The sequence below is a fragment of the Indicator indicator genome, chromosome 18 (genome assembly GCF_027791375.1).
Source record: "Indicator indicator isolate 239-I01 chromosome 18, UM_Iind_1.1, whole genome shotgun sequence".
Lineage (NCBI taxonomy): Eukaryota > Metazoa > Chordata > Aves > Piciformes > Indicatoridae > Indicator > Indicator indicator.
In genome coordinates, this window is record NC_072027.1 from 3429371 (window position 1) to 3498268 (window position 68898).

Here is a 68898-nt window from a genome sequence, read left to right on the forward strand (position 1 = left end):
CTTGTGTGTGTCCCTGGGATTTTTAACCTGCTTCTCCACTATTAAAGACAAATTGCAAGCCTGAGCTCTGGCTGGGACTTCTCATTAACAAGCACTAATGAGCACGGCACCAGCTGCATGAGAGCCCTGTCAAATGAGAGAGCTGGAGCACAGTCCCCTTGCTCCCTCCAGTGCACTCATTCCTGTTTTGTCTCCTTGAGTTGTTTCAAGTCACAGGTTCCTTACAGGGCCATTCCATGGATGAATGCCTCCTCCTCTGAGAAGCTGTTTTCTGAGAATCATCATCTGTTTCCCCTTCCTTGGTCTTCTCATCAGGGCTGGTTATGCCTCCGTGTATTCTGGTATTTCTGTTACTCTGCACCATCTTAGGAGAAATAAATTAATAATCTCCTTCCTCACATGCACACCTTTCACTGTGCCCACTGAAAAACCAGACTGCCAGTTTGCTGGCAAAAATCCTTCTGCTACAGTTTCAGATAACTGGTGACTTAGAAAAGCAAGTCAAAAATGAGGTTCCTCAGTGCTTGGTTGTAACTCAGTGCAGATCTGATGTTTTCAAAGCTGCAAGGATCTGCACCTTTTAGCAGTCTGATTCTTAAATGCTTGCCTGTACTGTAGGCACAAGGTTAGCTCAAGCTGCTGTGTTAATGAAGTGTCTTGTGGTTGTTTGTAACCCATTTATAATAGTCAGAACTTCTTGAGCTCCATAGTTAGCACAATGCTATGCAGACCTCATCCCTTCTTTTCCCATGTGGCTGTGCTAACAAATTTGAGCTAGATGCCTTTTGGCATTAGCAAGCAGGTGCAACCCCTCCAGTGTGATAAAGAAATGATCTTGGTTGGGACTTTCCTGCCATATATTATCAGAGGGGATTGTATAAACAAGCCAGCACTTGCTGAAGGAAGCATGAGGATGTGACTTCATTCCTGGATATCACCCCACCTCCTGGAGCTCTGCAGGCTGGAGGCAGCTTAACTGTGCCTCTGCACATGAACTGTACTGCTGAGAACCTGTTCAAGGGACCCTCCAGGGTGATGAACATGCCAATTAATTACAAGGTAGTATATGAAAAGAGATCCTGGCACTGAATTCTGCTTGCTAGAGACTTGCAGATATTTAGAATTGCTCTGTCATGCAAGCCAAGTCATAGCTCCTAGTTCTTTTAATTCTTGTAATCAGCAGGCTGCTGACTGTGATAAGGCAAGGATTTCAGCTCAGAATGGACTAGACAACAGGGAGGGGAGAGACATTAGGCAAATACCAGGTAGGTGGTGTAGGTGCTCAAGCTTTGATATTCTCCCCTTCAGTGGAAAAAGCAGCAACAAGATTATCAGTATGACACTCGGTAATGGTCTTGTCCTGCTCAGAACACCAGGAGATGAAGTTGTTCTGAATGTCACTGTGAAAACATGAACCCAGGGTATCTCACTTTCCAATCAGTGGCTCTGCTTGAAACCAGATTAACATCACAGAGACCAGGATTGTACCTTTTGTATTTGACTGCTGGAGCTGCTTTTTGTACTCAAGAAACTGCTTCCTTGCTGGGGTGGCCCTTCAGTACTTGCCACAGAGCACCAGTGTGGTGCAAGCCTTCAGGGGAGGCTGGAGGCCTTCTTTCCCAGGCATGCTATAAAGGCCCAGCAGCGGTGCATGCTGTCAGCGTCCCAGGGTAGCTCAAGTGTGACATGAGAGAGCAAATCCGACCCTCCTCATTTTCATACTCACTGCAGAGCAGGAGAATGAGCAACACTCTGGAGGGATTCACATGTACTCTGTATCTCAGGCTAGCTGTAGCAGTATCAGAGCCCTTTCCAGTATAGCACTACATGAGTCACATCCCTGCTGTTCATTCCCCTGCTGTATCTTCAGGGGAAGATGTGAGTGCAAGCAGTGTCTTGCTCAGGTGGCTATCTTTTAAGAAAAATATGTATTTAATTACCTTCCAGAAGTCAAGACTAAAAAAAAGAATTAAAAAATAGAAAAACCCCAGCCTCATTACTTTTGGACCAGAAGTTAGTGGAGATTATTCCTGAGGAAACTCATTTTGCAATCCTAGCTCAGCTCCAAGAAGGCTCTGCTGTCACCCACCCAGTCAAGCCTTAGCCTTATTGCAAGCAACCAGCTGTGCCGTGCCAGGAGAGAAGATCATAGAATCACAGAATGGTTTGGGTTGGAAGGGACCTTTAAAGGTCATCTGGTCCAACCTCCTGCAGTGAGCAAGGACATCTTCAACTAGAGCAGGTTGCTCAGAGCCCCATCCATCCTGTTCTTGAATGATTCCAAGGCTGGGGCTTCTACCACCTCTCTGGGCAACCTGTGCCACTGTCTTCACCACCCTCTGTGTGAAAAATGTCTTCCTTAAAGAAGACTGTCGGCTCTTGCTTTCGCTCCTGGCACTGCTGCCTTTTACTGTCTGTGCTGCAGTGAAAAGTGTGCCCATGCCTTCTGGCAACCTTTCTGAGAATAATCTCCCAGTGGTGAGGACCAGCACTGCTGTGACAGTGAGGCTCAGACTTTCTGAGTGCTACTTAACAACACTGCAATGAACTAAAGCAATACATCCTACCAGAGAGAGCAGCATGGACACTGGAATAATGCTTCAGCAGCTGAGAGCGGCAGGAAGGGCAGAATTCACCTCACCTGCCTTCTGGGGACATGCTGCCAGGCCCAGCACCCAGCACCCAGCCCTGGACTGGCTCCTCACTCATTTACTGCCTCCAAGACAGCGAGTCCCTGCTCTCAAGGAGTCCCTGCCCTCAATGAGTCCCTGCTCTCAAGCAGGCGCTGCTGCTGTCAGATGGCAGAGCCCAGCACTGGCTGGCACTGCTCTGGAAGGAACTGCCAGGGCTGTCTGCTCTCTTCAAGGCTGGTTCTTTCCAGCTGCTCAGGGGTAGGGTGCTGCCACACAGCATCTCAAGGCTCTGCTGAGGCTTTACAAGCAAAGAGTGACCACAGCTTACATACAGTGGGAGAAAACTCAGAATCTTGAGGCAAGATCATTTTTCTGGCTCTCTGGGGAGAACACCAGCTAAAACAAGGGTCGTGGTACATTATTCCTGATGTTCCTAGGGAAAGAAATAAGTAGGACAGAAACGTTTATGTAAAGAAAATACAATCAGGGCCCTATAAAGTGTCAGGTCTCTACCTTAAATAGTCACCAGCAGTCTCCAATAGACTCTTACAGTGTTAAGGAGCCTTGAGGAACTCTTGCTGCCCCTTTAGATAAACAGTAGAGTGGAGAGGGTTTATTCTTTACACATGAAGCTTCTTAGCTCCTGTTTGTTTATCCTAATACAATCTCCTAGATAGGTGAGTTATCCATGTGAAGGTTGAGTGGGTTTTGGGTACTTGCAGATCATGCTGCTCTGTGACCAACTGGCAGCAAAGCAGGAGGCATTTCTTCCTGTGAGTTTTGAGAGGTTAAGCTTCAATTCCACTTTCCAAGTCTGAATGAAATGAGAACTTTGAATTTCAAAAGCTGTCCCCTTTCCTTTATTGTCAGTAAAGAAGGGAACACTTGCATAGTCTGCTCCACACTGTTCATTATTTTACACAAATGTATCACTAGCTTTCTCTTCTCCTTCACAAACTCTCCATGCACAGTCTTTTTAACCATGCCTCTTCTCATGGCTTCATTATTTTTGCCACCTAACACCTTTATACCTCATCATTCAGTAAAAAATCATGTAGTGATCCAATTTCAGTTTAAAAAGTGAAGGTCACCTCTCAGCCTTGCTAAAAAAATTTATTGAAATAACCAGAATGGGGAAGTAATACAACCCATGGCTTACGGCTTTATCTTTCAGGAAAATTTGCATGCATGTCTTGAAAATGTTTTCTGTAACCTTCTCACAAGAGATGTATTGCACTGGTGGTAAAATACCTGCCAGTGTGACTGCTGTGGAACAGGTTGGCTGGATGGTGACTCAGAAACAAAAGCAGTTTGACAGAAGAGACGCAGGTTCTGTTTTACCAACACAAGAAACCCCAAGTGCTGCACATGGCTACAGAAGCCTCACAGAGAGACTGAAAATTTTTACGATCCTGGAAGACTAAATGAGAGGTTGGTACTATAACTCTATTGGTTTATGGCTGCTTTGTTTTGCATAAAGCAACAGGATAGCTTTTCCCTACCTAAATCAAATCTATCCCTTGTGGTGCCTTTTTTTCCTCCATAATGTGCTGAGTTGCCTGCTCAATAAAGACAGACAATTTTTAAGAGCCAGCTTTGTTGGTTTTCAACCCCCACCCCCCTGGAAACCTGTGTTTATCATTGAAAACATTGCAAATGTTAACATTTCTGGGAGCCCTAATGTTTGTCCTTGCTCCAAAACATGCCAAAATTTATTCCCCCCCCCCCCTTTTTTTTTGCATTTCTTCTGGTGCCATTTTAGAAACAGTAACCTCTTTATCGCAACATTTCTGAGGGAAGAGGGGCTTCTTTACCCTCCTGCAGACAGACAGACGCCCCTTCTTTGTCTCCAGTGCCCTGACTCCTGTTTTGTCTTCTTGTTGCAGTTACTATCAGCACAAAGACCACAGACGGGTGGTGCAATGGGAGCTGGAGCAGATGTGTGCAGAGCCACAGAGGAACTACTTCAGTGTGTTTTTACTCTCAAAGGAAAACATGACCCCATGGTCACCAGTGAAGCTCAGAATCACAGAATTATTGAGGCTGGAAAAGACCTCTGAGATCATCAAGTCCAGTTTATGACCTAACATCCCATCAACTAAACCATGCCAACAAGTGCCACATCCGATCTTTTCTTAAAGACCTCCAGTGATGGCAACTCCACCACCTCCCTGGGCAGTCCATTCCAGTGCCCAATCAGCCTTTCTGTGAGGAATTGCTTCCTAATATCCAGCCTAAATCTTCACTGGCACAGCTTCATATCATGCTTTCTTGTCCTGTTGTTACTGGTTGCCTGGGAGAAGAGCCTGAACCCCACCTGACCACAACTTCCTTTTAAGTAGTTGTAGGGAGTGGTAAGGTCCCCTCTAAGCCTCCTCTTCTCCAGGCTGAACACCCCCAGCTCCCTCAGCCTGTCCTCATGCGATTTTCCCTTCAGCCCCCTCACCAGTCTGGTTGCTACGTGTCCTAGCAAATTTCAGGGAGGTTCAGAATGACTTAGAAGAAGTTACGAAAACTGTCTCTGATGACTGTAGCTGATAACCGAACTGTTCTTAAGTCCACTGCACACCTCCCTCACCAAGGATGAGGCTTGGAGTAGGTCCTGTTGGGGTTTTAAGTCCTCCACCTCCATCCCTCAAAGTCCTTGGCAGCGTTTTGCTCCTCAGTGCCACGCTGTTGCAATCTCACACAGCTTTCTGGTGTCACGAAAGCCTCTTGGAAACTGGCGCTGTTTGAGGGCTGACAGAGAGATGATGTCAAATTGCACTCAGAATAGACACCTCAGCCACACATTACTCGCATGGCAACATTATGTTGATTGAATGGAAAAGACTGAACCTTGGAAGGCTTTGCAGATGAGGGAGCTGGAGCGGGATGAAACTAAAGATAATCTGCTGTGATTTCTCATCTGTAGAAGCAGACTCTGAAGTCAGCTTTTCAAAAGTAAACGCTGGTACCTGCTGTAGTTCAGTGTGCCTGGCTGTCCTTTGAACTCCTTCAAAGAGGCCTTTGTACTTTATCAGAGAACGAAGAGGGAGATCCCTGTGTAATCTCCATCCTTACTTTTCCTTTTGTAAAGCAATGATGCATGAAGTGTCTTGGGGGAGAATGCCTTTCCCCTCCTGGCACAGCAGGTACTCCTTAACCTTGCAATAGATACCACTACGTAGCAGTTTCCCCGTTCCTCAAAATACTATCACAGCATAGATAAAATGATTTACATACTGTTAATACTATTTTTTTTCTGAGATAAAGTCTATGGAGGAGTCAAAATGCCCAGTTTTGGAGTCATCAGAAACTGTGCCATGAATGAGGGAAACATGGATGCTTCTCTTCAAGTTTTTTTCTTTCTCTTTAGTATTTTTTCAGTTGTTCATTAGTCCTGTAAATATCTTTTTTTGTTTGTCCCCAAATATTTGTCTAGGTAATAATTCCAGCAAATTCCAGAGGTCATATCTGAATAAAAGCAGGGAGCTTTGGAAAAGTAGATGGGTGGGATGAAGCTGTGTGGTGTTTGATGTAGCACAGAGTTTGCCACCAATTATTGCAGAAAAACACTAGAGCAGAGCACATAAATGGCTTCAGGAGAATAAATAACTGCTTGCAGATTTAATACTGGCTGCCACATCCCTACTTTGTGGGGCTTATTAACGGCGTACTACTAGACAAGAAGAGCCCTTGTTCTGCTCCTCTGAGATGAGAGAAGACACGAGATAGATGTGGTTTACATTTCTCTAAAGTTAGAAGTCATGATGTAAAACTCAGAAATAGACATGAACAGTAAAAAAAAAAAAAAGCAAAAATGTGTAATTTGAAAAACGTGTTATAACAATGGCTGCATGATATGCTGCTTTCCAAAAGGTTCAATGGGAGAGGGTTATGGATGGAGAGCTCTGTGGGGCTCTGTGGGGAGCAAAACTCTTAATTTTTAGTGGTCAGGGAAACTGTGATAACAATTAACTTCCTTGCATGTGAGAACTTTTATTTTTCAAAACTCAGAAACGTCGATAAAGAAATGCCGGTGTCCAAAGACCTCATGAACACTTCACAGCATCAGAGGATGTTAGGAGTTGGGAAGGACCTCTGGAGATCATTGAGCCCAACCCCCCTGCCAGAGCAGGACTACAGAACCTAGCACAGGTTGCACAAGAACACATCCAGATGGGTCTTGAAAGTCTCCAGAGGAGAGTCCACAACCTCTCTGGGGAACTTGTTCTCTGTGACCCTCACAGTGAAGAAGTTCCTCCTCATGTTGAGGAGCTGTGCTGCAGTTTAAACACAGGGTGCAACTGAGTGAGTACTCGGAGCGAGTATTGCACCTGAGCTGATGCCACTTTTCCCAGCAGGAAGGTCTCTGGTGTGAGGGTGGTGGCACAGTGCTGACCTTACACAACCCGCTGCCTGTGGGCCAGCCACCACCTTCATCGAGCAGCACTGAGCCTTCCTGGAGTTTTGGCTGGATATGAATTTAACTCTTCACCTGCCTCATTGCCAGAAAAAGGGATGTGGGACTGACAGTGCTGTTATTGGTGCCAAGGAGCAGAGCTTTGCCCTGATGCCTACTCATTTCAGGAGAAGGACCTGGAGGGTTCATTCTCCTGTGGGAAGTAAGACCAAAAGCCTGTCCAGGAGAGTTCGCCTTCCTGTGGGAACTCTGCCCAAAAGCTTGCCCAGCACCACTAAAGAAAGCAAGAAAACTTCTGCAGGAGGTACTCCCCTCTTCTCGCGGCCGGAGCTCTTCACTAATTACGCTCTAATTGTGCTGCGCTCAGCACACCAGCCTCCGCCTGCCCGCATCGCCCTGAGGGAGGAGAGATAGCAGCGACAAAATCCTCGCGCTCCTTCCCGCCACAAATGCCAGCGCGAGCTGCGCTCACGCAGGAAGGCTAACCCCTCCCGGCCACCGTCCCGTCCCGCCCAGGCTGCCTCTCAGCGCCCTAGCCCCGCCCCGACGTCACCATGGCCCCGCCCCTTCCAGCCGTCCCTCCGCGCCCCGGATGCTGTTGGCCCGAGCTCTTCCGGCGGCAGCGAGTGGCGGAGGAGGCGCTGGGTCTGGTGCTGTCACGCCCCGCCCCGTACACCGGGCCTGGCCTGACAGCCGGCCCAGCATGCCGGTGCGGCCCGCCCCGCCTAGCCCGCCCGCCCGCTCTTGTCTATGCGGTTGGCCTGTAGCTCCGGCGCTGTTTCCTCCGCGCCGCTGCGCTCCGGCTGGGACGTGACCTCAGCTCGTTGCTTGCCCGACCGCTCGTCGCCGGTGCTGCCCAGTGAGTGGCCTAGGCGGCAACGCCTTTCCTCGAGGGGCACCTGGGAGTGGGCCGGGGGGGAGGTCCAGCAGGGCTGAAGGGACCCTCGCCGCTCCGCATCGCCTTGGGGGCTGCACCTCGATTTAATGGGCTTTGGCTCGCCCGGGATTTGTGACTGCGTTGGGCCGAGGTGCGTGGGCTGTACCTGAGCCCAGGGAGCAGTGCCCTTTATCTACCGAGGCTTCTCGTGTCTTCTCCGCCTCCCAGCACCCTGGAGGCTGGAGCCGTCATCGGTGTTAAGCGAGGAGTCTTGAGATCTTCTGGTGGGTAAGAGGATTATGAGGCTTCCAGGCTTATGCAGCCTCTGGGTTTGTTTTTGTGAGCATGGCCATGGTGTCTTGTAGCTGGACTCCAGCTTGCAGGGCATAAAGCTCGTTCCATGTTACCAAATTTATCTAAGAGGTGCCTGGGGAATTGAAGCATTTAAGTACAGATGCAGTATGCTTGCACTGAACTGGTGGTGTTGAGTTTGTAGGAATAAAGCTGTTGAGTTTATAGGAATAAACTGGTGCTGTTGACTTTATAGGAATAAAACTACATAAACACCTAACATGTAGTTATCTTGATTAATTAAAGTCAAATTTACATGTCAATGGTGCTGTAGGTTCAGAGGTGATTATGGGCTGTGTTTATTGGGAGAAATGTATAATTTGGCAAGTGCATAACACAATAAAATCTGTGGTTTTAGCAATGGAGGCTCCATATGATGGTACTGAAGTAACTGTGGTAATGGAGGAAATAGAGGGCACTTACACCTATGCATCACCAGTGCCATCTAAGAAGAAAAAGAAATATAAAAGTACTGGTGATCCTGGAGAGAAAGCCAAAAAGCCCAGGTAAGTTCTTTCTGTCTTCACTTAGCTCTTGTGTGGGTTATGGGTGCAGTTCTCCTTGTTTCTGATCAGAGTGAACTTTGCAGTACACTTGGAACACTTCACCATGTAAAATATCAAATGCAAAACGTGAGCTTGGCACTCTGGGCCCACTCTGACTTCCTTGTCTTTACAGGTGCACCCACTGCTCTCCCTAAAGTTTGTGCAGAATACCTTGCCTTAGGCTCTTTCTTATTTCAGAGTTTTTCCTCAAAAGCTTGGTTTTCATTTGGTTCATGAAAGTACGTTTCCAAGTAAAATTGGATGTACCATGCTTGTCATTTGACCTTGAGACAAAACCTAAACTTTGTGGATTTCTTTTGCCTAAAGGATTTATGTGGAATGATGCTGATGTTTCAGTCTCTGGTTGTGTTTCAGATCTGCTTACCTCCTCTACTATTATGATATTTACTTGAAAGTACAGCAGGAGCTCCCCCACCTCCCTCAGTCTGAAATCAACAAAAAGATCAGTGAGAGTTGGAGGTTGCTCAGTGTGGCTGAAAAAAGCTATTATCTGGAGAAAGCCAAGCTAGAGAAGGAGGGACTGGACCCGGTAAGTCATCTTTCTTGGCAGTTCTTTGCCATTGGGAGAGAGAGATACTGAAGTACCACAGCACTGTGTGTGAGAGAAGCAGTTAACTGCAGATCCCAGTTTGTGTTTCTGCTTAGGACAGCTTGTAAGGAGGCAGTGTGTGAGGCCACTGCCTCTCACTTTTGCCTTCTGTTCAGTCAGGGGATAATGTTTTGACATTCTGGATGGATATCTCTGGTGCCTGCTGACAGGGCTGGTGGTTATTTTTGTGTCATGTCATCAGGTTGATTGATGAGGAAGTGGATGGTAAAACCAGGGCTGAGAGGATTCTGCAGGCTCTGTCATGTGGAGAAATTCTCAGCAGGCTGCTTTGGGAAGCCATTTGAACTTTGGGTACTAAAATAAGCAGGATTAAGATGTGAATTTCTTCCTTTCTCCTGTGCATTTATTCCATCCTCTGTTTTGGTCAACAGAACTCCAGGCTGTCCATGCGAGCTGCAGTGGTTCCAGACATTCCAGGCTTCCGCAAGATTCTTCCTCGTTCAGATTATATAATTATTCCCAAAATCACTCTTCAGGAGGACAGGAGCAGGCAGTCACTGGAACTGTGTGTGACACAGGGTCAGGCAGCATCTGAAGGGTTAACAGCTTCCACCAATGTCACCAATGTCTCCCGTGAGGCTGTGCAAAACATCCTTTCTGTGGACTCGAGCCATGTTGGCATTTCTGAGCAGTGCATTGCCATTGAAGGGCTGGCAGAAGAGACAGCTTCCTTTGGCCAGACAGATGCTGTGGAAGAAGTGGTTGCCTCAGAGGTTCTCTCTCACTATGTTAGGCCTGTGACAGAGAAAGTAGCTGGAGACAGCCTCTTGGATGAAGCTTCTTTGGAAGTAGAAGGGCAACCGTATCAGACCGCTCGAGTAGTTATTGAAGAGACTCTGGTTAGCAGCTCCACAGACATCTCCAATAGGAACATTGCTGTGGCACGTCCTCAGGTTTCAGATGGTGTGTCTGTGGTGACCGTGGTGACTGGGAGGGTAAGTTTTTGTACTGATGCTCAGACTCCTGCCAGAGCCTCACCTGAAGTGCCTGGGTGCTGTTGAAGACATTTTCCTTCAGATCGGTGGTGGCTGCAGGAGGTCCTGTGTTGCCCCTTGGGCCTTCCCTCAGTGGTGAGGGAAACAGCAACTGTTGTCCCTCAGTGATTAAGGTGTCTGTGGAGGTGTCTCTGCTTGTGGATGAACCATGCCATGTGTTGGTATCACTTGTGTCTGAAGATGACTGCTTGAGGCTTTTAAAATTGTTTCATCTAACAACACTTGGGGTGCGTTCTGCAGCTGGACTGCAAGATTTTGGAAAGAAAAAAATGTCACCTCTGCCCGATAGCTGTTTTCTTGGTGGCAGAGAGGCAGAAGGGAGTCTTTTTAAGCTGAGGTGTTAGGGGTTGTTACAGACAAGCTCACGCTGCGAAGATTTGGATCTGCTGATTTGCTGTTTTCAATTTCAAACTGAAGAGTTTGGCAGTCTCCAGAGCAGACCTGGTAAAATCTTTGCTCTTGGAGTGATCCTTCTTCCCTGCTTTCTGGTCTCATCAGTCCTTCAGACATAAGTTCAATGGTAGTGTTCATGAGAGGGAGGGACACAGATCACCGTGTCGCTGGTTTTCTGCATGTGTTTTCCTTTTGACTTCATTTTAGGATACTGAAGAGAGTAGCTCCTCCACACCTGCTGCACAGTTTATTATGTTACCTTTGCCAGCTCATTCTGTTGTAGAGAACCCAGCATCAATTAAATTGGTAAGAAATTCAGAGTCTTCTATGGGGTTTTAAGGTATGAATAGCTTTGTCTTAAAAGTGTTAGAACACGAAGGGTTTGATCATGGCTCAGTTCTTAAAGGTAACCCAATTTGGAGTCATCAGTTGATGTATTTCTTTCCTTTTGTGTATGCTAAAGGGGATCTCTAACTTCTCTGAGTGTTTTATAAAGGCCTGTTTCTGCTCCTCAAGGAGTTCTTGGAAACAAGTGGAGCAGGTAATGCTGCCACAACACATCTGACCAACAGCAGTTTCTGTGTTGCCCTTTTCAGGGTCTGTGTAGCCAGCTATGTCTTCTGGGTGCACATTTGTCTTTATAAAATACCAGTGTCCATCTCTTTAAGGGCAAGAAGCTGCTCTTGTGACAGAAAAACTGAGCTCCCCAGTCTCATGGGTGGCTGTCTCTATGGCCATGTGGCAGGAGAGGAGCTGAGACCTAAGAACCTGTGTGAAAGGTTGCGTGGCCCACCGCATGAGAAAGAATAGTAACTCTTAACTGCTCTAGCCAGCTGTATTTTTCTAGTCATTGTAAGGCTGCATTGTACACTCAGCACTGCAGCTCCTTGTGTAGCACAAGCCAGAATCAAATCCTGTTTCCTGTGTCCTCTACACTTCCAGCTGGTGGAAAACTCCAGATATTTATAGTTGTGCATAGTGTGAAATTCTTCCAGATGTCTTAGGGAAATGGAAATACCTCAGGTTTTTGATTGTGAGAAGTACTTAGCTTAAACTCTCTCATTTTTGCCAGCAGCACTTGGCATTTCTAGAAAAAAAACAAACATACCTAATTCAGGACTTGGAGCACAACAGCTCCCTCAGGAGCATTGAGTAGTAAATATTGCCAAGTGCTGCACTGACACAAACTCAGTGTGTTGATGCAGCTGGCTGAAGTGGCAGGTTCTGCTTTAGTTCTCTTTATGGATAGTGCCTGGTGGTGCTGCTGGTGTTACAGCAAATTTATAGCGAGGTACAGTACAGCACCAGTGAGTACTTGACCACTGCATCCCCCAACAGATTCCTGATGGAAACTGCCTCATCATGAGTGCTCAGCTTCAGGTTTTGTCACGCTGTTGACATGAATCTCTTGATCACCTCTTGCATCACTGTGGGCCACTCTGAATCATTTTGGTATCTTAGGACTTTTTCTATCCTATTGTGACTTTTCATGTTCATAAGAGAGCTGTTACATCACTGTAAATGCAAGGCTAGGCTCTCCAGTAGGTTATCTGCATTGTTCATCTCTATCCATCTCTGCTCTGCTCTAAATTCCAGTGATGCTTGAAGGCCCTTGTGTGGAGGGAGCATTTAGACTCAGAGCAGTGACAGTGCTGACTCTGATCAGACTGTGGTGGTTGATAGTAAAAGGAGTAATAGTGCAGGGCTGGTGGTTTGTTGAATAATGTTTGCAGAGTGCTTAGGAGGAAAAGGGGAGCAATGACCACAGCTTCTTGTGGCTCTGTAGAGAAATTGTTGACTCTTCTTGTTTCAGACGACCACCTATACTCGCAGGGGACATGGCAATTGCACCAATCCTGGCTGTTCTTTCACTTATGTCACCAGGCATAAGCCACCAAAATGCCCGACATGTGGGAACTTCCTGGGAGGGAAATGGATCCCAAAGGTAAGTTTGTCTTTCCTTCCTGACTTTCACACAGAAAGTACTTTTTTTGGTTTTTTGGGAGGGATGCCTGTGGTGTTTGTAGACCTGTAGGTCAAGCACGAGAGGTCAGATATGCCAGAACTGATCCCATACTTCTGTTCCAGTGCTTGTGCTGGAGCAAGTCTCCACTGCAGAGGACAGTTGGTCAAGGTGAGACAGGCCTGAAATCATCTTACCTTGGGGTAAAGCTGCCACTTGTATTGGTGTCAGTTAGAATAGATGGAGCTGCCTTTGGTGACTCTCCCTCATTGAGAGGAAACTTGTCCTTCTGGCCCTCTGCCTGCGCACTCAGCGTTCCTGTGGCTGGAAGGCACTGCCTGTTCTTCCTGCTTCAGCCCTAGCTAAGCTCAGGAATTTGGTTAAACCGTTTGTTTTGTGGTAATTTATTGGTGTTTGAAGGTATTCTACAAATTGAGGTTTTCTGTGGTCTTTCAAAATTGATTTTTCCACAGTGATGAGGAACAGCTCTCAACTATAGTAGGTATATGGGTCTTTGGGAGCCAGCTACTATACTACTAAAGCTGATCCAGCAGAAGCTGAAGTGATGTTGGGTACTCTTGACTCATGGCCATGTGGCTGGTCAGTCATGGTGGTCTGAATGTTTGCTGGAAGCAAAGTCCAAGGTGTGAGGTTTGTTTGAGTGGAAAAGTCTTTCTCCACATGACACTTAAATTCTGCTAGAGTTGCTGGCATCTTTACTAGCCGTGTACAGCAGGAAATTCACATCAGTGTCAAGATAATTGGTCAGCTCTGAGCAGTTGTGTGCTCATTAAATCTCTGCCTGAAACAAGGCTACTCAGAACTTGGTAAAGGATGTTGCCAGTGTGAAAATTTGCATTGACATTCAGTGGCTTTATATGAATAATAAAATCATAGAATGGTCTGAGTTGGAAGGGACCTTCAAAGGTCATCCAGTCCAACCCCCTCTACAGTCAGCAGGAACGTTGTCAACTAGAGCAGGTTGCTCAGTGCTCTGTTGAGCATCACCTTGAATATCTCAAGGGATGGGGCCTCAACTACCTCCCTGGGCAACCTGCCCCAGTGCTCTACTATGTTCATGGTAAAGACCTTGTTCCTTTATGTATTTGGATTTATATGGATTTGCTCAGAACCTCCTTTTTTTGTGTCTAGATCTATAAAACAGTTAGGGGCAAGAACTGTTGTAGGCAGCTTACAGCCTCTGTCGTGTCTGAGCTGATGACTGTGTGGTTGTATACAAATAGTGATGATGGCCTCTTAGCTTTTGTTCTGTAAACCTGCTGAAGTGGGTGGATGGCTAAGTGCAAAAACGTGTGTTCTGCCTGCAAATGGCACACGTGTGCTCCTCTTAAACCCTGCATTGATCAGGACTGAAAGGCTTTACAGGCAGTTTTCTTTCTATTTTAGTTCTATTCTGCTTTTCTGGGACCATGATTGTATAAACAGTTCCACTTGTTTTTGTGGTGTCATGCCTTAGGAAAAACAGACACCAGCAGATTTGGCTTTTTTTTTTTTTTGGGGGGTTTTAAACTGGTTAGAGAACCAATGGATCTGAAACTAAATATATACAGATCTTTCTGCTCCTTAGGGGGGAAGGGGACTAGGTTGGAAGATGTCTGTTTTTAAACACCTAGGTTGTCCTTCTGAATATGAACTCTGAAGAGAGCTCAGAATGAATGTGTTTATCATGCCAGAAACTCTTGATCCTGTTTCTGGTGTCTTTTTGCATATAACTGATTGATTATTTCATCATACCTTTGTTGGTGTACCCTTAGTCTTAAGAACAAAAGCCCTTCCTAAGTAATCCTCTCTTTCCCAGCTCACTCAGATGCCTGCTTTTCTGAGTGCTTGGATGCAAAAGATCCAAGTTCTCTGTCTAGCTCCCTTTGGTTCCTCAGCAGTGTGGAAGAACAGACAATGTTGGAGAGCTAAAGCTATGGAAGGGGAATGTAGGAGGTTGGTCCTTGTTAGCAGAGGGTGGTGGACGAGTTTGTGGTGTTGATGCTAGTGGTGATATTTGAGGGAGTTTACAAAAGGAATGATTCTTCAGAGTAAACAGCCTCTACAAATCCTCCATGAAGGGCCAGGAGGGTGGATGCAATGTTAGCAGGGACTTTGCTGGCGTAGGAGATGATGCCTTTCAGCAGAAAGCCATCCATTTGCTGCTTACACACTTAGGATGTTGCTGTTTTGCTAAATAGGCTGTGGCAGACCTGGGCTTTGTGAAGGGAACTTATTTATCCATGAAAGCCTAAAGCTCTGAAACGTGACTGTCTCTCTTGTTTCCAGGAAAAGCAACCAAAAAGCAAACCTGAGCCAAGTTCAGGCACCTCTCTTAAAACTCCACCAGCCAAAAGAGGTCAGCAGTCAGCATTCTCAGAACCAGCAGCTAGTAGCGAGGGTACCTCCAAGTCTGCTTTGGAAAGCTCTGAAGCTGTCAGCCAGCTGCTGAGTGCTATACCTGCTGGAGGCCAGGCACGGGACACAGAGTGGGAGGAAGTGATCATCTCAGAGGCTCACGTTCTTGCAAACAACGTGCTTGCTGAAGACAAAGGGAGCGCTGTGGGAGTGGCACTGGGCCAAGAGAGCCAACAGCAAGGAGGGTCTTCTTCAGAGCAGGCAGAAAGAGATAGTGCAGGGCTGGGGATGCTGCCGTCTTTGGAGGTGCCTGGTCCAAATGCCTCTGCAAAAAAAGCAGTGGGGTGAGTCTGTTTTCCATATGCTGTGGGAGTGAGTGGTGTCTGATGCGTGCTCATGGGATGAATCCAAGAAATTGAAGGCTCTTGGTGGTGCTTCCTGCAAGACCTGTTCTGTTTACTGTCTGTTTTCTGCCGGTTCAGGATTGTTCCTTTGAGATTGTTTTGGCCATCAGAGCTAATTTTGTCGCCTTTCAAGTGACAATTAAACTGTAGTCACAGGGCAGATATATCCTCAGCCGTACTTCTCCTTTCTGCTGCAGTAGCTGTGGTTATTGTGGTAATAAAGCACAGCTCAGGAAAGAGAAGAAAATTGAGGCCAATGGGGGAATGGTGGAATTTTGTTTGAATTGTAGCTCTTATCTTTCAGGATGGATGCTCCAGCTGCTACACACAAAGGACAAGAAGGAAAGAGCAAACCAAGACCCAAGCCCTCCTTGCTGGCTGCAGCAAGACCCATGAGAGCCATTCTGCCTGCTCCAGCCAGCGTGGGGAGAGATGCCAGCACCGAGCAGGCTGGCAGCAGACAGGCCTTCACAAACACTGGTAAAAGCAGTATTCTCTGGTGTGCTCTGACAGTGGTTGTCTTTTTTCCCCATAGTGAAGTGGTCTCTGCCAAGTATTGAGATGTGTCTGAAGGGACATAGTGACCTAGGCTAGAAGAAACCATTCTTCCTTTCTGAGAGTGCAGTAAACGAGCCATGGAACACCTGCTTGGGTCACTTCAGGTGCAGAGGAGAAATCTCACATGACTGTGGTGACATTTACCAAAGATGTCAGAATGAAACAGGACCTGTTTTCTCCTATCTAACCTGCTGCATCCTTTTCTTCCTTCAAGACAAACATTCCCCTGTGAAAACATCAGGCTTGAAGCCCAGCACTCTGAAGCAGTTGGGCCAATCGATTCTGCAGCCTCCGAGCACTGAGGAGCAAAAGGTATCTATGGTTTGTTCCTCACATGGAAATTGATTTCCTGGGTTGGTTTGTTTTTTTTAACCCTGGTGATGGATATGATCTGAGTGGTGAGAAACAGAACACAAATTTAGCAGCCTTATGATGATGAGACCTGTGACTGACAGGTTGGGAAGCGGCACAAGTGCTGGATGGCTGAGCGTGGGAGCTGAACCAAGAGATGCTGTTGGACAATTCTGTTGTTTACTTTGAGAACCTCCCATCTACTTCCAGAAAATGTTTCAAGGATCTGCTAGTGCTTTGATAATCATAGAATTGTTAGGGTTGGAAGGGACCTCAAGGATTATCCAGTTCCAATCCCCCTTCCATGGGCAGGAACACCTCACACTACATCAGGTTGCTCACAGCCACATCCAGCCTGGCTGCAAAAACCTCCAGGGAAGAGGCTTCCACCACCTCCCTGGGCAACCTGTTCCAGTGTCTCGCCACTCTCATGGGGAAGAATTTCTTTCTAACATCCAATCTGAATCTACCCATTTCTAGTTCTGCTCCATTCCCCCTAGTCCTATCATTACCTGACACCCTAAAAAGTCCCTCCCCAGCTTTCTTGTAGGTCCCCTTCAGATACTGGAAGGCCCCAATAAGGTCTTCTCAGAGCCTTCTCTTCTCCAGACCGACATGCAATACTAAGTCTCTCACCTGTGAAGCAGAGCAAGTGCTGGAATACTTCTGTTTGATTTGTAATGCCTTGGGATGTGAAACTGCATCTTAGTCCTCTGATATCAAACGAACGTGAATTAATTTCTTGAGGGGGACAAAAAGTGCTGATAGTATTGCTTACTGAATGTGTATCTTCAGTAGTAGGGGTCTCATTGGTGGTGTTTTTTCTGCTTTCAATCTCCAGCTCCACGGTGCTTTGACCAGCACAGCTCCTCAGGTTGAAGTAGTGGAGGTCAAACCAGAGATATTCCCTTCCTACAAGTACAGCTGCACTGTAACTTTGGTGAGGATTTTTCAGATGGGTCTGGCCTGTGCCCTGGGGAGTGTCATCTCTGAGAGGAGACTGTTCTGTGACTTGTGTGTGCTGACTTGCAGAAATCTATCTCATATTTAATGTCAGACAACCTGTACTTTGTGCCATCTGCTAACCAATCCACAGTGACTGTACTCTGCTGCAGTCGCGTTTGAGGCCTTGCTAAGAATAAGATTTTCCTTAACATAACATAATCCCCATTTCCAAAGATCTGCCCAGAGGATCAGTGGTTTCTGAATGAATTTCCTGAGTGCTTGTGGTTTCTGAAAATGTTTTGAGTGCCAGTGAAAGTGTTCTGTGCCAAGTGACAGGGGCTGCTCTTTGACCTGTAAACAAGGTGTTGGAAAGTTGGGGGAAAGCATATGGTATTCAAGCAGACATTTCTAGAATCTTCTTGTCATTTTAAAAATCAAGGTCAGCAAACAGCTTTTGTTTTGTCATTCAGGATTTGGGATTGGCAACCTCACGTGGCAGAGGGAAATGCAAGAACCCCTCCTGTAGTTATGTCTATACAAACAGGCACAAGCCACGAGTCTGTCCAAGCTGTGGATATAGTCTTGCCAAAGACAGAGCTGAGAAAATAACAAAATCTCTGGTAAGGCTCAGAAGAGTTTGTCTCCTCAAATGGCTGTTGTTGGGTGGGCAGGGAAGTACCTTCGTTTGCCAAGTGCCCGTGGGAACGTGCTCATTTCTTTTCATCGTGTTGAGCTTTTCTAAGGGAATAATGTCCTGTTGGAAATACTTGTGATGGTGGTTGTACCAGCCAGCTCCTGCCACAAGGGTGCTTCTGGCTGGGAAGGGGTCTGAGTGTGCTCAGTTCTACCGCTGGATGTCTCTGTAGCTTAAAAATCCTCACAGCCTGCCGGTACTTGCTGGGGAAGTCACCCTTGAAGTCGCATTTGTTGTGTCAGCTTGGTTGAACGTCAGGCTTGAAGAAACTCCCAGCTGTGCTCTGCTTTGTGACCAGTTTGTGGCTACTGTCAATTAAATTATTGCCTCGTGTCTTACAGCTTCCTGTTTCTAGGGGTTTGGAGTGCAGCTCCCAGCCTGAATTTATTTCTGGATGTAGTTGTTGTGTTTTTCTGTCGTAGAAAGATTTTACTTTTTCTTTTTTTTTTTTCAGTATGTGGCTGTAAATAATGAATTCTGAGTTCTGTCTGAGGTGATTCTGCCTTTGAAGTCTCAAAGGTTGTCTTTGCTCATACAGAATTGTTTTGTTTTTTAAAAAGAACCTGTCCTGTTCTCAGCTGAACTGTCCTTTCAGCATAATAGACAGACTACGTTTTAGTCCCCTGTGGTAAAATAACTCTTCCACTTGATTTTATGTGTTGGTGGTTTTGTTTTTTTTTTTTTTTCCTCTTGAAGAACATAACTTTGTGTAGTGTTTTCAAACAAACTGGGATGGCCTGTGTGAAACTTGGTAAAATGACTCTTCCACTTGATTTTATTTGTTGGTTGTTTTTTCCTCTTGAAGAACATAACTTTGTGTAGTGTTTTCAAACAAACTGGGATGGCCTGTGTGAAACTTGCACGTAAGCAGCTGTGGAAGGAACAACAGCCTTGCTGAGCTCAGCTCACATTTTGAGAGGCATGTGGCTTTGTGTCTTCCTCATTTAGCTGCTGCTTTATTTTCTGGCTCTAGATGTGTTTAAGCATTCCTGATGTGCAGTTTGTTGTTGTCTCTGGGCTTTGGACTGATCATTTATCTCACTGCTAGACTAGACAGAAAAACAGATTGAGCTGTTGGCAGAAGAGTTGAAGTGATTAAACAGATGAGCCTGTTTGTGTTCTTGCTGTTCTCCTGAATCACCTGGATTTTGTTTTTTCTGTGCAGGTGCATTTTGTCTTGATGGCCTCTGTGTGTCAGGGGTCTGTGTCTAAGGACCACAGCTGATCAATTGTAGTTGATTAGTGTAGTCAGTACTTTGCAGCTGCTGGTTCTCCTTTTAATGCTTGTGTGCTCTAGCTTCTAGAGAGGTGTGCAGACTGCCATGGCTGCCTGAGAGTTACACAGGAGGATGTGCCTGATAACCTGTGGAGAGAGGCAGTAACTATGGGCAGGATTATTGGAAATGTTTCTACACCTGTTGGGAGTTGTCTTCACCCTCTTGATCCTCAATCCCTGCACTGATGCTGCAGTTCAGTGGCAAATCTGTGATGTTCCAGCAGTGCTACAGGAGTTACTAAAGATTGGGCTTCAATAAAGTATTTTTGGTGAAGTAACTTAGGTAGGCTTGAAGCTGCTGTCTGGAGTCAATGATTGAGCAGGGGAGTAGAAGTCAATTCTCCTGGGTTTCAAAGGTTCCCAGTGTTTCTAGGGTCTCTTTATGACTTCTCTGTTTCCACTCTCTTTCCTGAGTTCTTTGGGGTTTGTCGTATTCCATCTCTGTGCTTGCTTAGTTGAATATGTGTTTGCCTTCCTTTCTAGGAGGTCAGTCCAGGTCAGCCTGATGTGCTGAACACCAGCGAGCCCCTAAGCCCATCCCAGAAGGAGATCCAGCGCCAATCCACCCTGCAGCTGCTGCGCAAGGTAATGCAGATCCCCGAGAACGAATCGGAGCTGGCCGAGGTCTTTGCGCTCATCCTCGAACTCAACAGCTCGCGGCTCATCCTCTCCAACGTGAGTGAGGAGACAGTCACCATAGAGCAGACCTCCTGGTCAAACTACTATGAGTCTCCATCTGCGCAGTGCCTCCTCTGTAGCAGCCCTCTGTTCAAAGGGGGACAGAAGTAAGATTGTGTTTTGGACTTGTGACTCTTTCAACCTTGCGCTGTTATTCTCTGTGACCAAAGTGCCTTAAGTAATACTTGGCTTTAAGTAATGCTCAGCCCTTGGTGCTGAGGCTGCTGTCAGTGATACTGAATGAGCTACCTATGTCTGGAAGGCTTTCAGCTGCTTAGTGACAAGCTGCTTCTGTTTCTCCTGTGCAGTGGAGTTTGTCATAATTAGCATTTCCTTGCAGCAGGAGAGCTTGATTGAAGAGTGACTGCTAAGTCTAGATGTAGTTGTTTTTTTTTTCTCTTGAAACTGAGTTTTTTCATTACTCATCCCTTCTTTGGTTCCCAGTCTGCTGTTTTGAAGCTGACAGAGGCAAAATTGTGGGATTCTAGATGTGTATTATGTGATTTCCCTTTACTCTCTCTTCCTGATCTGAATGTTTCCTGTGTGGATCTTTTTGCTTGTGATGTTTTTGTTCTTTTCATGGCTCAGCGTGGGCTTGAGTAAATCCTTTTTTTGGAACAAATACCCAAATCAAAAGCTGAAGGGCTTTCAGAAACTACCAGTGTATAGGCTAGATTACCTTAACCAGATCTGTGTAGAAGCCTGGAGGATATCTCCTCACTGTGTCTGCCAAACATCCTCCTGTCGCTTGAAAGCCTGAGCTGAGACGTTTTCCACAGCAAGATCATAGAATCATAGAATTGTCAGGGACCTCAAGGATCATCCAGTTCCAACCCCCCTGCCATGGGCAGGGACACCTCACACTACATCAGGTTGCTCACAGCCACATCCAGCCTGGCCTTAAAAACTTCCAGGGATGAGGCTTCCAGCACCTCCCTGGGCAACCTGTTCCAGTGTCTCACCACCCTCACAGGGAAGAATTTCTTCCTAACATCCAATCTGAATCTACCCATTTCTAGTTTTGTTCCATTCACAATTTGCTGTTGTGTTTCTTTCTTCAACCAAAAAGATTTTCTTGGTACCAATTAGGGATGTTTGCTTTGGGCCAGGCCAGTACTAATTGAGATTCTTCCAGCAGAGATGCTTTTTATGCTCAGTACTATTTTTGCAGAGCAGTGCTGTCTGAAGGAGCTGGGGCTGTTTAGTTGGAGGAGGAAGAGGCTAAGAGTAGACCTCATCACTCTCTACAACTACCTGAAAGGATGTTGTACAGAGGTTGGTGCTGGTCTCTTCTCACAGGTAATTAGTGATAGCACAAGAGGGAATGGCCTCAAGCTGCAACAGGGTAGGGTTAGACTGGACATTAGGAAAAAAGTTTCCCAGCAAGAGTGGTCAGGCATTGGAATGTGCCCCAGGGAGGGGGTTGAGCCACCAAGCATGGATGTGTTTAAAGATGGTGTGGATGTGGTGGTTGGGGATATGGTTTAGGGGTAAACTTTGTAGAGCAGGGTCAATGGTTGGACTTGATGGTCCCAGGGGTCTTTTCCAACCTGCATGATTTTATGATTCTGTGATCTTGCACCCCTATCCTTCACCTTTGTAGTTTTCCTCCTCAGCAGCTGTACTGCAGAGGAGCAGCCCTTTCTGACCCTCTGTGTGTGTGGTTACAGGCTGTCACCATCAGCAGTAGGGCTGATGTTTCTCCAGGGCTGTTGATATTCTCCACCTCTCCATACTACATGCCAAATATATGGAGCTGGAGAGACATGGCACTGCTGTTAAAAGGATGTGGGCAGTGACCTGACTCTGCCAGGGGAATCCACTTTAAAATATAACTGGTGGTTTTTTTTCTGGTGTGAAATGGTGTGAACTGGCTTAGACTGATCTCAACTGCACCATCTTAAGTTACTGCAGGACTGGACTGAAAACCCTGTTGACTGGACTCTGAGTTGTCTTTTGTGTCTGTTGCAGTTCCCTTGCTGGTCCTCAGGAGTGCTGGCTGCTGACAGCAAATAGATTACAGGTGGTTACAGCTCAGGTCAAAGTGTGCATGAACCTCCAGTGTCTGGCCCTTCATAGCTTCACTGACATTTACACAGGTAGGAAAAATGTCAGCATGCCAACTTGGAGTGTGACTGCAGTCGAAACCCTTGAGTCGCCCTGGGAATGTATCAGAGCATTGTCTCTGCACAGAAAAATCTATTCATTGCCCCAGGGCATTAAACTTGAATTTGTTTTGGCTTGCACTGTTCTGCATCTTCTGCAAGCACATCCCTATCTGGGAGGAAAAGCAGCTACAAGTGCTGCAGGGAGGGGGCCCCGTGCCTTGCTGCAGGGAGGGGGCCCCGTGCCTTGCTGCAGGGAGGGGGCCCCGTGCCTTGCTGCAGGGAGGGGGCCCCGTGCCTTGCTGCAGGGAGGGGGCCCCGTGCCTTGCTGCAGGGAGGGGACCCCGTGCCTTGCTGCAGGGAGGGGACCCCGTGCCTTGCTGCAGGGAGGGGGCCCCGTGCCTTGCTGCAGGGAGGGGACCCCGTGCCTTGCTTCTCCCTTCGAAGTGGCAAATGTTGACTTCTGCAAGGCAGCCCTTGAGGTTGTCGTAGTCAAAGACATCTCTGCAGATGCTTTATGCTCACCTGACCATAAGTAAGGAGTATATTTCTTTGAGGAAGATCTGCAACCCTGCAGACCATAACTGTCCTGTTTTAACTGCAGGCCTTTTCAACGTGGGGAACAAGTTGCTAGTGAGCTTGGATCTTCTGTTTGCAATCCGAAACCACATTAAACTTGGAGAGGATCCCAGGGTGGCTGTTTGCAACATTCTTGACTCTGTTCAGGAGCAGACTGGTGGGTTTTCCTTCTTGTTCTTTCCAAACTGACTTGCTGGTGATTGCTAGGTTATAAAAAGGCAAACCTCACCTCTTCTGGTGTGGTTTGTTTCTGTTAAATCACTTCCTAAGCCCAGCAGCACCTCTGTAACCTTTTGTAACCATTCTCTGCGACAGGTTTGTTTCCATTCTGCACAGGAGAGTTGTACTTACCTCTCTGCTGACTTTGGGAAGTGAAAGTTCTAAGAGCAGCATGTTCTCTTTGCAGAAAAAACCCTGAGCCCTGAGGAGCAGGTTCAGCTGCAGGAGCTGCTGTGCAATGGCTACTGGGCCTTTGAGTGCCTGACAGTCCGGGATTACAATGACATGATCTGTGGAATCTGTGGCATAACCCCCAAGGTGGAAATAGCCCAAAGGAATGTGGACAATGTCCTGGCACTGAAAAATATAGAGGTAGGCTTTGCATCAACTTCACACCCTATTCATGTTCAAAGCAGGTCATAATGATTTTTGCTGACTCTCTAATGCACAGTAATTACATCAGACCTTTGTGAGCAGCTTTCTGCTGATGCCTGTCAAGAGGATGTGGCCAGAGTGGTGATGTCTGCAGTTTCTCTTGGAGGTGTTAATGTGTGGTTTGGGGAAAACCAAGATCCTCTGTCCCTGGACCACAGCTTTTGTCCAGCAGCCTCTGACAGTAGGGACCTTGGATGAAAGTTGCTGGACTTGGCCTTCTTCCTTTAACACAAAGGCATTCTCTTTCTCCCCCAGCAGCACTTTCCTTGAGGTGCTGTCTTCTCTGATGGAGGGGAAAAGCGCCCTGCTCATAGTATGGAGCACACCTGCCTTTCATGTCAAATAAATGGTTTTGACTCTTGCCAACCAAAAATGAGTGTGGGGAGCTCCAAGAAGCTGCAGTCTTGTTACTTGGGCTGAGCACTCTCCTGGGTAGTCCTCATGCCTCAAGTGAGGCTGACATGAACTGTCAAAGGAAATATGGTGATTTGTATCTGAGCAGTGTGTTTCTTGCTCTTTCCAGTTTACTTGGCCAGAATACTTGCCATCAAGTGAAGTGAATGTAGAAGACTTCTGGTCCACAATGGAGACAGAGGTGATTGAGCAGGTGGCTTTTCCTTCTAGCATCCCCATCACAAAGTTTGATGCCTCCATTGTTGCTCCTTTCTTCCCTCCACTGATGAGAGGAGCCATGGTGATCAATACTGAGAAGGACAAGAACTTGGATGCACAGCCAGTGCCAGGTAACTGCTGAGGTTGTGCTTATCAAGGAACTGCTTTATGTGGTGGTGACTTCAGTCTTTTGATGATATTTAGAGTTGAGAATTGATGTCCTCTGAAAGCAGGCAGGAGCAGTGGGGGTAAGTTCAGCTGTCCTCGGGATACTTATCAGCTTGAGTTTTGGCCTCCCTGGTACATCTTGAAAGCAGTGGTGTGCTCTGATGCATTTGAAACATGGGGGACATAAGAGCACTGCACCCTAGGTGAGATACAGTCTGCACAACTTGAATGCCAGTCAGCGTTTGGTTCAAGTTAGACTGCTACTTGGAGCATGAAAGCTGCAGGCAGTGCTTGGTATCTCAGTATCATGACCTTAGTAAAGGGTGAAGAACATTTTTACAGAGACTAGGAGATGGATCTGCTTGTCCTGACCAATGTTGTCAGCATTCAGGATAACCACGCATCAACTGTGTGTAATAAGAAACCACGAGGCAAGAAAGTGCAGATGTTTGGGAGCTAAATTTAGTTAACAGCCATTTCCCTTAACAGTTTAGGTTTAAGAGGGAAAATTCGCTTGGGAAGCCCTGCAAGTATAGGATTTGGTTTGGCAGACAGGGCAGCAGCTGTTTGAAGGAGTTGAGCTGCAGAAGGGCTACATGGGCTTCTGGGGAAATGCAGCTCTGGAGGAAGAACCAGGAGGAGATGTGAAGGCTGAGCCTTCAGAGCAGCCTGGGGCTGCTCAGTCTGAAGTCACGTTTCTCTGTGCTCTTCTGTGACTTGTTTATCCTCACATCAGTCCAGTTAGTCAATGAAAAGCTGCAAACAATAGCATAGATAAGTACTCCTGGAGTCTGCAGCTCTGCTGGGCTCTGTCTGGTGACCTCACTGGTGAAGGCTTTGAGAGAAGCGTGGGCTGTGAGGTCCTTTGGAAATAAGGCTGTTGATAGCTTTCCCTTGCTGGCAGTGGGGTGTGCAGTTGCTGCTTCTGTAGAAGAAATTATTTTGGTGACTTCCCTTCCTGAGAATGAATGCTTGAGACTTGCTTCCTGCCTTTGCAGGTAATGGGAGTGTCTTGGTGAGGCTCCTTCAGGATGAAGTCTTCAGGCTTGAGCTAATTAGCTCCTACAGTGAGGAAGAGCTGCAGAGCTTTCTGACACAGTGTGGCATCCCCTGGGAGGCTTCAGATACAAAGGTAATGGCTTGTTTGCCCACATACAACCCTGCAGGAGTGGAGCTTCACCAGCTTTTCCCTCATTCACATTTGCCATCATAGATAATTAACTTCTCATCTGACTGTGCTGAGGGCAGGGGTGGGTTCGAAGTGAGTGCCTGCAGATTATAGCATAACTTACACATGGTGAAACAAATTGAACCTTTGTGGGCTGGAAGAAGGAAAGCCTGTAATTACCTTGTCACAGGCTCAGCATCCTGTAATTGCCTGCCATCCTCACAGTGCCAAGTGTGGGGCTAGGAAGTTGCTAGATGAAGTGCAAATTAGGATTTGGGAGACCTGGCCTGCAGCCTTCTCCCTCTGGAGGAGTCTGTTAATTTTGGCCACATAGAGACTGTCTCTGGGGTCTGTTTTTGTAGGACCAGCTCTGCTACTCCCTCCTGACTCTGTATGAGTTTGTGCAGAATGGCTCAGGCATCACACAAGCCTCTCCTCATCACACAGGAGGAAAAATCTACAAAGTGTGTCCCCATCAGGTAAGGAAGGCTTGGAGTCAGCAATGAGGTTTTTTCCTTAGCTCGCTGTTCACTGTCATCATTAGACAGCAGCAGTGGAGAGGGCCTCTAAGCCTTGGGAAGGAGACACACTGCCTCAGGGGCTTGGAATATGAGCAGTGCTGCAGGCATTTCCAAGGTCAGCTGGTGACCTGCAGCCTGGTTTTGATGTTGCTGCTGAGGTGGAGTTGAAACTCATCTCTTCCTGAGCAAGATGAAGGGAAAGTATATGAGGACAAAGCAGAGTATCTTTAGGGAAAGGAAGTGCCTGCTCACTGCATTGTCTGGAATACCTGGAAGGGAGCTTAGGGGTTTTTAAGACTGTTCTTTTTTTCCCATAAGCTTTTCAGTTTTCTCTTGCCATTTGGTGTTAAATCTTTTCTCTTCCCAGGTTGTGTGTGGCTCCAAGTACATAGTAAGGGGAGAAAACGCCCGGGATCACGTGGACTTGTTGGTTTCCTCACGTCACTGGCCTCCAGTGTATGTTGTTGATAGAGCCTCTTCAGTGGCACTGTGTGCAGACATCTGCTGTCCAGGCCTGACTGCTCAGATGTGGGGCAAAAACCAGGGTTGCTTCTCTGACCCCATGGGTCCTCCAACGGTTAGTTCTGTCCACCTCTGCACCCTGCTGTGTCAGTCCTGCGTGGACAAGTTTCAAGTGAGATTTAAAATGTGGGGGGGAAAAAACTATATGTAACCTGCACTGTGTCGCAAGACAATTTGACCTGGTAAGTTCCACATGAACATAAGGAAAAACTTTCACTCTGAGGGTGACAAAAGCCTGCAACAGGCTGCCCAGAGAAGTTGTGGAATCTCCTTCTCTGGAGACATTCAAAACCTACCTGGATGCATTCCTGTGTGACCTGCTCTAGCTGATCTTGCCCTGGCAGGAGGGTTGGACTGGATGAGCTTTCAAGGTCCCTTCCAACCCCTAATGATCTATGATTCTGTGAAGTGTCTCCTGACTCAGAGTTCTGCCAGTGCACAGCTTCTGAGTGTAGCAGAAGTGCTACACATTGCTTGGGGCATGATATTAGGTCCATGCTCCTTAAATGGAAGTTGTGCTGAAGTGCACTGTAACACTTCAGACCACGTTGATTATTTTGACACAGCAGCTCACTTCTCTAGAACTACTGCTGGCTCTTGAGAATGGAAGAGGAAGAGGGTTGCTAATGCCTTGGGATTATCTCTGAGGGCATAGGAGTGAGGAGGGAGGGTACAGACCAACCTTTGTGGCACTCAGGGGGAAGCCTGAATCCGCCCTCTCTGTGTGCTGGGTCACAGTGCTGGCTGGAGCTCATCCAAACTGCAGCTTTGTCTTGGTAGCTGCGGGGAAGATGCTTCTTGTTCCACCTGATGGCTGTCTCTCTCTCTGCCAGTATGTGTCCTGCCCTGAGCTGCTAGACCAGCACTACAGCGTGGACGTGAGCGTGGCGGAGCACTCCCTGCAGCACCCCATCACCAAGTCTCTGGCGCGCAGGGTTGTGCACGCGGGCTCGGAGCAGAGCAGCCAGCGAGACCCCATGGCCGCGCACCGCTGCCTCTCCCTCTGCCGGGAGCTGGAGCCCTACGGGGCCCTCATCGCCGCCATGGGCAGCAGCAAGGCCAGCAGCATCCGCCAGAGGCCCATCACCTTCGAGAACGCCACGCACTATTACCTCTACAACCGCCTCCTGGACTTCCTCACCAGCAGGGAGATCGTCAACCGGCAGATCCAGGAGGTGGTGCAGAGCTGCCAGCCCGGGGAGGTGGTGATTCGGGATGCTCTCTACCGGCTCGGCGTGGCCCAGATTAAAACTGAGGCAGAGGAGGATGAAGAGGGGAAGCAGGAGGGTGATAGAGGTTGCTGAGTAACAAAACAGCTCCTTGGTTGGTTTCTCTCTGTGGTTGTGTGGATGGCTGGGCTGGGCCGGGCCGGGCCAGCTTCTGCGAGCTTTGGCAGCTGTCTGGCTTGAGATGTTATTGAGAGGTTGGAGGTGTGATGCTGGTGGCTTTGACTGCTGTTAATGACCAAAGAGCTGTGTGCTTCCATAGCGTCACCAGAGCTGCTGTGAGCACGGGTCCATCACCCCCTTGCGAAGGCAGCAACTGCTTCCTGAGCTCTGTGAGGGCCCCACTGTTTGGTGGTGTGAAACCTTGCACCCCCCACAGCTGGGGAGAGGAGAAGGGAGAGGTGAGAGGAGTTTCTGGTAGCAGGGAGGACACCTGGTCAAGCACACCAGGGTTTCTATTCTGAATCTTGCTTGCTGACTTCTTTGTGTGAATTGCTGACAGGGCTGGGGGTGTGGGAGCAAGCATGAAAGGCAGACAAGTTTTCCCCAAAACATTCTGAATAGGTTAGTTTAGGACAGTGACTCCTGCTTGGCAATCCTTCAGAGCTCTCACATGGATTGACTGCAAGGAGCCTTTAGTTGAGGAGGAGGAGGCGCAGCAGCCATGCAGCTTTAAGATGGAACCTCCCTAGAGGTTGTGAGTACTTTGGATGCAGAAGGTTTCTAGAATAATTTCCTTCACATGAACACTAATAATTTAGAAGCTGAAACATGGAGTGAGTGCAAAGTGTTCTGTATGTTAAGGTAAGGAGGGACCTGGTGAGCCTCAGGGAAGCCAGGCTCGCTGGAGGGTAGTAAAAGCACTGTGCCAGGTGGTGGCTGTGGAAAGGGGAAGGACACTCAGAATTTCTGTGCTGTCCCCTGGGATACTTTTTAAAGTTTTGTTCTGTTCAAGGACTTGGATTTCTGTTGTCCTGCCCTTGGAACAGAATCACCAAGACACAATGTGGGATCAAGGGTAAAGGATCAGTGCAGTGTCACCAGAGTGAGCAGGGTTTGGTGTTCCTCCCTCAAAGGAGGCACTGGGAGAGCTGCATCCCTGTGTGCAATCTCAGCACTCTGCTGGTTGTCACATTTGTCCTGCCCATGTTGTACAGCTCTGTGTGAGCCACAGAAGCCTCATGCTACCCAGGCTGCTTTAGCAGCCTCTTGTGAGGTTGTGCTGAGACTTCTGTCCCTACATCATGTCTGAGGAAGACCTTGGGCTACAGTGGTAAAGCTACCTGTGTTGTCTGCTGCCAGCTTCCTCTTGCTGGTGCTGAAGGTGGTGGTTGATGGATGTTTGGTGTGACCTGCAGAGAAGAGGATGATGCTGGACTGCTGAGTTGCCATCCAGGGAGTTTATTTTTGTCTGAGTGAGCAGTGGGGAAGATTCAGAGGCTTGTGGTGTGGTTGAAAACTCCCTTCTGTGAAGGGGAAACTATTGAGTGCCGTACTGTTAAGTAAATGTATAGAGTCTGAGCAAATGCAGTAATGACAGCTTGGGGTTTTTCTCTTTAAGAATGTTAACTTATTATAAATTAGTGACTTTTTTCAGTCAGTGATAAAGTTTAATAAATTATCTCCAGTTTTTGGGGTGAAACTGTGGCCAAGTGGCTTGTGTTTTGTGTACAAAATCTGGAGGAACGAAGGGAAAAAGGGCACAAACACAAACCCCACGAGTCCAGTCTGCACTGCTATGGTGGCTGGGGAGCAGCCTGGTGTTCTCAGAAGCAAGGTGTTCCAAGAGGAGCAGCTCAAGAAATTACTTGGGCCAGCTCAGCAGAGTGTGAAATGAAATTCTCCTGCTAACTACAGCTAAGGTATTGATCATTCAAATGGCAAAAAAGCAGCTCTTCTGCTGCTGATGCTTGACTCCTGAGGTGACTCTCAGAGGAGAGAGCCTGCAGCAGGTGATGGCTGCTTCTGTTTAGGATGTGTTTAGTAGCCTGGGCTGGAGCTCCAAATGCATCTTAAGCCATTGACAGAGGAGGTTGTGCTGTGGTAAGATCAAGTCCCTGGTCACCAGGGTGCTTCTGCCTCTCCCCTGTCCTCAGCATCATGCTGCCATTCCACACAGCCTCCTGTCTCAATTACGGTGACCACTGTCAGGTGTCCCATCAGCACAAGTGACATTACTCCCCCTTTCCCTCCAAGCAAGAGGACTGCTGCATTTTCTCCAATTAGAGACAGGCCAGTTGGAGGAAAGTGCTTTAAACCCTTGCTTTTAATAAGTCTTTTCATTACACAAGATTGAAGGGGTTTGAGAACTGCTACTGAGAGCTGTCTGAGGAACTGGAGAAGAGTTGCAGGGTGTGAGGGTAGCCGAGTGCATCACCCATGCTTTCATCTGTTCCCCACTGAGAACAGTCCTTAAAAGTCTTGGGAAAAGCTGGTTTTGCTAAAGATCTTATTTTTATTCTTTATAATGCTGAGAGACAGAAATACATGAGCTTTGTATTTAGTAAGGAGGAATGAATCACTTGGGGTTAGCATAAACCAGGTTTAGTGCAATCAGAAGTGGCCCACAGTGGAATTGCTCACAGTGTGACAAAGGCCACCTGCCACACACTGCTTCTGTCTCACTGTGGTTTGCCTGAGCCCTGTCAGTGCTTGGACCTGGCCTACTTATCCTTCACCCACCAAGTCTGGTGGAGCCAGGAGGGTTCTTTAGCTCCTTCTGATAGCTGCACAGGACAGGGTGGCTGTGGCATTGGTAACCCTGCACAAGAGCCAGATAAGAAATAAATTGAAGGGCATTAGGCCCTAGCTTATGGGGAAAACAAAAACCAAAACAAACCCTGAGCTGTACTGTTAAAAATCCACTCAGGGAATATGTACAAGAGCAGAATTCTCACAGGCAGTGATTGCTACATACTGAGTTAAGTCAGAGTTTGTAGGGTATGTGTTATGCTGATCCTTTCCAGATCTGTTTAAGCTGCCATTCTTTCCTGGGTTGGGGTTGTGTTCAGTGCTCACGTGAGGAGCCCTGGTTACCTCTGTGTTTTACCTGAGAAATCAGTGCCCCTCTGTCCTGTTACTGGGGCACAAGTGCACATAGCCCTGGGCTTGTCTCCTTGGCTCACTTCATCCAAACACTCCCTGCAGAAGCAGCAGCTGCAGAGAGGTAGATGGCAGGAGGAAAGGTAGAGGTTAATGCACATTTAATGCTAAGTAGGGGTTTTCCTATGTCTAAACACTCTGCAACATTCAGGGTCAGACTGACCAAGGGGAGGGGGCAGAGCACCAAGGAAGAAGCCTTGCTTTGGGTGTTGGGAGCAATTCCAGCTTCAGCACTTAGTTCAAGACATGCTGGAGGAACACAAGGGTTCAGTCCTGTGGGTGACAGCTAGAGCTGTCTCACTTAGCTGCAACTCATGGTTCAAGAAAAACTACACACCCCACCCCACAGCCTCATCTGGGGAAGGGGAGCCTCACTGTACCTTGTTGAGATGGAGCATGTCATCATCCTAACAACTCTATGCTATGCTTCAGGCAAGACCTTAGGGCCCCCATGGGGAGTGGTGGGTTCAAGGCCCCCCCCGTGCTGCCCTGTCAGTGAGGAGCTGGTCCCACACTTGAGAAAGCATGGAGGAGAGCCAAAGCAGAAGGCATCTGTTCCAGGGCAGAGCAGAACCATGTGCTCTGTAGAGCAGGGTGGGCAGGGATCTGCCCCGAGGCTGTGGTGCCAGCTAACAGAACTGGTAGTTGTTGCTCTTGAGAAGGGGCTGGCCGCTGTCCTCTTGCTCGCAGGTCTCCTCGCAGCAGCCAGTGTCACAGCCACTGTCCTCCTCAGCAGGGGAGGGCAGGTTGGTGTAGTCCTTGAAAGAGAAGAAAAGAGCCCAGCCGTAGGCTTTCAGTCCCAGGATTCTCCTGGGCAACCAGCAACAGAAGAAGAGGACACAGTCTCAAGCTGTGCAGGGGAAAGTTTAGGCTTGATCTTAGAAAGCTCTTCACAGAAAGAGAAATTGGCCATGGGAATGAGCTGCCCAGGGAGGTGGTGGGGTTGATGTCCCCAGAGGTGTTTAAGAAGAGCCTGGATGTGGCACTTAGTGCCATGGGCTAGTTGATTAGATAGGGCTGGGTGATTGGTTGGACTTGATGATCTTGCAGGTCTCTTCCAACCTGGTTAGTTCTGTGATTCCCTTCAGTGATGTACAACATCTGCTTCCGCACCAGCTGTGGGGATGCCAACTCAGGCCTCCGCTCTGCTGGCCCGCAGTGGTCCCTGGCAGCACAGACCTGCCTGTGCTTTCATGTTGCTGCAGGACAGCTGGGCACAAGGCTGCACACTAAATCCTGGGGGATGGGACAGGGCTCCTGCACTGGCACTCCTGTCACTATCCATACCCATAGGGGTTGCTGCAAAGCAGCTGTAGTTTTTTGTGCAACCTCTTCAGTTGTGATGGGCAGTGACTTAACCCTGCACAGCAGTGGAAAGCTGGATGCATCTCTGCACTTCCCACCCACACTAAACTGTTCCCATCAGTTACAGGGAAGGGACATCACCAGGACAGTTGTCCAGGAACTATAGCAAGAAGGATCTGGATGTGCTGGAACGCGTTCAGAGAAGGGCTAGAGGATGACCAGAGGGCTAGAACACCTCTCCTATGAAGACAGAGAGAGTGGGACTGTCCAGTTTGGAGATGAGAAGGCTCTGAGGAGACCTTATTGTGGCCTTCCAGTATCTTAAGAAAGCTGGTGAGGGACTTTTTAGGGTGTCAGGTAATGATAGGACTGGGAGGAATTGAACAAAATTAGAAATGGGTAGACTCAGATTGGATGTTAGGAAGAAATTCTTCCCCATGAGGGTGGTGAGACACTGGAACAGGTTGCCCAGGGAGGTGGTGGAAGCCTCATGCCTGGAGGTTTTTAAGGCCAGGCTGGATGTGGCTCTGAGCAACCTGATCTGGTGTGAGGTGTCCCTGCCCATGGCAGGTGGGTTGGGACTGGATGATCCTTGAGGTCCCTTCCAACCCTAACAATTCTATGATTCTATATTCATAGATATAGGTGGAAAGCACATCTCCCTTCTGCTCTCCAAAGGTCCTCACCTGTTCCTTATTCTCCTCAAGTTCTTTCTGAATGAAGCAGCTGATCTGGTCAAAGGTGGGTCTCCGTGTGGGCTCCAGGCTCCAGCATGCCTGCATGATGCTGTACCTGTAGAGCCAAACCAGGACAGGGTGGTTGCACTGTGCTGCTGCAAAGCTACTGCACCCCCAGGCTCTCCCCTGCAGCACTGCACAGCACTGAGTGGTTCCTTGTTTTCCTGTCTATAAATCCCTGGGTAGCGCACATGCAGTGCTCCAGGGAAAGGTGAGTACAGAAATCTATAAAGCAAAGTTCTCTAATCCATCAACATCAACATCTCTAATCCATCTAAAGGGGCTTTAGACCTCCAGTACTTTTTTTCTTTAAGCTTAAACTCATTCCCCTCCTGTAGCCTACTCAGGCATGTCTTCTCACAGTCCTGGGGTCAAAAGTAGCTGACTGATAAAAAGAAAAATTCACCAAGTTCAGGAAGGTAGACATTTAACAAGAGCTCTCCCCTATTCTCTCCATCACCAGGGCAAGTATTGGATGGAACATCATAACTGACTGCCCCAGGCCTTGCTTTCCTACAGGGGGAATGAGCAGCCTGTCAGAATCTAGGCTGAACCTCAAGGGCAGACATACCTGGCAGCAGCAGGCAGACCTGTGACCAATGTCCCTGTGCCATCTCCCTGCCTGCACCTCATGAAGTAGTTCCAGCCACCCTGTCACCTGTAGGGTGCATCTCAGTGCAGCCACTCACATTTCCAAGGGAGCAAAGTCAGGCCTGGCCATCTGGTATCCCTGCTTCACCATGCTGTAGAACTTGCTGTTCACCACCATGCCAGGATAGGGACTTTTACCTGTGACAATAACAGGAGCAGAGGTGACTCTCAGACCCTAGAGGCTTTAACACTTTAGCCCTGTGGGCTGGGAAGAAGCAGCCTTGAAGATAGCCTGAGCCAGCACTACTCCCTCTTGGAGAGACTGAGTTAGAGCAAATCATCCTCCAGAAGTCCCTTCCAACCCAGACCATTCTCTGATTCTGTGATCCAGGATCCCTGGTTTCTAAGGGTCAGGCACAACATTCTTTTACAGCCCTGATAAAAGCCAACATCTTTGTCAACCTTCTTCCTTTTCCTGGAAACTTCCCTGCAGAGATGTTAGGGCATGCAAAACAGCACAAGTTTGTGAGCTTGTTTCTTTTCTTACCAAGGGAGAAGATCTCCCAGAGCAGGATGCCATAAGACCACACATCACTCTGCACCGTGTAAATGCAGTCAAAGATGCTCTCTGGGGCCATCCACTTCACGGGCAGGCGAGCCTGCAAGAGCAGAGAGTCCTGCAGGCTGGGACAAGCTGGCAGCTTGTGCTACATCCACCCTGTCCTCACTCTCCAGCCTCCCTTGTGGAGGGTTGAAATTACCCCCCAGAATAAGAAACTGCCAGCCCAGCTCAGTTGGAAGCAAATGAAGCTATGTTTACAAGCAAAACTACAATCTAGAAATAGGAACTGCAATGAGTATGTGCAAAATGGACAACATTCACTTGGATTTGCAATTTATAAACAACACAAGAACCCCCCCTGAACAAATGCAGGAGGTTACCAATAGCTTCCCTTCTCCTTTCCAACATCCCCGCTGGAAAAAGAGAAATAAAGAAGAGAAAAGCAGAGAGTAGCTTGTTAGTCCTTAGCCACAACAAGAATGCAGCCAAGGTCAGCACCAGCCAAGCAAAAGCTATCAGCTGGTATCTGCTAGAGCAAAGAGAGCAAGAAAGAGCAAGAGTTGGTTTATACAACTACCTTTATGTTAGTTACCAGCCCAATGGGATTATTTAGACCTTACCACTATTTTCCCTTTACATCCAGTGGTAATTTCTTTACACCCTAGCATTTTATGTTGGTTATCAGCCCAGTGGGGTTATTTAGACCTTACCACTATTTTCCCTTTACATCCACTGGTAATTTATTTACACCCTATCATTTTATGTTGGTTATCAGCCCAATGGGATTATTTAGACCTTACCATTATTTCCCCTTTACATCCACTGGTAATTTATTTACACCCTATCATTTTATGTTGGTTATCAGCCCAATGGGGTTATTTAGACCTTACCATTATTTTCCCCTTTACATCCAGTGGTGACTTATTTACATTTTATGGCTTTCTACTCAATCCATGGAAAATTTCCTAGGCATCAGCCTAAAACTACCCCCACTCTCCCCCGCCTCATGGCTGCTCCTGTCCCTGTTTTGGTCACTCACGTTGCCTTTCACAACGTAGTTGGAGTCGTTCATGATGTCGCGGGCCAGGCCGAAGTCACAGATCTTGGCTACCCGACCCTCTGAGATGAGCACGTTCCTGGCAGCCAAGTCACGGTGGATGCACTGGGGAGAAGAGAGCACAGCTGAGACCCAGCCCATGGCAGTCCCAGCTGATTCCCTGTGGCCTGGGCTTGCCACCAAAGCGACACTTACAGGGGATAAGGGAACGTGGCCAGCTGGAGAACACCCTGAGAGAGGCACTGTGTCATGTACAAGGAATCAACCACTTCTGGCTTGGAAGGGACCTCCAAAGTCATTCAATCCAACCCCCTCTGCAGTCAGCAGGGACATCCTCAACTAGATCAGATTGCCCAGAGCCCTGTTGAACCTCACCTTGAATACCTCCAGGGATGGGCCCCCAACCACCTCCCTGGGCAACCTGCCCCAGTGTTCCCCTTATGGCAAAGAACTTGTTTGCAGTGTTAAGGCATCATGACAGTTCATGCCACCTCCTTTAATCACTCATGGGATCATTATCTTCCCCATGGGAAGTAGCTATTGACACTGTGTTCTCATCTCAAAGCCATATGGTTACTCTGATACCCTAACGGAGCCAGCTCTGGCAGACAGCTCAACAGCCACTCTCAGTTCCTTGTCCCTGGGGCAGCAGGGAAGCAGCCAGTGCAAGGCAACTTTGCATCAAAGTTCCTGACCTCATGAAAAAGCTTGGGGAGAAAACGTTGAGATTAGCACGATGCACAGCCCTGCATCACTGCCCTGCCATGAAGGCCAGCCTGGAGCTCATGGGAGACAAAGGCTCTGAAGGAAACACCACTCACCATGGCCCAGCATGCCTGAACCCAGTACATGGAGCAGAGAGAACCATCTCCAGCAGCAGCAGCTTGCTTGAGCTTGGCCACCCAATCCAAAACACCCCAAGCCTAGTGCAGATGGGTGGCTGATGCCTGCTGGCTGGAGTGGCCTTTCCCAGACTGGGAGATGGGGGGAGTTGTCTGCTTGGCTCTTACATTCTTTGATGCAAGGAAGGCCATGCCCTGGGCCACCTGGCTGGAGAAATGTAGCAGATCAGAGAGATTGAGGGGTCGAAGATCCTCCCTGGCTTCATCATCTTCCTCTGAGCTTTGCCCTGAAATCCGAAGTAAAGTTTTAGAGTTGCTGCAAACCTGGTGAGTAGTCAAGCTGTGCTGTGTCCTGGATCCCCAGAGCTAAAGCAGGCAGGATGGCCAGAATAAAGAAATCATGAAAACACAGAAATGAGTCTTTAACTCACCTCTGGCTTGTGCAGAATCTGATGATGCTGAGGATGATGATGCTGATGACACTGGTTTCATTTCAACGTATGTTTCCACACCCTGGCTTGAAAAGCCACTGTCACTGAATCAGAAGCAACAAAGATATAGGCAGGTTGTTAGCAACTCTCCAGCACTACCTTCTACCCTTCTCTAAAGCCACTGAGATAAGAAACCACATCCCTGCCTGTGGGACGTGGCCTGTCTGGTGGCTTAAGAGCAAAGGGAAAGCCAACACTGAGGCTTATTTGGAAAGGGGACGTAGGGTGGACAGGGCTCTGAGCAACCTGGTCTGGATGTACCTGCTTAAAGCAGAGAGACTGAACAAGATGACCTTCAAAGGTCCCTTCCAACCCAAATATTCCAATAGATGCCCTGTGGTATGGGGCTTTAAGTACTGTTCCCCTTTTGTCCAGGGCACTCAACTTCTTGTCCCTCAAAACTCAAAAATGCAAGGAAGACAAAAAGTTCCAGTTCCAGCATATGGGAGGGCAGGCTGGATTGCAACCAGGATGAGCAGAGGGCTGGAGCTCCTCTCCTATGAGGACAGGCTGAGAGCTGGGGCTGTTCAGTCTGGAGAAGAGAAGGCTCCAAGGAAACCTTATTGTGGCCTTCCAGTATCTTAAGGGGGCTACAAGAAAGCTGGGGAGGGACTTTTTAGGATGTCAGGTAGTGGTAGGACTGGAGGGAATGGAGCAGAACTAGAAGTGGGGAGATTCAGATTGGATGTTAGGAAGAAGTTTTACACCATGAGGGTGGTGAGACACTGGCACAGGTTGCCCAGGGAGGTGGTGGAAGCCTCATCCCTGGAGGTTTTTGCAGCCAGGCTGGATGTGGCTGTGAGCAACCTGCTGTAGTGTGAGGTGTCCCTGCCCATGGCAGGGGGTTGGAACTGGATGATCCTTGAGGTCCCTTCCAACCCTAGTAATTCTGTGAAACCAGGATTTATTGTGGGATATTGGAAGACTTTGGAAAAACTTGGAGCTGTAGCAAAGTCTAAACATGCACAAGCCCAGAGGCTTTTAGAGCCTGGTGCTCTGTGAGTCCCCCAACCTCTGACCCTCGTCTCTGCCAGCAGGTACCCAGCCCAGGCCCTGCACCACTCAGCCCTGTGGCCACCCAAACCCTGCTCCCACCTGCGGATGTATTTCTTCTCCACATCAATGTTTTTGTAATCAACAGAGCTGTCTAAAGAAGTGTCCAGGGCAGAATCCTGGGTAATGATGGATTCAGCCTTCTTCCTCAGGAAATTCAGCAGGTCTCCATAGCGACAGTACTCGGTGATGACGAGGATCGGGCCTGGGAGGGAGGCAGAAAGGGGTCATTAAGAAGTGACAATGTTGTGACCTGTCCCTGGGAGAGGCAGAAGAAGCCATACTGTGTCTGGAGGTGGCCAGCCCACAGGACCTCACACAGTTGTGGCTTCAAAGGAGACCTCTGAGCTCATCAGCTGTCCCTGCTGTGAGAGTGAAGACCCTCAGAGGAGCAGGGGCTGGGGGGACTCACCTCCAGAGGTACACGCCCCCAGCAGGTTAACGATGTTCTCATGGTGTCCCAAGTGGCTCATGATCTTCAGCTCAGACATCAGAGCCTCCTGCTCATCTGTGTCTGCTGATGCTGCAAGAGAAGAGCTGTGTGAAGGAGTGAGGGAGAGACAAGGAAGAGATGATGTGAGAGGACAGAAAAAAGGGATAGACAGAGTGATGGAGCAACAAGAGGAGTTGGGCTTAGAGAGGAAATTGTGTCCTCTGTCTGTGCTTCTGGCCATGTGTGTCCACAACAGCACGATTCCAGCAATGCTTAGAAACACCTAAAAAAGTTAGGTGCTGCACGCTGAGGAGCACCAACATGTGGTGCCCACACTGCAGCCTCCCCAAAAGAGCCTGGGGGGTTTCAGCCTTTGCAGGTTGCTCTGGGCTTACACTTTAGCATCTTCACAGCCACTTTGAGGACAGAGTCTTCTTTGCCCAACCCAAAAGCAGTGGCTTCTACCACTTTTCCAAAGGCTCCTGCTCCAAGAGTTTTTCCTGCAGAGGGGAAAAAAAACAAGTCTGCTTATGAGATGGTTTATAGGAAGTAACTGAGCAGTTGCTCTGCACGTAGCCTTGAGGAGGATGTCTGGTGGGTGGGGATTCCTGCTGAGCACAGACAAGATGACACTTCCCTTAGTCAGGAGCTGGTTGACAGCTGAGAGCAACTCTGCTGTGAGCAGAGATGGTGTCAAAGAGGCTGTGTCCAAACATAGCCTCACCAGCACTATGCATTAGAATGGCTCCAGATGCAAGAGGAGGGACATGATCCTCTCAACCTTCCTTGGGGCCACTGAGGATTGGAGGGAGGTTGTGCCTTGACATTTGCCACCCTGTGTGGAAGAGGGCATCAAGGCCTGGCTAAGGGTGGTGCTGGAACACCTTGGATGCAGCTTTGGGTGGTGCCCAGTTGCTTTAGTTTTGTCCCTTAGAGCTTTTCAGCTCTGTGGTGAGCTGCAGGCAACCAGCAGGAAAGGTTCCTTACCAAACTGGAGGTTATTCCTGGGGAATTCCCATTTTTCATTGTAGGGCAGCTGAGTGGGATCAATGAAGATGTAGTTATTCCCTTCACAGGCCTCGATGATCTTCCACCGCACCTGGTACTTGGGTTTCTGCAAGCAAGGGACTTCAGTTAGTGCTGCTCAGGGTCCCCCAGTACCGGCATAGAGACACAGAGGGAAGACTTTGGTTTCAGCCCATCAAACATTTCTTGCTTTGAACCTGAACTGAGTGAGAGAGGCTCTGCCTGGACAGCCTGGTCCCTTTGCTGTCACAGAGTCCCTCCAAGTCATCACCCGTGACTGAGGAAGGCGCTCTTGTCTCTTTCACTTAAAGCAGCCCTTTGTCCTCACTTGGGATGGCAGAGCTGGGGGAGCCAGCATGCTCCACCAGACCAGTGGCTGACAGTGCCAGCCTAGGGCTGGAGTGAGATATCCCCACTCTGTCTGCTTCCTCGGTACCCTGGACTGCTGAGCACAGCAGAATGGTGGAGCTGGCCCAGCCTCGCTTCCCTTACAGGGGTAAAAAAGAAATGGAGAAAGAGAAGTAAGAAATATCTTCTCTTTTCCACGAATATCGTGGCAGAAGGAACCAGGCAAGGCAGAGAGAAGCAGTGCTGGAGCCCATGGGCAGAGGCAATCACCAGCCTGTGCTGGGTGTCATCACTCATGGTGGGAGGGTTAAGGGAGCCAAACTGGAAGTACAGATCAAGGGAAAGACAGTGAAATAGCTTGGCCTGAGAGTGCTCTGTGTGAGAGCTTTTCTCCTGTGCTAGGAGACAGGCAAGGACCTGCACCCTAGTGTGGCAAAGGTGGTCTCAGGTCAATCAAGGCAGACACCAGGGAGCATGGGTGGAGTGACCATGCCCCAGCTACAGGAGGTGGGCACCAAAATTCTCCCCCTCCCCAATTCCCCTGCAGAGCTGCAGAGAATGATGCAGAGTGCAGGCAGATGCTCAAAGCTGGCTGAGCACAGGCACGAGGGAGAAAAACTGAGGCAAACAAGGAGGAGCAGTTTTGATGCTCAGCATTTGTTTCCTCTTCCACACTGCTTCTATTTCCTTTGCCTGAGAGCTGAACATCTGTGCCTGTGCAGGCTGTCCAAAAGGGCCCAGACAGGATTCTCCAAGGTGGAGGTCCCTGTAAGGAGCAGTCTGCAGAGCACTCTCTGTCTCACCATTGCCATCAGGAACCAGGACCCCCTTACCCCAAGCAGGAGGGGTGAAAATCAGGCTAACGTCTTAGCATGAGTTTTGCAGCAGCCTGCTCCATAATAACTTACTGATTAAGGGACTGAGCTTGTGCACTGGATTGAGGTCTCCATGGGTTTCCAGGTGGAGGTTCAGTGGGAGAGCCCTGGCTGGTACCAAGGGTCTGTACCCACCAGGTATGACAGACAACTGCGCTGTCTGTGCTTATCGCCTCGGAACGGAACTGCAGCCAAGAGAGACTGATGGCCTGGTGTTGCCAAGGGAACCATGAAGTTTAGTGACCTCTGCTCATCCTAATGTCATTGTCATACACAAACACACCTCCTGGCCTGAGGCTGCCTGCCTCCAAGGCAGCCCATGCCTTGGGCACCCCTCCTTGGGCACGCGTGGAAGCCTTACTCGTGGGGGGCATGAGGGGCAGAGAGAGGCAGAGTTCAGACATTGACAGATGTGAAATGGATTATAAAAGATGGCTCTCTAGCAACAGGAAGAGTCCTGAAGAAGTCCTGAGGGAGTCACAGGTTTACAACGAGGAGAAGAAGAGGTAACAAGAAGACGACTTTGAAGGAAAGCTTTCCCCACTAAGATCAAGAAGAACCAGCAGGACTGGAGCTGGGACCAGACAGATGTCTTTGGATCCTTGTATTATTGGTTCCTGTAGACCTCTTTCCCCTCTTCACTTTACCTTTCCCCTTTCTCCTCTCACTTTTCTCTACCTCCTAAGAGTAGACAATAAAAAGTTTCACTGCTGACTGAAGTGAATCCTCTGGCCTGAGTGTTTTGCACTTTGAGATCACACTAAGGAACCATCACAAGTCCACTGTTTGGACTGTGACAGTGCCCCATAAAGAATGTCACATGCACTGGCAGGGCTTGCTTGCTGCCTGCTTTCTGCTCCATGATTCAGCTTGCACTGCAGCAATCATTCATGACTCAGGAAGCCCGTGGCTGAGGGAGATGTTTGATCAGCACGTCCTGCTTCTCTCAGGCTTCCAAGACCTTTCTAAAAGCTGCTTCTTCAGAGCTGTGCTTACGCATCCATCAGACTCCCTGTCCTTCTCTGGACAACTGGCCAAAGACAGCTCTGCTTACAAAGTTGTATGTGCTTCCTTGGGAGAGAGCTCTTCTGGAGCTCCTGGAAATCAGCAGCAGGGCTCTGCTGCAAAATTTGCAGCCTTGATGGGCTGTCAATGGAAGAGTGCCAAAAGGAGAGCTGAAAACCAGGAGATTTTCACCCACTGATGAAGCAGAGGTGGCTATTGATTGGTGCAGTTTATGGAAACAACTGAGAAGGAATCCAAATGCTGGAAAAATGAGTCTTGCAGAGAAACTGGGGCCAGTTCTGGTGTAAAAATAGTGACCAAGTCTTCCTGGAGACAAACCTCATCCTCTAACATCATCCTGTTTCTTCCTGAAGACAGCTTTTTATAAAGCAAGGAGGAGAAGAAGAAAAAGTAGATGCAAAACCCTTAGTTCAGTCTGTGGATTCATGGTGACCAGAACAAAACCAGTTGTAATTAACAGCACAGGATGAGCACCAATATCTACACTGACCTCTGGATTACAAGACTGAGGAACCAGGGATGGAGAGGTGTTACCACACCCAGTTTGGTGCACAAGCCCTGTCCTACAGCAGGAAACTCTTGTGGAAGCTGGCAGGCAGTGGAGATGAGGGAGGGAGCTCCCCTGGTACCTCCAGGCTGAATGCTCCCTGGTTGTGGCTTTCAGGGCTGAAGCTGGGCATGCCCTACTATGTGCTATGCCACAGGGAATCTGACCTGGTTGTACTTGTAGAGGAGGAAGAGGAGTAGGAGGAGCAGCAGGACCGATGTGCCTATGCAGGTGGAGAGAATGGGGCTGAAGAGCTTGTTTGGAGGGACCATGACACTTCCTGGAGGAGCAAAAAAAAAAAAAAAACAAACCAAAAAAACAAACCAGGGATGAGTAACACACTCCTGCTGCAATTCCATCTTTGGCAACATTTTACCCAGCTGGTTACTTGGGCTGCCCCCATGTGCAACACAACCTCAGAGACACCCAAAGAGCTGCTGGGAACCGAGAGAAGTTCTTGATGCCAAACTCAAGGCTGCAATGGTTCCCCCCCCTGCACCCCAATTTCCACACAAACAGCACCAAGTGCAGATCAGATTGACTGAGGACCAAGATCTGTGCAGCAAGAACAAACCCATCAAAAGATGCAGTGGGCTGAGCAACAGCTTGGCTGTGCTGTTCCTGCAGGGAGCTAGGTCCTGCAGTTATAAGGTGTTCATGGCACAGCTCAGCCTTTGGCACCAGGCTGTGCCCAGCCAACATTTCCCACATCTCTTAGCACTGCCAAATGCCAAAGCCTCCCACCTCCTGGGAGCACAGAGGTCTTGTGGAACCTATTCCACCTCTCTTGCAAGACAATAAGGATATGTGTATAGGAAGATGGGCCCTCAAAAGCCCCCAGATCCTCCCCTGCTCTGCCAAGCTATCAGTTTGTTTCTTACTGGTGATGGTGAGTGAGTGAAACATGTCAGAAGCATTCCCCTCTTTGTTAATGGCCACACAGCAGAAGGTGAAATTAGCACCCAGCTCCTGGAACGGGACAATGCTCTCCACCTCCACCTCCTGGAAGGGCAACACGTTTACCACCTGGGGACTTGAGTCATTCAGTAACAAGCTATAGTCCTTGTTGTACCTGCAGAGACATCAAGCAGGAGAGAATGAGGCTCTCTCTGCAGCACAGTTGCCCAGAAGTGAGTCGGTGCCTGTGTCTGACTAGAAAGGAGACACAGGGAACTGGTGTTGCAGCTCTATGAGATATGTTACTTGCTGACCACTTAAAAGACCTCTCCCTGAACATCAAAGCTCTGTAGAGAAAGAGCCTTGACTGCCCTAATCTGGCTGGTACTCTGGCAGCAGTTCCCTCCTTGCATGGGGCTGGTACTGTGGCAGCAGTTCCCTCCTTGCATGGGGCTGGTTCTGAGATACAACAGCCTTGGTTCAAGCAGCTGCAGTTGCCTCCCACCATGCTGTATCTTGCAAAGTTTGTGTTCTGCAGAGGCTCAGACCTGTGGAGGTCCCAGAAAGAGGGTAGGACTATCTAGGATGTAGCTCTTCAGCAGTCTGCATCAGAGCACTTCTCCAAAAGACTCACACCTGAACCACAGGGGGCTGAACTCTTCAAGCTCAGAACAGAACCTGTTCCCCCTCCCCAGACAATCCCCAAGAACCTCCTTTGTTAGCTGCTGCTGAGCAGGCTCTGCTACGCTGCTCGTCAGGAAACCCACACGGTGCTGCTCAGCAAACACCAGCAGAGCAAGGGCAGGGGCGCAGCTTGCAGGTGCTCCTTCTCCTGGGCATTTCTCACCTGTCAGAGTGCAGAGGGCAGTGGTACCACTCAATGCGTGGGGCAGGGTAGCCAATGGCTGTGCACTGAAGGGTGCTGGAGTCATTGGCTGGCACCTTGATTTTGCAGACCCTTGGAGGATCTGTCGGGGAAGGCAGATAAGCAGTGAGTGCTATGGCCAGAGAGAGGAAAAGAGAGAGCACATTCCCTGTGCTCTGGTTTACTTTCCACGTGTGCATGTTATAGTTTGAAGGGGGAACTTTAGCCTAGTTCCTGACTGCAAAGGCTGAAAGTAAACCAAAATTATTACCATTGGATACAAAAGGGAAATAATGCTGAGGGCTGTATAATTCATTGGCCTGCTGATGGAGATAGAGAGTAGTGGCACAAACAGTTCTCTCTTTTCTTCCGTTGCTTCTGCTTGCAGCCTCTCTTCCTCCCCCATGGCCTTGTTGGGGTATCTCTGTTTTGACTACTGTGTAAGATAATAGGAAGGAGGGAGGGAAATGGGGGAGGAGGTGAATGGTTCCCCTGGACCCATCTCAGGGCAGGGGGTGGGGGATGTCTGAGGAGTTTCTGTGTTGTTTATAAATTGTAAATATATCCATTTTACATATAGTATATATTCTGTACATATTCATTGCATGGCAGATTTCTAGGTTGTAGTTTGCTTGTAAATAGAGCTTCACTTGCTTGTAAATAGAGCTTCTCTTGCTCGTAAATAGAGCTTCCCTTGCTCCCAAACCCTTGTGAGCTAGCCTGGCACTTTTATTTTGGGGGTAGTTTCAACCCACCACAGTGCAATAACAAAACACCAGGACCCCCCTGTGCTACACAGGTTTGGGCTGTGTCCCAGAGCAGCCTGGCTGTGTGTCCAGGACTGGAAGCACCCTGGTGTAGCAGCTGCTGTTCTGCAGACAGGAGCTTCTAAGGCACAGGCAGAATGCATGGCACTGGGAAATATTCCCTAGCTGAGGAATCACACACTGTGAAGAGCAAAACAACAGCATTCCAAGAAAAACTTCCTGCAGAAGCCAGAGCTTTGGACGTGCTGGCACCTTCTGTAGGAGAATGTTTTTAGCTTGCACACAGGGCTAGACTCTATTGCTTAAATGAGTCAGTGTGGAAGATAAAAAAGGGTATTTAAACAGCTGCTTAGGGAAATAGAGGAATTGGGGGGTTAGGGATTCTGCTAGAGGTACTCTCAGGACTTCTGACTCCCTAGGATTCAGTTAGGGATTCTGTTAAGGACTACTGCTTCTTCTGTTAAGGGCTTCTGGGATTTCACAGAATCGATCAACCAGGTTGGAAAAGACCTTTGAGATCATCAAGTCCAACCTATCACTCAATACCTTCTAACCAACACACAATCACAGACTTCTTCTGTTAAGGTCACTTTAAGACTCTGTAATGCTGGGAGTTCTGCAATGCTGTAATAAAGGACTTCTGAGGTTCTCTGCTCTCTGCATTTCTGGAATTCCAACGTGGAGCAATAATGGGGTTCATGCCCTACATTCATCATGCAAATGGCACCCCAAAACAGGGGTTACAACACCCTGGTACCCCACCCTGCCTGCTGCCAGCTGGGGAAACAGGGTGAAAGGACAGGCAGTGCCAAGCACTTACATTTCATAGAGACACTGAAGGTCACTGAAGCATTGGTCTCATTGTTGAGGGCATAAAACGTGTAGAGGCCTCCCTCTCCGTCCTGCAGGCGGGTCAGGAAGAGTGTGGAGTTGTACCTGCTCACAGAGAGAGAGCAAACACCATCAAGGACACCCTGCTGAGGAAACTCAAGCACTCACACACTCTTTGCTGAATGAGGTGCAGCTGATTCCCACACCTGGGAGCAGGTGAACACCTCCCAGCAGTAATCCCAACCCGTGAGGGGAATCTGCTACTTGCTTCCCCAAGGGAAGCAAGCAGGGTCTGATCTTTCTTAAGGAAAAGGCCTTTTGCCACCAAGTGCACAGCAGCTCTGAAAGGCTAGGGATGGTGAATGCTCAGAAAGAAAGAAAGAAGAATTTAATATCTAAATGATTGCCTTATGAAGGGCCAGAGGATGCTGGTCCTCCTGCCTCTGACAGCTCCTTGCATCAAGTCATAGACTCTCCTGCTCAGTCCTCTCTTTCCCTCAGACTCCATCAGATGAAATAGTTTGCCCTAAAGCCATTGTGCTTGCTGAGGGCCACAGTTCCTCTTGTGGATCATTTTTAGTTTCTGAGAAAATGAAAGGGGAATTGCCAAAACTCCCCAAGAGGAATGCTTCTCTCAGCCTGCTTCTGGCCTCAGCTGGCTGGAGGCTTTGGAAGAGCAAGGCTGTGCCCTCCATTAGGTCTTATCCATTTAAAGATGTTTCTGGCTTCTCTTGACATGGGGCATATGGTGCCCACACACTCTCCAGGCCTCAGAGCATGGCACATGTCTGAGGAGCAGCAAGGGAGTCCAGGTTTTTGTACAGTACACCCACCCCTGCAATCTCTCCCTGCAAGGAGAGTGAACAACCACAGACCACAGATGTGAGAGTGACTTCCACAGGGTCTTCTGAAGACAAAGTTGCCAGGCTAGACAAGAGGTGGTGTCCTCTGACCTGATCAGACCTGCTCACTGTGGTTTGCTAACAGTACTGAAAAGAGAAGACAGAAAGGCAGAACAGTTCCCTTCTCTAAAACCAGAGGGGTTTCTGTCAGCCAGCAGCATGGGGGCTGCCTGTCTCCCAAGGAAAGCACTGCTGGAAAGGTGTCATGGCCGGTGTAGAAGAAAGAGAGCAGGTACCAGTTGTTTCCAGAGGTCAGCTGGCCTTTGTATGGGCTGTTTCCAGAGTCCTTCAAGGGGTTTGTGTGCTCCCAGCCCCAGCTGAGTAGTTTTGGGTAAGCCTCGACGTGGACCTGCAGCTTCAGACTCTCTCCCAAGGCAACCTCCTGGCTGGTGGCTTGCACTGGGGTCAGGAGCACGTAACCTCTGTCTGCAGGATGGAGGAGAGCAGGAGCATCAGCAGGCGGGTCCAGAGACCTGAAACAAACTCATACCAGCTTCCTAAATGGACCATTGTCAGAGAGGGCAGCAGGAGGGAATGAGGCATTGTATAGATTGTGTTACCAGAGGAGTGATTTTAATTGCTTCCTTGTCATGGCAGCTTGGATTCCACTGCCTGAGGAGAGCTAGAAAATCTTAGTGAACTCTCCTGGGGAAAGAGGTTCTACACTCTGTATCCTAATAAGTGATGAGGGTAAAGCTGTGTGTCCTGATAGTCCCTAGCAGACAAGTCCCTTAGCTAAACTCTTGGCTTCTCACTTGGGAATGACTTGGACCAAGCCTTCTTTCCAAGCCATGGTATGCAGCAGCTTCAGCAAATCCCAGCCTACAAGCTGTCAGGATGCATTTTCCATCCAACAAGTGTAGAATAGACTCCAGTCCTCTTAGGTGGATCTGTTACTGGAAGAGACAAGATCCATACTCTGCTCATGCTCTTTCCTGGTCTTCAGCATAACCTTGCCCTATTCTTTGGTTTGGTTGTTTGTTTTAAAGCTGTTTATAAGCACACAGAGGCTGAGGAGATTTTTCATCCAGTATTAAAAAAGAAAAAAAAAAAAGCCCTCCTGCTCCTCAAGCAAATGAAGGGAGCAGCAGTTCCTTCCCTAGCAGCTCCACAGTTCTCATGGGAACCTTCAGAATGATGTTTCCCCCAACAGAACTAAGAAGGAATGGAGGCAGAAGCATCAAGTTCCCCAGGCTAGGTGTGATGCAGCCCACAGCTGCCTGGTCTTTTGGGGAGGCACTCACCTACCACCCGCAGCGTTGTTGAGGCGTTCCTGAAGCCTCCAGAGTTGTTGGCTACACAAATGTACCTCCCACTGTCCTCCATGGTCACTGCTGGAACCAACAGGGTGTCATTGATGAAGTATTTGTCAAGGTCAGAGCTAGGGTTTGTCGATCTGCTGACCTGTCAGGCAAGGAGGGAGGATCAGGGCACTTTCTTGGAAGAGCAGAGGATGGAACTGAATCTTCATGGCAAACACACTCACTCCCTCTGGGCTACTGAGCTGTGTTAGAACAGAGCCTCTGTCGCTGAAAATCCTCTGGGTGAAGACCAAGAGGCTCTTACTAAACCTAAGTATGCAGGGCAGGTGTTGCACAGCAGTTTGGGTTATAGCTGCTGTCAGCCTTCTGACTGCAAGTTGGCCTCACACTGTGACACCTATCCCTGGAGGCTTTTTCAAGGCCAGGCTGGATGTGGCTCTGAGCAGCCTGATCTAGTGTGAGGTGTCCCTGCCCATGGCAGGAGGGATGGAACTAGATGATCCTTGAGATCCCTTCCAACCCTGACGATTCTATGATTCTATGACCCAAACATACTTTGTGCTATATTGACTCCTTAATAAAGGCATCAGATGCAGTAAGGAGTTCTAGCAAACCTCATCCAACCTCAACATGAGGAGGAACTTCTTCACTGTGAGGGTCACAGAGCACTGGAACAGGCTCCCCAGATAGGTTGTGGAGTCTCCTTCTCTGGAGACTTTCAAGACCCATCTGGATGCATTCCTGCACTAGATTCTATGGTCCTGCTCTGGCAGGAGGGTTGGACTCGATCTTTGGAGGTCTCTTCCAACCCCTAACATCCTGTAATCCTGTGATCTAGCAGTTAAAAGTCAGCATAGCAGGGGTTTGGAAATGCATTCCCTTCCTTCACCCAGATCTTAGTGTCCTGAACATGTTTGCTGCTTTCCAAGCCCTGGCAGAGCTGGGGGGGACATGTTTCTTTGGTAGGTCCTGTGGCTTGTGCTCAAAGCAGCAAGATCCTTGTGCTCTCCTGCAGCAAGATCCTGACAACAGGTGGGTGTTTCTTAATCCTGTGTGCCCCCCAGGAAGGGATGGCCATACTCAGAGGTCTACAGCTCGTTTGGACAGCTGCTTTGCTTGGGCAGTTCAAGACTTTGCTGCAGGTGACGTGGGTCTGGGCAGTTCTTACCACCCTATGTCTCCCAGTTTCCTGAAAAGCCCCCTTGAAGCTGCACAACTTACATTCTTTGCTGCTGTCACCCATCTGATGTCATACTTGTGGGAAGGAGCAGTCACTCTGCAGGTGACTTTGAAAGGTTCACCCACAATCCTCACGTGGTCAATGGGGTCCATCATCACTGACACAGGCTTCTCTGGTCCTACACAAAGGCAAGCAGGGAAAGATGCAATGTCAGCTGGCCCAGGGACTCTGTGCTCTTTGGAGACTTCCCAAGGCCTAGAGACCTTCTCCTTTCCATCCTCTGCAGTCTCTCTAGCCCTGGCCTTCTCCTTTCCTAAGGGTCATCACTCCTTTCTGTGCACACATCTATAGGAAGCAGTAGAGGTCAGGGAGACCACAGCAGCCAGCACTGCTGGAAGGGGAACCTTCTGCCATGGTTACATCCCAAGCAAGCACCAGGGCATGAGGACTTGCAGAACATCAGGGAGATAGGTGGACTTTTTCCTGTCTTCTGGGTTAGTGCCTGCAAAGAGCTGAACACTGCTGAGTCTGTGGAGACCCACCTGAAAGAGCCAATTAGCCAGAAGGTGAGAATTGCCCAGGGAGGTGGTGGAAGCCTCATCCCTGGAGGCTTTTAAAGCCAGGCTAGATGTGGCTCTGAGCAGCCTGATCTAGTGTGAGGTGTCCCTTCCCAGTGGCAGGGGAGCTGGAACTGGCTGGCCCTTGAGGTCCCTTCCAACCCTAACAATTCTGTGATGCTGTGAATTTTCCCTCTATTAAATATCCTTTAAAGACTGCAAGTTCAGAAGATCTTTTCTACTACCAGTGAGGAGCTTTTTTTAGCTATCTGCTGTAGCCAGCTTCACAATTGCCATCTCCATGAGGACAGCAGCAAGCCCAATCCTTACCTTCTTGAATGATCAGTCTCATTCTTGGGGACCTCTGTGTTTTTCCATTGATGACTGCTTGGCATCTGTAGTGGCCTTTCTGCTGGCTCTGCACATTGTGCAGTGTTATTCCTTTCTCAGCACTGAATGAATAGTTGGTCCCAGGTGAGAGCTGAGAGCTGTCATCCCTTATGAGAGTCACACTGGAGCCATACTCAGGAGCTGTGATGAGGCAGGGGAGCTCAGCATCACCTCCTCTGGTCGCTACGATCCAGTAGGTCGAGGTGTACCACACGTTGTTGGGATCTGTGGAGGAGACAAAGCAGGCCAGAGAAGGAGATAAGGAAATGCCTCAGAGCTGAGAAACACAAAGACAAGCCTGCAGCATTCTGCCCAGTGGGAGCTGGCTGCTGGGGCAGCTCTGCTCAGTGCCTGCCTGACTCAGCTTCCAAATGCTCACACAAGCCCAAGGCCACTGCAGGTGTTTGAGGAGACCACAGCAATCAGCTCACAGCTCTACACAGGCAGAAGGACTGAGCAGTATCCTTGCCCCTAATAAAATTTTGAACCATGGTGTTCTTTTTAGTTCTCAGACCTTCAGCTTCCCTGCCCAGGACATTACCTCTGGTAGAAGGGAAGGGGTGAGCTCAGCTGACGGAGCTACTGCAGCATCACTTCTTCTGGGGTCAAAGGATATTTGGGGTTCAAGTCTTGCTGTGAGGATGTGACTCATGGGACTCTCCCCCATACTTGGGGTACTCTGATTTCCAGATCTCACTGCTCATTACAACACCCATCAGACTTTCCTCCCTACTTTTTTCAGGAAGGGAAGCCAGGAGGCAGAGGTCCAGACCAGGTGCAGATGTGCACATCATGTAGGTGCCCTGTACTCTACCCCAGTGCTCAAACCATGGGGCCCATTTTACATGGCCTTAGATGGTTGTGGGTGAGCCACTGCCCCACCAGAAGCCTGCACTGCTCTTCAAAGACACCACCATGGCCAAAGAGAGGAGCTGTGTGAAATGGCCTTGCTCCCCAAGAGGAGGCTGTTCTGCCAGCAGGCTCAGGAAGGGGGAAGATGGTTACCTCTCACAAACACGTGCACAGCTGCAATGCCCTTGTCACTGCTGTTGACATAAGCACACAGATAGGTGCCAGTGTCCCTGTAACTGGCCTTGAGGATAGTGAGAGTGCTGCTGGTGTGGTTGCTGAGTGCACCCCTTCGGTTTTTCCATTCCACTTCTGACTCTCCTGAGCAGTGCAAGCTGACTGGGTCACCTGCATTGACAACCAGAGCAGGGAGCTCAGGGCTGATCACTGGGGATGCTGAGCCTGCAAAGGAAAGGGAGAGAGTGAGGCTGCAAAAATAATCCCTAAAGATGCTCACTTGGAATTCACACTGCTGAGCAATGGAGTAGATCAGCATCAGAAAGAGGCTGGGCTTGGGATCCAAACTGGCTTTTTGGCTCACACCACTCCAGCCATTCTCCATCCCACCAGGCTGAGAGAGAATAATTTCAGCTGGGAAAGATCTTTAGGAGCATTGAGTCCAACTGTTAACTCAGCACTGCCAAGCCCACCACTGAACCATGTCCTGAAGCACCACATCCACATCTCTTTCAAATACCTTCAGGGATGGTGAGTCAACCACTTCCCTTGGTAGCCTGCTCCAGGGCTTGACAACCCTTTGGTGAAGAAATTTTTCCTAATATCCAGCCTTAACCCCTCCTGGCACATTTCCTCTTGTCCTGTCCTGTTGCTTGCTGTTTCTCCTGATATGGCCTGATGCTCCAAGGAATGAATTTCAAGGACAAGTAAAAAAACCTACATCTGGCCATTCAGAGCACTGGGACAGAAAAACCCCAACCATCTGGAGTTGATTAGGCCAGCTGATAGCTTTGAAATGGTTCCTCTTGGGTTTTGCCTCTTCTTGGATCAGGCAAGGGCTTTGCCTCTTCTTTTCCTTGTGTGGCAGAGCTGGAGCTTGTATCTAGGTTAGCTTATTACAGCATCTGATGAACTTTGAGTCCAGTCTAGTGGATGAGGCTCTCTTTGGTGCTGTTTGGAGCTAGAACAGACCTGGAAAACGTCTGCAGAGCAGGAGGTCAGTGCACACCCTTGGGCTGGCTGAGTGCAGGGCAGTGGATTGTGAAGGGCACCTGCTTATGCCTTAGCACTCAGTGCGTTCTCCTTGAAGGGAGTCACTGTCACTACTCACATTTGGAGGTGGGAAACTGAGGCACAGGAAATCTAAATGGCTGCTGCAAGCCCAGCCAAGCATTTGCACACAGAGCACACCAGGCCAGGCTGACACTGGTGCTGCAACCAGGCTGGACTTCTGATGCCATCTCTGCTTTGTAGATGGCTTCTCTGCTGGCTTGAACAAAGGGGAACCAGGATCCCACTCCAGCCCTTTAGTGTCAGAGGGAAATATTTTTTCCCCTGTTTTGACACATCAGCAAGTTCTTTGAGTCACTACCTATATTTAGGGCGGGGGGAAGTGAGAAATGAATCAGTGCTCTGGGGTGAGGGAAGAAGCAGTGCCCCCACCCCCACACCAGGCCTTTGGGGAGGACAGGAAACACATTGCAAAGGGCTATCTGTGCTGGGGGGCTCTGCACCCCTCCCTCCAGCCCCTATCCAGGGCTATTTTCCCACTTCTGCTTTCCTTCCCGGCTGCTAACCCATCCCCACCTCTTAAAGGGACACACACCAGGTTCAAACAAACATAAAATGTAGCTCCCAATTTATCAGTTGGTTGCTCTTTGTAGAGGAGGTCACTTCAGGCAGGGCTTCTCCACGGTGGTGGCAGCAGAAACAAAGGCAGAGTTTGGTCTTGTGATGCCTCAAACTCTGCAGCAGGCTGCTCTGGACTCCCAGGAGTCCTTTAGCTGCAGGATTTGTTGTCCAAATGAACATGGAAGAGGTGGCAGAGAGCAAGGCAACCTACAGTGGCACCATTAGTCCAGCTGCTGTTGCACATCCTTCATGGGAAAGGGAAGCAGTGAGCAGATGTTACAGCCCTCTTCTGCAGGGAGGATTAAACAGAAGGCTGCTTGTGGTCATGGGTAGCAAAGACATTTTAAAGCAAATCTTTTTGCAGATACTGCCTTGGACACTGTCCCTGTAAGAGGCAGCAGAAGCATCCTCACCTAGACCTGCTCACCAATGTGTCCTGTGCCACCAGCTGTGCTCAGGACTGGAACTCCAGAGCTCACTCAAGGAGCATCATTTAAGCAGTCTTGGGCTGATGTCTCCTTCTCTTCTATGATGGGTTGGGACTCAAAGACCTGAAGGGCATCACTGGTGCATGGCAGCCATGCAGATGCCCAGGGGAAACCCAAACAAAGCCTGCTTCAAACTCACTGGCCCTGGAGGATGAAGCAGAGGACAGGGAGCTTTGGAGCATGGAATGTTTGACATTTTATCTCCCTGGGGTTTGGGTGGTGGTTTTTAGTGTTTGTGTTTTTTTTTTTTTTTCCCCAGTGATGCTTTTATCTCTCTGTGGAAAGAGGAAAAACCTCATTTATCCCAGAACAGAGGAAAAACATATCCCAGAATCCTGTGCAGAGCCACATTTTCCACTTCTCTGAGGTATGACCTTCTTCCCTTTCTGCTAAGCTGGCTTTCCTAGCAGGCCTTGACACTTACTTCTTTTACTGTTACTGGACACTTTTGCCTCACCTACTCCTTGCTTTAGCTGTCCCTCCACGTCCAGGCTTCAGCACCACTGGCTGGGGGAGCCAAGCTCTTCATCTCAGACTGGCTCAGGAAAGGACCATGCTGAACTGGTCCTTGGTTTGGCCCCAGCAGGAGGACAAGGCAAGAGCTATGTCCCTCTGTTCTTGTCATCAACCTCCAGTTAAGCCTGAGATGTTCTGGCCAGAGAAGGCTCAGGGTAGGTGCTCTCCATAACAGAAGGTTCCACCTCAACATGAGGAGGAACTTCTTCACTGTGAGGGTCACAGAACTCTGGAACAGGCTCCCCAGAAGGGTTGTGGAGTCTCCTTCTCTGGAGACTTTCAAGACCTGTCTGGATGCATTCCTGGCTGGCCTGTGCTAGATTCTATGGTCCTGCTCTGGCAGGGGGGTTGGACTCAATTATCTCCAGAGGTCCCTTCCAGCCCCTAACATCCTGTGGACCTGTGAACAGTGAAGAAGCAGCCAGCAGCCCTCAGGCTCTCACTGAAGGCTCCTATCAATGGCAGAACTGCCATACAGGTGGAGTGAGGAGGGACAAGGCAGAGACACTAAATGCAGGACACTGCTAGGTGAAGGCCACCCAAGCATCCAGTCCTTCATGTGTGCTCAGGAATGAGTCAGACCAGCAGGTCCTTTTCCAGAATAGGGAAGCAGGGCTGCTGGAGGAGGCTCTCTCCCTGCTGACCAGCATGCAATCTTGCACAAAGCCCAAGGATGTCTCTCCACTGCTCTCCAGCAGCTTCCTCAGCATTGCCAGTAACTGCTGGCCAAAGGTTTAACCACACTTGGATTGTGTAACCATGACCTCTACTTGCAGCTGCAGATTCTGTCCCTGCCTCTCCCATGCCAGCCAAAACATTACTTTCCTCTGCTAATGGTTTGGATGTGATGAGGAAGAAGTGAAGGCTAGTAAGACAGAGAAGCTTGAGAAGCTTGCCACAGAAGCCAGTATGCAGCACCTTGACTTGTCCCTGGGGGGTGACTAGGCTGAGGTCTGAGTGAGACCCATATCTGACTCAGGCTCCCATTGCTCCTCAACAATGATGGGAGGGAAAAAGCTTGGGTTTTGAGGACACCATCCCCAGAGTCACCTACAATATCTGAAGAGGGGAGGGGAGGGAGCAGGGGATGGGGAAAATGGCTGCTCATCACATCTCTGCTTGGGGCTGCTGTGTCAGAGGTTTAGATTCATCTGAAAGGGAAAAAAACCCAAAACCAACCAAAGAAAAAACCCCCACAACCCCCTCCCCAAACCCCAACAACAAACCTAGGAAGACCTCTCCAGATGACCAAGACCAGATATGAGCTCATCAGGTATCAAATCCATCCTGTCCTGGTTCCAAAGCTGGGATGTGAGCCCCTGACAGTGCCCTAGGAAGGGCCCAGACCACAGTGGTCATACCACATCAGCCCTGGGTATCCAAGAGGTAGAAGGACCTCAAGCTCTGGCTCCAGCTTTGGACAACCTTGGCATACTGCAAGGTGAACTGCACTGCCTGGTGCCTCAAGGAACTTTTGGAGAGGTCTTGACATGATCTCTCACATATCTACATCAGATCTGCTTCATTCCTATTCTCTTTAAAAAGAGATTGAAACCCCTGCAGCTGTTACAACCCAACCCCAGCACAGAAGTCCTGGAAGAATCCTGCTCATGTTAAAGCCATGACTTGAAGTGAAGCACCATGCACTGCAACAGCAAGAGGGATGCAGATTTCCTGGGATGAAAACACAAACAGAGCAGTGGCTCAGGGCTACACCACCTCCCTGTTACAGGCTGAATGCTTTCCTTCCCCAAGATTGCCCTCTCCCAGGGGGCACTTCAGACCACAGCCTCTTTGTGAGGGAAGCAAGCTCAACAGGAAAGTGAGGGAAAGCACCACCCAGGATCTGAGAGGCTGCCAGCTCTGAAGACACAAGCTTAGCTCTGCTGGTTTCTGTCTGTTTGGTTACAAACCTCAGAACAGGCTTAGTGACACTCTCTGGAGGCTGGTGGGTTATCAGCTCTTGGCCATCTCCTCAGCCTCAAAAGCCAGGCACAGCAACCTATCCTTTCTTGGCTGCTTGAGCTCTGTTTCCATCACATCCTGGCTCTAGAGTCATGTTGTGCATGCCAGCACCACCAGAAAAGAGCCACCCTCAGACATCTCCAGCCAGACAGGAGGTGGCTTGGAAGGAGCTCATGCAGATGACCTTCTTGACTCTCACCTGCAGGTCAGGCATCTCCAGCTCTTGCCCCCTTTGGGCCAAACACTATTTCAGGACTTGCTTCCCTCAGGACCCCCTTTCTGCTGAACCTCTCTTTCCTCCTAACTTCTGCTCAGACCCAAACAGCAGCAAGTTTCCCTTTCCCATCTCTCCACTTTCTTTTTACACTATGTGCACCTCTCTGCACCCCTTGCTCCTACCCCAGTAGTGCTGCAGGCAACCAGGAGTAAGCCCTCAGCACAGCCAAGCTCCAGAACCAACACAGACTAGGAACACAGCCTCTTTCCACCACTGCCCTCCCTCTGCAATGATAGCCAGTTCTGGATGCTCTTCAGGAAGCTGCTATAGCCCAGTCTGCATTAAATGTCAAACTGGTGTCTCTTCCCTGCTGTGTCATGGAGCAGACAGCTTCTCACCCAGTCCCTGCGTGTCCAGGGCAGTGGTGGCTGCCTCATGAAGCAGTCCCCAGCAGCAGGGGCAGTCCCAGCCCACAGCAGGCTTTTGGTAGACACAGCTGAGAACTCAGCTTCACTTTCTCTTGCTGGGAGCCAAATGTCCCTTAGTCCAGCTTCAGCACTTCCCCAGCCCCACCAAGGCTGTCACTCCTTAGATAAGGAGAGATGGAGCAGCCACAGCAAACACCCAGGAACCCCTTACTACATCCCAAAACAGCCCTGGGGTGACATGAAGACACACTGTAGGGCTTTGGGGAACTGGTGGACCTACCGTGCCAGGCACCAGCTGTGGTGAGCAGCAGGAGCAGAGCAGGACCCATGTCCCCAGGAGCCAGGGTGCCGCCAGCGTGGAGCAGGGACACAGCTGAGGGAAGGATCCTTTGGAGCAGTGGCTGCCTCCTCTCTTGCGTGCCTCCTCTCCTGGTGCCGTCCCCAGCGCTCCTCAGCAGGAGCTTCTCCTTTCTGAGCTGACCACAAGTTAAGAAATTCCTTTTTTGTTGTTGTTGTTGTTTGCTTTTGAAACACGAGGGGAGAAGAGCCCAGGACGGCAGCGGTGCGCCAGACGTCACCGGTGACAAAGCCCCGGGGCAGAGGTGGGGCCATGCACCCCCCACCCCCCTCTGCTGCAGGGACCCTCTGCTGCTGGAGCCACCCTCCTGCCACACATCCTTCCTCACACCTCTCCTCAGGACTGCCAGGGTCTGCTGCACCCTGCCAGGGTTAAGGGCAATCCCAACCTGCCCTGGCTACTGCCACCCAAAAGCCCAGGGACTGTACACTCTTTACTCTTGCTTGGGGACTTGCTGGGACCTGCCTTGGTGACAGAGGACTCATTCTACCTCAGCAGGACAAGTTCTGTCTCAGACTTGGTGGCTCTTGCTGGCTTGGGCTCCTGGGAGCCCACACAGGAACATGGCAGCTCCCCCCCAAGAGGCTCACGAAGGTGCTTCAGCCCAGGGCAGCTTTCCAGGTGGGAAAAGGCCTGGGGAGATGACAGATTCTTTTGTTTAGAGCAGGAGCAGAAGCCTTGGTGCAGAAACTGGTCCTGTGGCCACACAGGATCACCTCCAGGCTCTACTCCAGCACCATGCATCAGGCAGGGCTGATCTCAGCCAGCCTCAGGCTCACCTTCACCACTCTCCCCAGCAGGGACATATGTTGGGGTCCAGTCTGCAGACCCTTCCTTGTCCCCAGCTAGGCTAGGGGACACACAGGGACCCCTCCTCTCCCAGTACCTCCAAACCTGGGGGTCACAGCAACCACATCACCATCAGGCAGCCACAGAGCTCAAGCTGGGGACCTCCTCAGGACCCCATCTCAGCCAGTCCTCCTGCCTTGCTGCTGGGAGGCTTTTGGAAGCTGTTTCCTAACAGGCAACCTGCAGGCACCTGGGAGCAGTAATTAGGCACTTTGTTAATCCTCCCCTGAACTGTGCCTCCTCCAAAACAGGGGCTGAGGGAAGGCTTGAAGCAAACCAGGGATGCTCAAATCAACAAGATGTGAGCAGGTCAAGTGTGCCACAGGCTGCCCCTCGCTCTCTGTCTTTGGATAACCTCCTGCAGCAGCAGAAGTTCACCACGGTTCACAGCTGCTCTGGGGTGGGAAGTTATGGCCACCACCTGACAGTACTGGGAAGCACAGGGGAGGAAGGTTTTGCCTCTGGGGAACTGCCTTAGCTGCACCCATCCCTGCAGCAGGGACATCAGCTGCCAAACATGGGCAGCAGAGATGGGCTCTCAAAAAACATCTGCTCAGGATGGCAGTGCAGAGGTGCCAGGCAGAGGAGTGTCCCTCATGCCTCCCCACCCTGGAGGGGAGTGGGCTTAGTCCAAAGGGGGCAGTTAGCAAGGGACCAGCAAGACAAGGTCTGGGGGCCAAGAGATGAGAGCATGGCTGACTGTGCTGGAGGTGACTAAGAGTCATGAGAATGAGGAGAGAGCTCCTGGGTTTGGCCAGCAGGATGGCTGGAGAGCATGAGGGAGTCCAGAGAGAAGGAAAAGCAGCTTTTGGACAGAGAAGATTTCCTCTCAGCAGTTTTTCCTGGCAGCATGAGGGGGAGAAGGACATGAAGCAGATGCAGTGGGGGGCTCCTGCCCAGAGCTGGGGGGCTGTCAAGTGGCTGGGCCACAGGAGATGTTTGCCTGATTATTCTTTCCTCCTCTTGAGCCAAAGGGGCTTTTTAAAGGATGTTTCTTTCCCCCCTTCTTCTTTTTAACTTTGAGTTGTGTTTTTTCCAGGAACAAGTGCCAGCTCAGAGAGAACTGACTCACCAGAGTGAACAAGCACTAAACCAGACATGTTTAATGCAGAGAAGACACTCTCTGAAGAACACTCTCCCAAGCCTCCCTTCTTCTCTTTGAGGAGACCCCTTGCAGAGTGTCTCTGATAGCAGTAGTCCACAGGTGACATGCCACAGGTCACCAAGCTGGGCTGGGCACACTTGGGCATGCTCATCTGCTAGGGTTCCTCCCTCATAGGTGTCCATCTCCTCCTACCTGTAGGCTGTGCCTCAAATCCTGTGGTTGCAAGCAGCAGCAGCTCAGCCACAGGAGTGCTGCTGAGGCTCCTGTGCCCAAGCAGCTCTGAGCGAGGGGCAGGGATGCTCTCAGGGGAGCTCTGGCCTTACTTGGAGCCTCTTGAAGTCCAGAGATGTCTATGGAGGCCCCAGTGGGCAGGAAGGTGTGTTGGGAGGTGGCGCAAAAGTTGCTTTGTGCATGGCTGGCCACAGGCTGGATCTGGAGGGGAGATTGGAGGCTGCTGTGAGCCCTGATTGAGAGCACCTGGGGGTCAAGCTTGTTTCCCAGGCTGGGAATGGGCCTAAGCCATTCCAGCCCTACAGGACCCCTGTACTGGTGGCCATGGTGTCATGCCTGCCTGAATGGCCCTGCAGCAGTCTGGAGACATCCGTGAAACCTCCATGTCCCCAGGGAGCTGTTGGTACCCAAAGAGCTAAAGCCTCTGCAGTCTGAGCTTCCCTGCCTCACTGAGCTCTGCCACAGAGTGCCTGTCTTATCAGTGGGGAGGAGACCTGGAGTGGGGAAAACACTCTGCTGGGAGTCCTCATGTCTCCATTCCCAACCATACAACCCCTCCTCAGCACATTCCAACATGCAAAAATCCTTCCAGGCAGGGATTGGGCAGTGGGATCCAGCTGGGTTCAGGGCTGAGCTCTACCAGTTCCCCCTCTCTGCTTTCCCCCAAACCAGGGTGATGGTTTTTTGTCCTGCTGATTCAGTTTCTGGAGAAAAATGTCCTGTGCCTATTGTGGCTGAGCTATGCCAGGTGACTCAGAGCAAATTTGGGGTGAATCAGCCTGAGCTGGTGAAGGAGCCTGCAAATCTCCTCTCTGGCAGACAGCAATGCCAGGAGCCCAGGATGGGCTGTGCTGAAAAGCAGAGCTGGGACATGGACCTGTCTCCTGCTGCAGCTGATGCCTTGGACCTTTGGATACAGAAGGAGTTTCCAGGGATGAGGTGAAGGAAGTGAGGGCTTGCACTGGGGCTGTGTCCTGCAGCCCCAAAACAGGGTCAGCATTGATATATTTGACCCTCAGCCCAAAACCTCTTTGCAGCACCAGCTGGACCTGAGGCAGTGGTAGGGTGGGCAGCTGGTATTCTGGGGTTGCATTTTTAAAGGGAGTCAGTGAATTCCTCATCCCAGAGGGAGAGGAGGAGAACCCAGCTGCAGGGAGAGCTGGACATGGGCAGCTCTGTGCACTGCAGTGTAGCTCCTGCTGGTGCCCTGCCCCATTGCTACCTCCAGTCTCTGGCACCACCCTGAGTTATTCAGCTATGTAGAAAACCCAACAATGCTGTGGTGCCTCTCATCTCCTGCAGCCCAGCACTGTTTGGTCTGGCACCTCCTGCACCCCTGCCCCTATCTGAGCAGAGACCAGGCAATACTCCTAAGGAGCACAGTAAGCCCTTCTTTGGGGTTGCTGGCCCAACCTTTTGGCTCTGGGGATACATATGGGAACTTTTCCCAGTGTCCTTCCCTCTACCCACCTCCTCCTACTGCAGTAAGTGCAATGGATCCAAGCTGGATGAGGGTAGATTCAGACTGGATGTTAGGAAGAAGTTTTACACCATGAGGGTGGTGAGACACTGGCACAGGTTGCCCAGGGAGGTGGTGGAAGCCTCATCCCTGGAGGTTTTTGCAGCCAGGCTGGATGTGGCTGTGAGCAACCTGCTGTAGTGTGAGGTGTCCCTGCCCATGGCAAGGGGGTTGGAACTGGATGATCCTTGAGGTCCCTTCCAACCCTGACAATTCTATGACTCCAACACAACCCAAGAGCTGGGCAGTTATCAGAGAGAAGGGGCAGACCCTACCCTGTTAGCAGCCTCTGTTCCTTACCACATCCCTGGGCTCAGCTCTTGCCTTGCTGTGCTTCTCTCTGCCTGGCTCCCAGCTTGGCTTTCACTAAGCACTGGGGTCATGCACAGGGTATTAAGATGCTTAGCTCTCACCCACCACATGGTTAAGCTGTATTCCCACCCCCATCTGAGTGGCACCAACCAAAACCAGGCCAAGAAAGGACGAGGTGGAACTTTGCAAAAAAAAGAAAAACACCTTTATTTTTAAACTCTTTCTTTAAAAATGTATTTGCAAAAGTTTACAGCATAAAAATAATATCCCATGGCTATAGGTGTGACATAGTACAAATCCTACAAATACATCTGTAAACCTAGGAAAATGTTAACTCTTTGGTACCTTAGTCTGAACTCTGTTTTTCCTGTGCCCTCGGGGTGGTTTCTGACAGCAAGCAGGGAAGCAGGTGCTGCTTCTGGGCAGAGATGCTGCAGAGTCACAGCATGATGCCAGCAAGCCAGCACAGCAGGGTGAGGAGAGGGCAGAGGGCACACTTAGGGCAAGCTTTGCAGTTCTAGTGTGATCCATGAAGGAGGGAAGGACAGGAATGATGGGACCCTGCAGGCTTCCCAGCAGGAGCTGGCTTCCCTGTCTCCTCCCACCCCTGCAAGGGTCATCTCTTCAAAGTGCCACTGAGGCTGCACTGGAGCAGTTCCCCTACCTTTGCCAAAGCCAACTGGATCCACCTTGGCATGTGCCAGACACTTCAGGCCTCTGGGTGAAACGTGGAACCATGCTTGGAGCCCAGCAACCCATCTGCTGGCCCATGAAACCTGATTTTTAACACTGCTTGGCCTGCCATGAGCAAGTCCTGCAGACAGCATGGTGCTTCCGTGGTTACAGTCAGTGCTGGCTGCTCAGCACCCAGGGCAGGGCTCAGGTCTGCTGCAGGAAGGAGCTGTGCATTGCCCAGGAGCTGCCCAGCACCCAGGGCAGGGCTCAGGTCTGCTGCAGGAAGGAGCTGTGCATTGCCCAGGAGCTGCCCAGCAGGACCTGCAGCTGCCCTGGCTGCTCTCTGCCTGTGCAGCCACCCTGAGGCAAAGACTGCCAAGGGCCAAACTTCATGTTCCACAAGTGGGAGCACAGCCAGGCTGTGCCTGAGCTCTCAGGGGCTGGTGTGGCAGCCCAGTGCTCTCCTGTGCAGGAGAGATCCTGTGGGTTGCATGGAGAACTGACCACACCAGTCCTGTGACCTGAGCTAAGCCCTGAACCCTTCCTCCCATCTGTGCCTTGGAGCATGGAGTTTGCCTCCTTAGCATGTTAGCTGACAGCTTGTTTTAGACAAGCCCCCAGGAGGAGACATCTGTGAAATCCCCTCCAGATCTGCCCAGACAGCCCTTGGGCTTCCTCACAGCCAAGAGCTAACCCCCTGCCCAGTACCCTGTACTGGTGGTGCTGCCTCTCCCCCAGCCCAGTGCCCTGACTGGGAAGAAGGAGAAGAGAGGTTTCTCACTTCTGGCTGACTTCCTTCTGGCTGCACATCTGCAGCTGCACTTCTGCCTCCCATCCCCGTGGGAACTCCCCTGTGGGTCCTCCCTTTGGCAGGTGAACAGAGGCAGTTTAGTTAGGAGTGAAGTCCACTGTGCTCTACACTTCTTAACACGACACAGACACACACGAAAGGCGACTCTCTCGCTGGGGACACCCAAACTGAGCAGGAAGGATGAAAACCTGTGCACACATCAGCCTGAGGAGCATCTCATGTGTGGAAAGAGACACCAGAGTGTCACATTAGTTCCTGGGATACACTTAGGTACGTATGGAATAGTGACTGGCAGTAGGATTATGCATATACTGATAACAGTGTAACAGCTGTAGAGTAAAATATCAGCTACAAACAAAAGATATTGCACTAGAGGGGGGCCCAAGCTGTGTCCTTCTTTCGGGGAGCTCAGTTTGGGTCCACCTCTAAACACAAGAAGACACTCAAACAAAAATGCTGATCAGCAAAACTAAAACAAAAAACCAAAAACACCCAAACCAACCAACCCAGAGGGTCTGGTTCCCTTCAGAGTCTCACCAGAGAGATCATGGCTACAAGACTGATGGACCCAGCTGACCATTTCTCCTGGCCCTCACCTGCTGGGCCACCCAAGGACTGGAATGACAGCAGCAGAGAGAGAGGAGAGGCTGGAGCTGGCTCCCTGAGCAGACAGAGCTTGTCTGGGTACTGTTGTAAGCCTCTGCCCTGCCAAGCCCCCTCTTGGAGGAGAGTTTTAGGGATGCTTAGCAAAACATGTTGGCTTTGCCCAGCTGCCAGCCCATCCCTGGCTGGGAAGATCTGCTCCCTGCAGCAGGTCTGCACACCCTCACTAAATGGTGATGGGAACAGTAGAGTGGGGACAGGAAAATATCACAAAGTGCAAGACTTGGCCCTTGCAGTCACAGGGCCAAAGGCAAATATTTGGTCATATCTCTCTGGAGGGGAGAATGGTACCATTTTGCAAAGAGCCTGCAGTACCTTCTTGAAGAAGGAAGAGGGAGGTGGGGATAGCACCCTGCCAGCAGCCACAACAGGCTTGGATGTGAAGCAGAATTGCAATAAATCTACAAGTGGGACAAAATGCAGCAGGCATGCAGGGATAGCTAATGCCCAGCTAAAAGGACAGGACACCTGGGCTCCCCCAGCAGGGAGAAGAAAGAGATCTTCTCTTTCAGGACCATGGAAACAATTTGGCAATGGGAAATTAGCAATTTAGTTAAGTGATTGATCTGTGCAAGATGGAGTTTAGTACTGAATTTGTGTAGTGAATAAGTGGCCAAAGGGAAGGTGAGAAGAGATTCATTGATGGGGAAATCTTTGGGCTGGAGGGAGGTAGTAGAAGTAGCTCTCCAGGGCTGCTCTTGATTCTAGAATTATTTCATATTTTTGTTAGTCAGTCCAGCCCAAAAATAACAGTTTGTTGATGATCCAATGTCTGGGACAGCAGGGAGTATCCCAGCTGGAAAGGCTGGAAGAGCAGAAAGACACAAGTGGCTTAGGTTGCTCAGGGGATGACTCGAAACTACCAGCATGTGCTGGCTGAGAAAAGGCCAACAGTACCCAAAGCTCCACCAGGCAAGTCAAATCCAGTACAGACCAGAACTATGAATGCCCTATGTGAGGTCTAGATTCGACCTTACCTGGAGGGCTGGGTACTTCTGGCCTCCTTTGAGAGAGAGGGAGAAATCAGAAATGGAGCTGGAGCAGGCAGGGGCTGTCAGGATGATCTCCAGTGCCATCCTATGGCCTCAAGTTGCAGGGATGTGGATCCCACCAGGCACCTTCCATGTAACAAAAATCAAGTGGTCTGACCCCAGGGATCTCACAAGTTACTGCTTCTCCATGGATAGGAGCATTTCATAGAAGCCACAGAAAATGGCTTCTTCAGTACAAGCAGGAGGAACAGAGCATGGAGAAACAGTTGTCATTCCCAGTGTGCTCCCTCTGGATGGTGGGGAAGCTGACCACATGGGCTGAAAATATATTCCCCTGGCTGCCAAGGAAAGTGCTATTTCTTATGTTCACATTGCACCAAGGACATCAGCCCACAGGACACCTACTCCTCTCTTAGCTGCATAAATGGCAGCATTGCAACGACAGACAACTTCAAACAGAAGCTGTTTTGCTGGGGATTTCTGGCAGAAGTTTCATAATTTGGAGAAAAAAAAAAAAGAGAGAGATTAAAAAAAACCTTCTCAGTGGCTCTCAGATGGCAGGAGCCCAGCAAGATGCTGCTTGAATGTCTGAATTGGCAAAGTTGCCTGTGCAGGGGGAGGGCAAGGAAGGGGTTAATGGGAGGTGGGAGCATGCAGTGAGCAGAGCTCTGTGCAAGGAGAAACTTCTCCTTTCAGGGTGGCAGGGGCCCAGCAAGATGCTGCTTGACTTTCTGAATTGGTAAACCTGCCTGTTGCAGTTTGTAGGAGGCAGAGAGATGTGTGTGAGTAGGGCAAGGAAGGGGTTAATGGGAGGTGGGAGCATGCAGTGAGCAGAGCTCCGTGCAAGGAGAGACTTCTCCTTTCAGAAGAACACCCTGCTGATTTCTATGGTGGCAGGCCTGCAGGTTTTGGGGTCCAGCTTTCACCTCTGCAGAGGTGGGTTCACAACTGCTGCCCCAAGCCTGGTGTGCCTCCTGCTTTCAGTCTCCTCCTTCAAGTGCCAAATGAGAGCACAAGAAGTCCCAGGCCTGCCTGTGAAAAACGAGGAAGGAGGTGGTGAGCAGGAGGATTGTCTCTGCCCTTTTATTCTTCAAAACATTTTCCAAGAGAGAGGAATCCTCCCTGGTTCCTCTTGCTTTGCTTGGTTCCCCATGGCACCTCCTCCCCAGCCCTCACAGGCTGTAAGTGGCTATGTGTGGCCCCAAGAAAGTGGCAAGGTGTGAGACACACACAGTTCAGCTGGGACCAAGCTGCTTCCCAGCTTCTCTCCCTCTCTTCTGAGAGGTCCCTGGGTTGGTGTTTTGGAATCCTTATTGCTCCCCATAGCTGTGCTAGGGCTCAGGAGGGGAGGTGGTGAGACCTTCCATCCTGAGCAAGGGTGGTTGGGAGCCCTAGCTCCCCAAAGGGAAGGAAGCTGGTGGGGTTATATCAGCTCCCAGCAGATGAGCTGGGCTTAGTGGCAGTGGAGTAATGACCAGCCATGCTGCTTCCATATACTGGCCCTGGCTAGTGGATTAATGTTTGTTCCCTTTAAATCTTCAACAGAGAATAATTAGCTTAGTGTCCACACAACTGACCCAAACAGCACTGGGCTGCCCTCTTTGCTACTACAACAGAGTCATTGTGAGAGCATTTTGAGCCCCTAGCATGCCCTTGGGGCTCCTGGTGCCATGCTTGGCACAAAAGGGTTCAGGGCTTTACAGTCCCCCTAGGTGGGTGCAGAGCTGTGCCCCAGAGCCATGGGTACCTGTAGTGCTTATGATGCTCTATCCAGAAGGGCAAATGGTGATTCAGTGTCTCTGAGAGGCTGGTTGGGCTCTGCAGGGCTTGCCTGTGCTCGGAGAACCTGTCCAATGTGCTCTTCACCTCCAGCAGCTGAAGGTTGGTGTTGCAGGTTCTCTACACCCCAGCAGTGGGCTCCAAGGGAATCACCTGTCCTGGTGGCATTTCCCAGAACCATGGTGTGGCTGGTGCTGAGACCATCAGAGAAGTGCTGGTGCAGAGGAGATGAAACTCATTGCCATGGAGAGGGAAGAGGCCTGGAGTATCATCTTAGCAACGCAGAAAGTGGTGTCTCTTGTGGAGCTCCAGCCCATGCCTTCCACTTGAAAAGAAGCTGTTGGTGTGTGAGATGTCTCCCTCTTGCAGTGGTTTGGTCACTGAGGAGGATGTGGCAGTGATCTGGAAGGTTGCTGGCACTGAGCCACCTCTTTGTAAGGGGAAAGGGGACGGCAATAGGGAAAAATGTTCAATTCCCAGCCGGCAGTGGGAGGCAGGAGGGAGGGAGGGATGCTGGGACAGGTGAGGATGTCCTGCTGGACAAGTGCAAGGCATGGCTCTCTGTGACATCTGGGTCAGGCCCTCAGCTGGCCTCTCCATAGGGAGATGCAGAGTCAGCCCATCTCTGACTACAGAAAACTCTCCTCCACCTCTTGGTGCCCAGTGGTCGGCTCCTGGCAGCCTGGCTGTGGGTCGGGCTCCTGCTCCTCGTCCTGCTGGGGGCCCAGAGGGCTGTCACAGGATATTGTAGACGATGTGTTGGCCTCATTCAGCACAGAGCTGAAGGGGGACAAGAGGGAGAGAGAAATGAGTGCCTTCTCCAAAGTCTCCTGCTGGGAGAGGACTCCCCAACAGCTGTGAAGTGTGTTGAGCTCCCAGTATCCCCACTCTGAGTAGCTTTCCATGGGCAAACAGACAACAGCAGTTGGGTCTACTCAGCCCTCAAACACAACTTACAGACCGCTGGGTGCTGAAGGCTGTGAGCCTTTATGTGCCCTCCTCCTTGTGAGTGGGGTCACTTTTTCCCAGCTGTACTGGCTGATATATGGGAATGTGAGATGGCATCCCACCTCAGCTCATGTCCCAGCTCCTCTGGTTCATCTGAGGGTGGCTGAGCACTGTAACAGGTTGCCCAGAGAGGTAGTTGAGGCCCCATCCCTGGAGATATTCAAGGTGAGGCTTCACAAGGCTCTGGGCAACCTGAGCTGGTTGAGGTTATCCCTGCTCACTGCAAAAGTATTGGACTAGATAACCTTTGGAGGTCCTTTCCAACCCAGACCCTTCTGTGATTCTGTGATCTCTATCCCTGCAGGCTCATGCAAGGTGGGGATGACTCTGCTGTCCTTTTCTCCTGGTACACACAGCCCTGGTCTATCCCTGAGCAGAGCATCCCCCTTTCCTCTCAAAGGCCCTGCTTTCAGCTTTGGGCAGTCTAGGGGAGGGACAGCAGTCAGCAGCAATGTTTTCACCTGGCCCGGCTGACGGAGGGCTCCTGCGGGAGGTCGCAGCTTGCCTCGGGTTTGGGGTCGGGCAGAGGGATGATGTAGTCGTTCTCTCCCCCATCCTGGTGCACAGCTGTGTAGAGGATGCTGCTGCTGGGGGAGCTGGCATTGAACCTGGCATTGTTCAGCCCGGGGAGGATAGGTCTTGTGCGGACGACTGCGGGGTGGTCGCTCTTCATGAACTCTTCATCCACCTGCTGGTACCTCTGCGCTCACAGGGCAGGTTACCAAGGAAACAGGAAGGGCTTGTGAGAGGGGAAATGCACTGCTGGGGTGAGAGAGGGGAAATGCACTGCTGGGGTGAGAGAGGGGAAATGCACTGCTGGGGTGAGAGAGGAGAGAATGCACTGCTGGGGTGAGAGAGGAGAGAATGCACTGCTGGGGTGTGAGAGGGGAAATGCACTGCTGGGGTGAGAGAGGAGAGAATGCACTGCTGGGGTGAGAGAGGGGAAATGCACTGCTGGGGTGAGAGAGGAGAGAATGCACTGCTGGGGTGTGAGAGGGGAAATGCACTGCTGGGGTGAGAGAGGAGAGAATGCACTGCTGGGGTGAGAGAGGAGAGAATGCACTGCTGGGGTGAGAGAGGGGAAATGCACTGCTGGGGTGAGAGAGGAGAGAATGCACTGCTGGGGTGTGAGAGGAGAGAATGCACTGCTGGGGTGTGAGAGGGGAAATGCACTGCTGGGGTGAGAGAGGAGAGAATGCACTGCTGGGGTGTGAGAGGGGAAATGCACTGCTGGGGTGAGAGAGGAGAGAATGCACTGCTGGGGTGAGAGAGGAGAGAATGCACTGCTGGGGTGTGGGAGGGGAAATGCACTGCTGGGGTGAGAGAGGAGAGAATGCACTGCTGGGGTGTGAGAGGGGAAATGCACTGCTGGGGTGTGAGAGGGAAAATGCACTGCTGGGGTGTGAGAGGAGAGAATGCACTGCTGGGGTGAGAGAGGGGAGAATGCACTGCTGGGGTGAGAGAGGAGAGAATGCACTGCTGGGGTGAGAGAGGAGAGAATGCACTGCTGGGGTGTGAGAGGAGAGAATGCACTGCTGGGGTGAGAGAGGAGAGAATGCACTGCTGGGGTGTGAGAGGAGAGAATGCACTGCTGGGGTGAGAGAGGAGAGAATGCACTGCTGGGGTGAGAGAGGAGAGAATGCACTGCTGGGGTGTGAGAGGGGAAATGCACTGCTGGGGTGAGAGAGGAGAGAATGCACTGCTGGGGTGAGAGAGGAGAGAATGCACTGCTGGGGTGTGAGAGGGGAAACGCACTACTGGGGTGAGAGAGGAGAGAATGCACTGCTGGGGTGTGAGAGGGGAAACGCACTACTGGGGTGAGAGAGGAGAGAATGCACTGCTGGGGTGAGAGAGGGGAAATGCACTGCTGGGGTGTGAGAGGGGAAATGCACTACTGGGGTGTGCCTACAGCACCTTCACTATCCAAAGTCATGCAGCCTTAGTCACAGCAAAATCCTCTGGCACAGCAGCACTAACTGCTGGTCTCCAGAGCCTGCCTGAGGGCCCTAACCAAGGCAGCATCCTCCAGAGGGCCCAGGCTCTCTTCTGTCCCTTCAGCAAGGATTCTTGGAACGTACCTTTCTGTAGCATTCCACCAGGAGGTTTCCCATCAGCACCACCAGCTGTGAGAAGGATGGTCTGATCTCAAACTTCTCCTCCCAGCACTTCTGCATGATGTCATAGCTAACAGGAGGGGAGAGGGAGCACTCTGGTGAGTTAGCAGCAGGGGAGAAGGGAGGCAGAGATGCTCCTGTAGTTTGTGCAGGGCAGCACTTACATTTCCTCAGAGGCATGGGGGGGTTTGGACATCCGATAGCCACGTTTGATGGCGTTGTAGAACTGTTCATTCATAGGCAGTTCAGGGTATGGAGTCCCCCCTGGGTGTGAAGGGAGAGTGGGAGATCAGGCTGGTGGATTTCCTGCCATCCCCTTGCCAACATGCTTTTCACATCAAGGTTTCCTTTACCTTTCCTGTTTCATCTCCTTTCCAGATGGTAATGTCAGCATGGGAAAGAAGGAGACAGGGAATGAAGTGCTGCTCTGACTGACAGGACTGGGACTTGGGAATTAGAAATGGATTTCTGTTGTCCCTGGGAGTGGATCCTATTGTCCCTGGGAATGGATCCGCTAACAGGCCATCACACCCACAGACACCATCATGATCTCCAGGATACTTACCTAGAGTGAATATCTCCCAGAGGAGAATCCCAAAGGACCACACGTCGCTCAGGGTGGTGTAGAGGTTGTTGAAGATGCTCTCTGGAGCCATCCACTTCAGGGGCAAGAAGGTCTAAGAGGAAAAAAAAAAAAAAACTGAAAAAAGAGCTGCACCTACATCACTTGTTTCCCAGGGTGAGACCAACACATCTACTGACATCTGCTGTCAACCACCTGGGGGGGACCACTTTTCTCTTTCCATGTGTAGGATGAACTCAGCAGGCAGGAGGAAAGAGATGGGTGTGCTACAGCCCTTTCCATCACTGCCTGCCGTGCTGAGCTGTCACAGAGGGCATCTTCTGCTCTGTAGTGCTTGGGAAGTCCATTGACTTGCACAATATGACCACA

The 68898-nt window shown here is 50.0% G+C and overlaps 3 protein-coding genes across 3 annotated transcripts in view; 1 reads left to right on the forward strand and 2 right to left on the reverse strand.

Moving 5' to 3' along the window:
- Nucleotides 1-8626: 8626 nt before the first annotated feature.
- On the forward strand, nucleotides 8627-27715 carry HMGXB3 (HMG-box containing 3). The gene is made up of 19 exons (XM_054389047.1): nucleotides 8627-8772; nucleotides 9187-9361; nucleotides 9814-10377; nucleotides 11038-11136; nucleotides 12644-12775; nucleotides 15083-15495; nucleotides 15860-16035; nucleotides 16328-16425; nucleotides 17306-17404; nucleotides 17880-18029; nucleotides 19863-20164; nucleotides 22029-22156; nucleotides 22767-22898; nucleotides 23148-23332; nucleotides 23919-24138; nucleotides 25174-25307; nucleotides 25706-25822; nucleotides 26232-26441; nucleotides 27220-27715. Exons 1-19 carry the CDS (start codon nucleotides 8627-8629, stop codon nucleotides 27688-27690), a joined length of 3951 nt encoding a protein of 1316 aa, XP_054245022.1. The 3' UTR covers nucleotides 27691-27715.
- A 3628-nt stretch (nucleotides 27716-31343) lies between these two features.
- CSF1R (colony stimulating factor 1 receptor) lies at nucleotides 31344-55859 on the reverse strand. Its single transcript, XM_054389159.1, has 21 exons — nucleotides 55811-55859; nucleotides 50264-50509; nucleotides 49199-49483; nucleotides 48353-48489; nucleotides 47114-47273; nucleotides 46106-46295; nucleotides 44957-45072; nucleotides 43352-43472; nucleotides 42489-42679; nucleotides 41775-41887; nucleotides 38773-38899; nucleotides 38181-38285; nucleotides 37765-37875; nucleotides 37395-37557; nucleotides 36240-36343; nucleotides 35977-36095; nucleotides 34949-35071; nucleotides 33895-34006; nucleotides 33446-33545; nucleotides 32706-32811; nucleotides 31344-31472 (listed from the first exon to the last, which is right to left on the reverse strand). Exons 1-21 carry the CDS (start codon nucleotides 55857-55859, stop codon nucleotides 31344-31346), a joined length of 2907 nt encoding a protein of 968 aa, XP_054245134.1.
- Nucleotides 55860-65453: 9594 nt separating this feature from the next.
- Nucleotides 65454-68898, reverse strand: part of PDGFRB (platelet derived growth factor receptor beta) — a 17144-nt gene continuing 13699 nt past the window's right edge. Inside the window, exons 18-22 of the mRNA XM_054388897.1 lie at nucleotides 68512-68623; nucleotides 68111-68210; nucleotides 67911-68016; nucleotides 66294-66532; nucleotides 65454-65604 (exon numbers count right to left, since the gene is read on the reverse strand). Of these exons, the coding sequence (XP_054244872.1) occupies nucleotides 65454-65604; nucleotides 66294-66532; nucleotides 67911-68016; nucleotides 68111-68210; nucleotides 68512-68623 (708 nt within the window). The remainder of the gene's footprint in view (nucleotides 65605-66293; nucleotides 66533-67910; nucleotides 68017-68110; nucleotides 68211-68511; nucleotides 68624-68898) is intronic.

What these genes read in the sequence shown, in the direction of transcription:
- HMGXB3 (XM_054389047.1), top strand. Translation starts at nt 8,627, where the DNA reads ATGGAGGCTCCATATGATGGTACTGAAGTAACTGTGGTAATGGAGGAA. An exon ending in GAGAAAGCCAAAAAGCCCAG is followed by an intron (nt 8,773 to 9,186) that starts GTAAGTTCTTTC and finishes GTTGTGTTTCAG; the next exon opens with ATCTGCTTACCTCCTCTACT. An exon ending in AGAAGGAGGGACTGGACCCG is followed by an intron (nt 9,362 to 9,813) that starts GTAAGTCATCTT and finishes TTTGGTCAACAG; the next exon opens with AACTCCAGGCTGTCCATGCG.
- CSF1R (XM_054389159.1), bottom strand. Translation starts at nt 55,859, where the DNA reads ATGGGTCCTGCTCTGCTCCTGCTGCTCACCACAGCTGGTGCCTGGCAC. An exon ending in GGCTGTGAAGATGCTAAAGT is followed by an intron (nt 37,876 to 38,180) that starts GTAAGCCCAGAG and finishes CTTCTCTTGCAG; the next exon opens with CATCAGCAGACACAGATGAG. An exon ending in ACTACGTTGTGAAAGGCAAC is followed by an intron (nt 34,007 to 34,948) that starts GTGAGTGACCAA and finishes CTGCTCTTGCAG; the next exon opens with GCTCGCCTGCCCGTGAAGTG.